This window comes from Oncorhynchus clarkii, chromosome 31, assembly GCF_045791955.1.
Source record: "Oncorhynchus clarkii lewisi isolate Uvic-CL-2024 chromosome 31, UVic_Ocla_1.0, whole genome shotgun sequence".
In the NCBI taxonomy this organism is placed as follows: Eukaryota; Metazoa; Chordata; class Actinopteri; order Salmoniformes; family Salmonidae; genus Oncorhynchus; species Oncorhynchus clarkii.
The window spans coordinates 32632530-32693477 of record NC_092177.1 but is presented as its reverse complement, the minus strand read 5'-3'; the positions used below and the strand labels follow the sequence as shown (position 1 = coordinate 32693477).

Genomic DNA, 60948 nt, shown 5'->3' with positions numbered 1-60948 from the left:
TTGTGGTGTGGTTTTCACATAAGCCCTTTGAGCTTCCAACAACACCTGCACATCGTTTAATTTGTTCTAATTCATATTTTATCTGTATTGCTGTCAATCACATGTTTTCTTTGGTGCAAATAAATACAATACGTAAAAATAAGCCTCATAGATACAGTTAAAGTCGGAAGTTTACATACACTTAGGTTGGAGTCATTAAAACTTGTTTTTCAACCACTCCACAAATTTCTTGTTAACAAACTATAGTTTTGGCAAGTTAGTTAGGACATCTACTTTGTGCATGACACAAGTAATTTTTCCAACAATTGTTTACAGACAGAATATTTCACTTATAATTCACTGTATCACAATTCCAGTGGGTCAGAAGTTTACATACACCAAGTTGACTGTGCCTTTAAACAGCTTGGAAAATTCCAGAAAATTATGTAATGGATTTAGAAGCATCTGATAGGCTAATTGACATCATTTTAGTCAATTGGAGGTGTACCTGTGGATGTATTTCAAGGCCTACCTTCAAACTCAGTGCCTCTTTGCTTGACATCATGGGAAAATCAAAAGAAATCAGCCAAGACCTCAGAAAAAAAATTGTAGACCTCAACAAGTCTGGTTCATCCTTGGGAGCAATTTCCAAACGCCTGAAGGTACCACATTCATCTGTACAAACAATAGTACGCAAGTATGACCACCATGGGACCACGCAGTCGTCATATCAATCAGGAAGGAGACGTGTTCTGTCTCCTAGAGATGAACGTACTTTGGTGCGAAAAGTGCAAATCAATCTCAGAACAACAGCAAAGGACCTTGTGAATATGCTGGAGGAAACAGGTACAAAAGTATCTATGTCCACAGTAAAACAAGTCATATATCGACATAACCTGAAAGGCCGCTCAGCAAGGAAGAATTCACTGCTCCAAAACTGCCATTAAAAAAAGCCAGACAACGGTTTGCATCTGCACATGGGGACAAAGATCGTACTTTTTGGAGAAATGTCCTCTAGTCTGATGAAACAAAAACATAACTATTTGGCCATAATGACCATTGTTATGTTTGGAGGAAAAAGGGGGAGGCTTGCTAGCCAAAGAACACCATCCCAACCGTGAAGCACGTTGGTGGCAGCATCATGTTGTGGGGGTGCTTTGCTGCAGGGGGGACTCGTGCACTTCACAAAATAGATGGCATCATGAAGAGAAAAATTATGTGGATATATTGAAGCAACATCTCAAGACATCAGTCAGGAAGTTAAAGCTTGGTCGCAAATGGGTCTTCCAAATGGACATTGACCCCAAGCATACTTCCAAAGTTGTGGCAAAATGGCTTAAGGACAACAATGTCAATGTATTGGAGTGGCCATCACAAAGCCCTGATCTCAATCCCATAGAACATTTGTGGGCAGAACTGAAAAAGCATGTGCGAGCAAGGAGGCCTACAAACCTGACTCAGTTACACCAGCTCTGTCAGGACGAATGGGCCAAAATTCACCCAACTTATTGTGGGAAGCTTGTGGAAGGCTACCCGAAACGTTTGGGTAGCCCAAGTTAAAGGCAATGCTACCAAATACTAATTGAGCGTATGTAAACTTCTGACCCACTGGGAATGTGATGAAAGAAATAAAAGCTTAAATAAATAATTCTCTACTATTATTCTGACATTTTTAAATGTATTTGGCTGCTGGGAGGTATGAGTATTTTGTAGATAAAAGTGAAAATAGGCATACATTAACGTCGTAAATAGACAAGACATTGAGTTCCTTAAACAAAGGTGCAGATGGAGCCAGGTAATTAGAGGAGGTGGCTAGTCTTCCAAATGTATTTTGTATGATGAGTAATTTATGTAGGTAGGAGGCATATGTACTGGCCCAAACTATATTACAGGAAATAAGATATGGGTCAAAAAAGCTATTGTATAGAGTTAGGAAGAAAGCCTGATGAAGACAAACCACTAATCTTTCTGATGATTCTGGCTCTTTTTTTTTTAACAATATTTTGTGAATATTATAAGTGATAATATTATAAGTGAATACAATAAAGTTGATGTATTTATTTTATTTTTTTACATTTAAAGGTAAACAAAATGTCTGGAACCATTCAGAAAATGTGGCCATGCTTGAGTTGGCTTCATTAATTAGTGAGTCAAAATTATTGTGTGATAAAATGTAATTGGTATCATCAGTAAAGAGAATGAATGGCAAGTACGGTAGACACAGCAGCAAGGTCATGGTTATAGATAAGGAATAACAAAGATCCAATTATCAAACCCTGCGGCACGCAACAGGATATCTTGGCCCTGGTAGATGCACAGCCGTTTAAATAAACACATTGCCCTCTATCATAAACATAACTATATAAACAATGATGTGTATAATCATAAAAAAAACGTAATAACAATTTGCATGATCAACCGTGTAAAACGCTTTGGATAAATCTCTCACTAATTGATAGTACAATGTGTAAACACATATTATCTTATTTTATTAGGATTTCAGTTTGTGAGTGTGTGATATGGGGGTTTGATACATGTTTATTTCGACATTATAAAGAAACACTTTTATAAACAATAGCAACACCGCCATAATAATCTGAGTGTTGCTGTTGGAAAACCACTTTAGTGCTGCTCAAGGGCATATCGACATATCTGTCGCCCCGCTCAGCAGACGGTCGACCAATCGCGTTTATGTCATGCTGCATCACGCTGTTGCTAAACTAATCGTCACGCAATCCCTTCTAAAAAGCAGGGTATGATGTCGCGTTCGCGTACTAATCAGAAGTAGGAAACTTGGAAATGTCAGACTTGCTAACTGGTTGTAGTTATACACGTGCCTTCAACCAATTAGCAAGTCGGAAATTCCCGGGTTCCGACTAGTACGTGAACGCGGCATTTTTCGAGAAACCTGCCTATTTTCATCGAAAGTATGATTTCAAAGCTAGTTCATTATCTCACATCTCTGAAAAGATGTGTAATGTTGTGCATGTTCACGTAATTAATTATGTTATTTTTTGTTTGCTAGCACCCAGTTGACTTCCATTCACTCCTTGAAGGAGTGCACTCTTTGGGAGATTCTCAATTGGCAAAGTCTGTCAATGCCTCGACTCCTCTGTCAATTCATTAGTAGATGAATGAAGGAGTCTGCTGCCCACCTCGATTACCTACCTCGACATAGGATGCAAAAGGGTGTCCTATCAAGTAGTGCAGAAGTGTTTTGAAATCTGCCACACCCCCTTTAAATCAACTGTTGTTTTCTCAAAGGAGAAAAGCATGCACATATGAAGAACTACTTAATATTTTATCTCTAAAATGTCTGTCACAAGCGCAATGTGTTTTTATCACATTATACATTTATTTTGGAATTCCACCCATGTAAAAGTCATTTGACTGATTACATGGAGAAGCAGTCTAATTTCATACGAGCGCATTTGTTTACACGTTCCCTCCCCTTGCCTCCGCTCCTGGATGACCTTTTACCTTGTTCAAAAAGTGGACAGAGAAGGGAGGCAAAACCAATTGACATTCTCCCTTTGTCCAAGAGTCGCCCAAAATGCACAGTGCAGCCCATTGACAACGTACAAGCAACGTCATAGAGAATGATGGAAGACTCTTCTGCATTAAGGCGTCTGTGGGCACCCACAAGCAGCCATTGAGGTCACCTCCATTTTAAAGTAGTCCATTTTCTCCTTCTACTACACTTAACAAAAATATAAACGCAACATGTAAAGTGTTGGTCCCATGTTTCATGAGCTGAAATAAAAGATCCCAGAAATGTTCCATACGCAAAAAAGTTTATTTCACAAAAATGTTGTGCACAATGCCACAGACTTCTCAAGTTTTGAGAGAGCGTGCAATTGGCATGCTGACTGAAGGAATGTCCACCAGAGCTGTTGCCAGAGAGTTTAATGTTAATTTCTCTACCATAAGCCGCCTCCAACATCGATTTCGAGAATTTGGCAGTACGTCCAATAGGTCTCACAACCGTAGACAGGGGCACCGCCTGGGATTTTGGGACCCAAAAAAGATATCACATTGGGCCCCACCACCACAGGCCCCACCAACCCTGCGTAATTTCTGTAACGAAACACCTCCAGAACCCAATCGACCCATTCAAAGCTTTAAATAACTCTACCTTTGCAGGCTTGCAACTCTCTTATAGTCCAATATTTACTGTATGATATTTACTGACAGTGAGCTGTGAAAATATAACACTGTGCAGACATGCATGCAGCATCTCTGCACAGGAATTCACTATTTGATGCAAGACTGACACCCTCTATAAGAAATGTGCTAAAGGCCATCTTTTACAGTCTAAATGTCATTTTAATGGTCAAATTCTTGAATGGAAAATTCTCTTAACATTAATAACCTAAAATAAATATAACTTAAATATACATTAACCTCTTAAATTAAAATAAATTAACATCATCATTTATAGAATGATATAACAAACAAAATAATAAAATCAGTAGCAGATTTTTGAACTAAGTACAAATACCAACTAGAAAATAAGCAGCTGTAAAAGTGGAAATGAAAAACAAAATGGAAATGAAAAGGCCTGATGGTGGCGCTAGAGGAAAGGTCAAGAGGTCATCAAATCAATAGGTTTCTTCCACTTGGGGTCTTGATTGTGCACAACAAATTTTATGGCAATCCAGCCATTACTTTGAGATATATCTTGTTCTCAGTCTTGTTCTCAGCCTGTAGGCATCATGTGTGTCATGATCCAATTTCCATAACGATGCCATTTAACAGTTATCACTGGCCCTTGCTCAGCCTTACTCACCAAGAGCCCAGCTCCGAGTTTTCCTGCTAACAAAGTCACTGATCAAGTCTTTAAAGTCCAGCTTTCTAGCTAACTGACTTTCAATGGACAGCATGGCAAGACTGCAAAGCCTGTCCTGGGACATAGTGGACCTCAAATGTTTTTTTTCTCCATCAGTTTTAGCTTACTGAAAGCTCTCTCGCCACCAGCAACAGTCACAGGCAGTGTGCAAAATATACGTAAAGCAATGCACACTTCTCCAAAAATGCTCTGCAGCTGCATCTTACAAATTGCCTTCAGTAGACCAAGATGGGACAAGTTAGGGGGGAAAGTGGCAGCATATACAGTGTTCAGGTGTCTTACTTCATTATGAAACTCAGGTGTAAGATCTCTGGAATACTTAATGATCAGTGGATGGTACACAGAAGGGACTTTACCCTCACTAATCTGCCCAACTTTCAGAACAGCAGAAAATTATTCTACAATTTTTGCATTGGTGTGGAACCTAGTGTCCAGGTCACTTATGATGTTGTCCATAGCAGTAAAAAAACACTGTGTTCTGAAACACCGTTGCTGCACTGTCCTGAGCTGTCTCTTCTTGAGAGGTCTCACCATGGAATCTCTTCCTTTTCCTCTGGCGGCTGTGTTCCTTGCTAAATTGAGGTACAACATCAATTTGCGTAGCAATCAGTGTTGCCTCAGACAGGAGAGACTCCCATCCTTCTCTAAGAGCCTGCATCTCTTCACGTAAAGGCTGATATTGACTGCCTCTGTGTCAAGAGACATTTTTCCTGACTGGACAATCACATTCCTGTCCTCAATGCATTGCAGTACATGTAATTATGCCAACCGACATGTCATTCAACACAATGCTGATCACCTCCTTTCTCCAGTTGGGAGTAGGACTGGTTCAGGGGTATGGGATGGGGAGACAGGGCTGGTTCAGGGGCTCTCTGGATGTTTACTTTTTGCCAAAAAACAAGAAAAGAAACAGAAACCATTAGTTTTATTAGTACATTGTAAATAAATATTATATTAATGGTGATCGGTTAATAGTTTTACATTGAAAAAAATGTACCTAATGTTCTAATAAAAACATTTGGCTCCCTGTTGGGAACAGAGTGCCCCATGGTGATTATGGTATGGGAAGGCATGAACTACGGACAACGAACATAACTGCATTTTATCAATGGCAATTTGAATGCACAGAGATACCGTGACGAGATCCTGAGGCCATTCATCCACCACCATCACCTCATGTTTCAGCATGATAATGCACGGCACCATGTCGCAAGGATCTGTACACCATTCCTGGAAGCTGAAAAAGTCCCAGTTCTTCCATGGCCTGCATACTCACCAGACATGTCACCCATTGAGCATGTTTGGAATGCTCTGGATCAACTTACGAGAGCATGTTCCAGTTCCAAATGTCCAGCAACTTCACACAGCCACTGAAGAGGAGTGGGACAACATGCCTGTGACCAAGTTGTGTGAAATCCATAGATTAGGGCCTAATGTATTTATTTCAATTGACTGATTTCCTTATATGAACTGTAACTCAGTAAAATCTTTTAAATTGTTGCATGTTGCATTTATATTTTTTTCAGTATACTTCTATGAGTTGGTAAACAAACTCAAACAGGCTGACTACACTGCTTGTGCAAAATCAATTTAGAAATCTATATTATTAAATTATTGCACTCACACTGCGCGAGCATGCCAACGAGCGTCTGCATTGCCAAGGGCTAAAATAGAACTCCTTTCTATTTCTGACGCAATTCACGCTGCAAGTCCTGCCTCTCCCATCTTCTCATTGGTTTATAGAAGCAGGTTGAAAAACGAACTGTGTTGCTGGTCGGTGTAGTAATACTATGAAAGTTTAGATGCCAATCACCATATACATTCAAAGATGAAAAAGCCTGGAAGGAGGAGAGATTACTAGAAACGATTCGGTTGATTATGGAAGTAGAGGATCTTGTGCATTTCAGGTAAAATAACAACTCAATGTTTAACTATATCCCACAACAAATTAGCTAGCAACAGCAAGCTAGCTAAATAGGACCAATTAGCTAGCAAGTGCAAGCTAGCTAAATTGGCATAAATGTTTCATGCTTTTTGACCTGTCCCCAAATTAATGGAATTGGTTCAGAGTTTGTTATTATATTTTAACCTGCGTTTGGTGTGGGGGGACAAAATACATTTATGCACGATGGCGCACGCGTGCAGACGTTTGGGTTCTGTGAAAGGGTGCATACTGCCAGCTGAAGTGTGTTATTTATTTGAACAGTCAAAGTTGGCGATTTACTGCCATTTACAGCTATGGAATGTTTGCTCACAAGCCTAATTCATTGGCTGATCCCATAGGAAGCCTCACAAAGTTGACTACTTCAAAATGGTGAAAGTCCTCGATGGCGCTGCCCATCCTAAATGGGCTTTTGTGCACGAGAGTCCTATCTCTATGGGCAATAAACACAATGGGTTTTATTATGAATTGAGTTTCAAATCTAATTTCTTAGTACTTCTGGTATGGTGTGTGCTGCACGAGTTTTGCAATTTATTAATCAGAACATCCCTCGCCACACTGACCAAAGGGGAGCAAATGTACCACTAATTAGTTGCTAATGTGACGATAATAAATAACTGCAAATGCTATGATCTGGACAAGACTGCCAAATCAAGGCAAAGGTAAGAATCTCTGGATTAACTATCTAATGTTAGTTAAATGTAGTATTGAATAAATTGGAAAAATGTATTTAAATGGACAATTCTGTGAACTGTCTTGTGCACGTTTTAAATTGACACAATACCTGTTAGCAAAGATGTCAGCTAGAAATGAAGTGCAGGAGCTTGCAGGGATTTGTCGACTTGCATGATGTCTGCTTTGCATGATGTCTGAGAGTAAATAGAGACGAATATATTGATAACCATGTAAATCTCTCGGACAAGGTGAGTTATCAAAATGTCACCAGGGTAAGCCTACACAAAACACAACCCTTATTTTAAGTGTTTCTAAAATGTCCTATGGGAAAATGAATGGTGGAAAAACGATTGGAACCATTTTTCCTTTATTTTTTAAAACCTTTTATTTAACTAGGCAAGTCAGTTAAGAACACATTCTCATTTACAATGACGGCCTACCCCAGCCAAACCCTCCTCTAACCCAGACGGTGCCCTATGGGATTCTGGATCACAGCCGGTTGTGATACAGCCCGGGATCAAACCCGGGTCCGTAGTGACGCCTCTAGGTCCATTTCCCTGTTTGACCGTTAGGTTTTATGGGTATTATGACACCTCCACTGTGAGGCTCTATGGAGGACTGCTCCTCCGACCTAGGGAGTGCCAATATGGCCGACTAGTGGCCAATACATAGCGTCAGCAATCCATGTGTTACATACGTCAATCGTCTAAACCCATGCATCGCCTCAAAATGACATTTTTTAGGATGTGGTTGTATACGGTAATGTCTACTACGCATGCGCAATGTCATCAACGGTGCTTGGAAGGGAGGATATAAAGTTGGATCTATTTTTCCTTTGTCATATTGACGCTTGGCTTATCTACAGTGTTCATACGTATCGGTTGTCGTTTATAACAAACGGTGGTTCGTCAGCCTGATTTCAGCGACTGCACGGTACGTAACGCTAGCTAGAATTACTAGCCTAGCTGCCACTTGAGCCAAATATGTGCTTGAGCTGTAGGTTAACGTTAGCGAGCTAGCTAGCGTTGTATTCAAGAAGGAAGCTTTACATGGTCGGATAGCGACGATCGTTAGTTAGCTGGCTTTGTACTGTAACGTTAGTGTTGCTACATATTATGGTCTAGCCTTAGTGGTGTTGTAATAGTAGTCGAGTTTGCTAGATTTATAAAGCTTTTGGTAGCAATCAAGCTAACGTTAGCTAGCTAGCTAAACCTCAAGTGTGGTAGCTCGGTCGCGCGGTAAAGATGGGTTCACATTCACGCTGTGCTACTTGTTTTTCCTCACGCCATACGACGTTAGGCTGTCTTGTTCAACTGCTGTATTTGTTGGTAGTGAGTAGCTAGGCTACTAACTAGAACAATTATAATAATTCAGAAGTTAGCTACTGGTTTAATTACAGGTATGTATGATGCTGCTGACTAACGTACCGTTGTCACTCACTGATAATGTGACTTGGTAACGTTCAACTCTAGCTATTACTTTTCGTGTTTCAGTTGAATATCTGCCTGGTCCAGTTTCCCATATCCATCGTGTGATCGCCAAGGCAGCGAACCCATGGCGGACTCGGTGGAGACGTTCCAGACCCACCTAACCTCAGTCATGGACAGTTTGATCCGCGCATCGGTGTGCGAGATCACCAAACTGTTCCAGGACACGGTGAATGACTATCTGGTGGAAATATCGCTGAACAGGAAGGAAATGGACGCTCTAAAACTCCGACTCCGACTGACGGAGAACAAACTGAGAAATGAACGCAAGTACGGGATGGGGTGGGCAGAGAATCGCCGCAATGCTGGTTTGATAGTGTCTGAGGACGGTGGGCGGAAAAAGCGGAAAATTGAAGTGCCTCGTAAGTGTTCATATTTAGTAAGTACAGCCACAAGCATCACGGACCATAAAGTAGTTTATGTATTTGTTTTTCCATATGTATTAAACTGACATCATTCATCAGATAATTATTGAAATGTTATGTGATTGCATATCACATCAATACAAGTTGATTTTCTTGTGTACCATTAAGTCGAAAGCCTGTAATGCTTGTGTGAAGAGGTGCTTGTTATGTTGGAAGCCATCTGGCAGAGGCTGAGCTGTCTCATCTCTCCTTCTCTCTACTCCTCCGCTCTCCATCCCCACCACCTCCTCTTCATTTTCTATCTTTCACCTCCCCCACTCCTATCTCTGCTCTCCTTCATCACGACCTCTCCTTCTCCCTCCCTCCCTGCCTGCTCGTCATCCTGCCCTCTCCTTCTCCCTGCCTCCACCTCCTCCAATTCTCTATTTTCTTTCCTCTCCCCTTTTCACTCCCACCCCCTCTGCTCTCCTTCATGCTTCCTCTCCTTCTCCCTACTCTGCCTCCTCTCCTTCATGCTCTCTCCCTTCCCCCAACTCCTCCACTGTCAATGCGCCCCTCTTCTCCTGCGCCATGCCATTCCTCCTCCCGCTCTCCTTCAACATGCTTTCTCCCTTCCCCCAACTTCTCCACTTCTGTCACCGCTCCCCTCCATCCTTCATGCCCCCCTCTGCCTCTCTCCCGCTCCCTGCCATCCCTTCTCCTCTCCTTCATAATGCTCTCTCCCTTCCCCCTCTATTTATATCACTGCTCCGTTCTGTCCCTCCCACTCTTTCCTTAATGCTCCCTCCTCCTCACCCCATCCTCTCCCATCCTCCACAGGAGGAAAGCAGACGCTGGGCCTTGCCTTGGGAGGCGCGGGGGAGGAGGAAGGAGGAGCAGCCAGGGTAGTAATGGGGGGAGGGTGGAAGGAGGCACGCGAGCTGTACCTCATTCAGTTCCCCGGGGAGGAAGGAGAACTGGAGGAGGAGGGGGGCTGTGTTTCAGGAGAGGGGGAGGAGACGGACAACATCAAAGAGGAGGTGAGGGAGATGAGTCTGAATATGTCCTACACAACGTCACTGCATCAGATACCACTATACTGAACACAAATCTAACGCAACATGTAACATTTTCAAAGATTTTACTGTCTTACAGTTCATATAAGTAAAACCGGTCAATTGAAATGCATTCATTAGGCCCTAATCTATGGATTTCACATGACTGGGAATGCAGATATGCATTTGTTGGTCACAGATAACTTTAAAAATAAAAAAGTTGGGTGTGGATCAGAACCAGTCAGTATCTGGTGTGGCCACCATTTGCCTCATCCAGCACAATGCATCTCCTCAGAGTTGATCAGGCTGTTGATTGTGACCTGTGGATTGTTGCACCACTCCTCTTCAATTGCTGTGCGACGTTGCTGGATATTGGCGGTAACTGGAACACGATGTCATACACGTTGATCCAGAGCATCCCAAACATGCTCAATGGGCTGACATGTCTGGTAAGTATGCAGGTCATGGATGAACTGGGAAATGTTCAGCTTTCTGGAATTATGTACAGATCCTCGCAACATGCGGCTGTGCATTATCATGCTGAAATATGAGGTGGTGGATGAATGGCCTCAGGATCTCGTCACTCTATCTCTGTGCAATCCAAATTGCCATCAATAAAATGCGGTTGTGTTCGTTGTCTGTAGCTTATACCTGCCCATACCATAACCCCACCGCCACCATGGGGCACTGTTAACAACGTTGACATCTGAAAACCACTCTCCCACATGGCCCCATACACGTGGCCTGCGGTTGTGAGGCCGGTTGGACGTACTAACAAATTCTCTAAAACTACGTGGGAGTTGGCTTATGGGAGAGAAATGAACATTCAATTCTCTGGCAATAGCTCTGGTGGACATTCCTGCAGTCAGCATGCTCCCTCAACTTGAGACATCTGTGGCATTGTTGTGACAACTGCATATTTTATTGTCCTCAGCACAAGGTACACGTGTAATGGTCATGCTGTTTAATCAGCTTCTTGATATGCCACACCTGTCAGCTGGATGGATTATCTTGCCAGAAGAGAAATGCTCACGAACAGGGAGAACGTTTTGTTTTGTGCGTATATGGAACATTACTGGGATCTTTTATTTCAGCTCATGAAACATGGGACCGACACATTACATGTTGAGTTTTATATTTTTGTTCAGTGAAGTTTGTTATTTTTACAATGTTCTCAGTCTCACCACATGCTGATACAATGTTCATCTGCTGTGGTTGTGTGACTGACAAACTGCAGCAGTGCTGGTAGATGGCGTGGATGTTGGAAAGACACTGATTTGATATTCAGGTGCAGAAGTGCTTGTTCAGAAAGTGCACTCAAGTGTAGAACGTTGTAGACCCTAAACATGAATATAATTTTAGGACGGTATAGTTGTGTATTCTACCAGGTGACTTAAAGAATACAATTGTCTTCATGTCATCTTAAACTGTCTAAACATTGTACGTTTGCAGAAAATGCCCAGTGTAAAACTTGAACCTTGTTCTTTGGGGTACTTGCAAAGTGCACTTTCATAAGTATTTACATGAAATGCTGGGGGTGCTAGTGAACTCTGCATTGCATTAATGTTACTGTATTGTAGTCTATTGTGGGTAATGTAGTTAGTTTTGCTCTGTCTGTAGTCCAGTGACGTGGTGGAGGGGGGCTACCAGCCTGCGTCTCTGCGGCTGATCAAGGAAGCCCTGAAGATGGACCCGCCCAACCAGAACCGCCATACTGGATCCAGAAACCACAGCGAAGGTACTGACGCCAGCTCGGAACCAAAAACATGATTACAACAACTCTTGGATAGAGCAATAACCCCAATGGGAATGCTGAAGTTTTCTTGTAGGTTTCACAGGACACTTGTTAACGCCTTTGGCTCTGTACAGTGTTGTCTGCAGTACATTGTTTGCATGTGCCTTCATAGTACTGCTCCTCTAACAGACCCTCTCTCTCCATCTCTCTGCCCAGCAGGAGACATGGAGTTCAGCCCTATGGCCCTGAAGCGGCCCTCAGCCGTAAGGCATGAAGAGGGGGATGAGGAGGAGTGGGACGTGGGGTCCCCTCCAACAGAGGTGTCGGAGGGGGTGCTGAGCGTGGAGGACCTGAGTGGGCTGGAGACGGCCCTGAGGGCAGAGAGGGGGCGCCAGCAAGCAGCCCTGAGGATTCCTCCCACAGCAGGCTCCAACCATGGCTCCATGACCCCTGACCTGGAAGTCATGGCAGGCAGCGAGTTCAGCCTGGGCCAGAAGTACATTGGTCTGGATGGGTTGGAACAGGAGGGGGCGCTGGGGAGTCCCACACCCTCAGAGAGGGACTCTAGTGATGCCCTGCAGGGTCCTGGTGCCCGTCTGAAGGAAGGTGAGAGGGCACTGCCAGGGGGGGCTGGAGGAGTGCTGCAGCCACGCTGGCCCAAGAGGCCGAGGGATGGTGAGGGGATGGAGGAGCAAGGAGGCTCAGATGAGGCCCTGCATCACCCATCTGCTCCGGGTAGCGTGGATGACAGTGGTGAGGAGGAGACCGGAGACCTGATGCATTTCTGCACGCAGTGCGGCGGGGGCTTTGCCAACGAGGCTGAGCTGGAGGAGCACCCCTGCCCCCTGGGGGACACTCACTTGCAGGGAGGGACGGAGGCCACCCTGTTTCCCTGCGCCTCATGCGGCCACGCCTTCAGCCATGCCTGGGCCCTGAAGAACCACGAGTGTGTGTGCGCGGCCGAGCGGCCCCACCGCTGCGAGCTCTGTGGGAAGGGCTTCACACACTCTCGCTCGCTGGAGAGGCACCAGGTGGTTCACACTGGAGAGAGGCCACACCGCTGCCAGCAGTGCGGGCGGAGCTTTAGTCGCCTAAGCAACCTGGAGAGGCACCAGCGGATCCACACGGGCGAGCGTCCGTACGGGTGCGAGGTGTGCGGCAGGCGCTTCAGCAGGGTAGAGTACCTGAAAAGACACCAGCTGATCCACAGTGGAGACCGAGACAAGGCCGGCAGCGCCCACCAGTGCTCTCAGTGTGGGAAAGGCTTCAGTGAACCAGAGCAGCTCAAAAACCACGAGTGCTTTTTATAGTTCGATAATTGAGATTTACCATGATTTGTTTGGGGGAGGGGAAAGTTGAAAGAAATTCCTGCTCAAGATAGAAGTTGCTCCCTAACAGATCTAAGATTATTTTACTCTGGCCTCAATCCTGAAGTTGACCAATAGAAATGCAGTCTAAAGCTCTGACCTTGTATCAGTGGTTAGGGACAACTTCTACCTACTCAAAAAAAAAAGGCAATGACGGTCATCCAGGTTGAGAGGCCAAATTGTATATGGAGAAACTTGTGTGTTTTGTATGTTTCTCAAATGTACATTGTATCTTTATATTATGAAATGTAGTATTTTCACTTTGAATACATCAATCATGGCCTTGTATCTTGACTTTACAAAAACTATTTTGTACTATTCGTTTGTTTTCTGTATTATCTATCAGGAATAAACACTTGACTTTATTCAGTGACCAATGGTCTCCTTTCATATACTGTCAATTGCTGAGTGGAGAACAGCTCATAATAATGGCCAGAACAGAGAATATGGAATGGCATCTAACACCTGGAAACTATGCCATTCCACTGATTCCGCTCCAGTCATTACCACAAGCCTGTTCTCCACAGTTAAGGTGCCACCAACCTGTGGTAGGTATATGGTTTTATGTTGGATATTTGATTTTCTCTCAATAGCTATGACAAACATTTTATATTTTGAATCTGGGGAGGATGGAGAACAATCAACACCGTTTGTGTGAATTTAAAAAAAATTCAGATTTCAATATTCAAATCTAATTCGATACAAAAACGTATGTTCTCCATCCACTGTTTTCAGTACCATTTTCATTATGACATTCTTGGTTAAATAGCTATTGACGAGAGAACTGAATATCCAGTATAAAACTAATTTACCTTGGTGCCAAACCAAAGTACAGGCTCTAAAAAGTCAGATAAACAACACTTTCCTGTGGATATTTTGTCTCGAGCAGCTGAAGGAAAAGCCGGTAGTGTAAGTTTAAGTGTGATTTTATTCGACATTCTGGAACATTTCCACGATTTTTGCAGGCATTAGTTTCGGGCTGTATATAACATGTACAGCCTGATTAATCAGACTCACTTAATGCTCTACATCTCTCCTTACAGAAGTACAAACTTCTGTAGTCATAGTCACACAACAATTGGCGGTGGACCTCAAAGTAAAGGAAGAGTGTGTTCACATCAGCTGCTCTAGGTCCTTGTACCAGAGCAAAGATCAACTCGAGGTAACCTCTGTGATTTGCATTTATCAGTGACCTTCACACAGAAGCTACATGTGAACAAAGGTGTCATTTGTATTTGGAGAATATTCCGTTCACAGCTGAGACGCTCTGTTTTTTTCATACATGCGGTTATAATACTTTTTTTTTTAAATTATCTGCTTTAATCTTTGTGTAATTATTCAACGCATGTCCTCCATTTTCACGAGACCTTCTCTAGCAACCATTTAAGCAGGTTAGTATTCAGTAGGTGTGTGTGTACTGTAACTGGGGAGGAAACGCTAGCATTTTATTTTTCACCGACTATGGACAGACCATAATTATCTTACTAACATACCTGCTCATCGACATTGGGTGTGAAACTGGCTGATGTGGATGCTGTAGAATATTCCCCTACGGTGTCCAGGGGCAACCGCCTCACATCGTACCCCCTGAACAGAGGCCTTCGACTGGGGGTCCACCGGTCCAATCTCCACTCTGATGGTCGTTCCGACCCACAGCGGAATATGATGGAAAGTAGAGTCTCAGGCGGGGAGACTAAAGTTTTCGGAGGGGCAGCAGTAGGCAGACCACCCGGTTGGCCATCCAGCACTCAGAGAGGTATGGCAGAGTCACCACATACGCCGGCCCCATGCAGTAATCACCCATCCGGGCCCTAATCTCAAACTCCAGCTGAGCCCAGGGGTCTAGAGTTTGAGGCTGCCCGCTGAGGGACCACGTTGCTGAGGGTGAAGGTGGCACGGTGGTCCTCTGGGCCTTAGTGGTGCAGGCTGGGGTTGGGGTGGCCGTTAGTATAGGAGGAGCTGGTGTAGTCCTGGAGCACCACCTGGCTCTCCACCACGTTCTGGTCCAGAGGGCCATGGTGCGGGAAACAATGCATCTCTGGACTGGTACTGGAGAACTTCAATTTAGAACACACAGAGAGGGAACACTGAGATTAAAACCAACACAGAGAGAAACAGTGTAATAACATTCTACCACTGGTGATTACTCTGAGCTGTTGGGTATAAGAATATCATTTAGAAAAATAAGAACAAACACAGGCCTAAGCTTCAATTATGATCCAGTCTTTTTATTCCTGGAAATCACTAGGTAGTGGTTTGAGTTAAAAGTGGAATTGACAGCGCTTTAACTACTTTGCAGATATGACACAAACAGGAAATCATAATATTAGTCAAAAATATCAAATTCAGTTTATGCTTAAACAACAACTTTATAAGAGATTTTAAAAATAGGTTTTGTTTGATTCAAAATTCCATTATGTAAACTGAGGCATTGTTAGCTAAATATATGGATGCATGACTAATATAATTCACCAATACATTTCTTGGTACTTCCAAAAATATTGCTATCAGGTTGTAAATCACACAGTGGCAATCTGTCATTCAGGGCAGTTGGGGCACATGTTTTGAGTCCCACATTTTTGCCTGTTTCACATGTTATTTTGGCATTAATACATGTCACATATCAGTTTGCAAACAATGTAAAAAATAATTATATATCATGGAGTTATTAAAGCTGCATACAAAGATGGTCTCTTTTTTGTTTTCTTGAGTAAGGCATCTCCAAAATGCAGGTGTTTCAGCCTAGCTCAGTGCTTTCTGTGGTGGTGGGGCAAGCCAGCAGAAAATACGGAGGGTTGCGCTGTGATTGGCTCAGTGTTCTGTCACTCACAGGGACACTACGTCACCGCCAAATCTAAGGGTAGACTTAGACAATTCAATCCCCTTGGGTGCTGCCATAGAGTTATATAAGAAGTGCCCGAAAATCACTGACAATGATTCACCCTCGCCCCGAGTTCCCTGTTGTCTTGAAAGCACCATAAATCCACAGAATGCCAGAGTTTGACAACAACATTTTCCCACGAAGGACAGCCGCGCCACCTTCCTGTTCAAGGGAGCACAGCACAAGGTGAGTCCAAAAATGTATTGTGTGCTGCTGCATAAGTGATGTAATATGCCAGGGAGATATGTATACTGTAGCTCAGAAAGTAATACTAAGTGTATGTTGTGTAGTAAACTGTTAGTAGCCCATGTGCCTCACCCTAATCATTTGGTCTATTTTCACCTCTGAATTTCATTACTGTTCTGACTTAGTGCTGCACATGTAGCCTATAACCTGTAGAAATGTAATCATTGAATATTGTAAGAACTTTCATTGTTTACTTATATGCCCCCTTTATTTATCCTACGGTTCTGACTTGGTGTACAGGGAGAACACTGTATGAATGGCCATGTTCTGAATTATGTCGCTGTGTATTTCAAAAGTGCTGAACATATAGTTATATTGACTGCGTCCATCCTAGCTCACTCATTAATGTCTTAAACGAAATTACGGATTGCCTCTTATACGCTTGTCGTCCCCTCATGCCATAGTTTGTACATCTCAATTGTCAGTAGAAACCACATTTGTTTAAGCAAGTCAGCCATATCAGATGTTTTTTTTAAAGGCAGTAAATGAGGCTGAATGAACTGTTTCGCTGCCAGACAAGGCTCCGCTGATAGCCAGATGTAGCAGAGGTAAGGTGTTGGGACTGCTGTTGGGACAGCTTTATGTAGGCCCTAACATTTTGTGGGCGCCGTTTGTCACCATTATAGTGCAATTAATGTAGTGTTGTGTTGTGTAGTGGCTTTGCTGGCATGCGCCCCACATTTTTTTTGCCCCACCAAGATTTACATGCTAAAATCGCCACTGATATCACAGCTGGCCTTAGGGATGCAGTTTCAGTTTCAATGGCTCAATATTTTTTACAAAAATGGCCGACTTTAACTAAGGCTGGGGATGTCAATACAATCAAACTAGCAATAGCAATTGTGAGGATTTATGTCTATGCTCTATAACCTACTACTATATCACGTAAGATTGAATTGTTTGAACAGCAGTTGTGTGTGTGTGTGTGTGTGTGTGTGTGTGTGTGTGTGTGTGTGTCAAGAACTGAGCAACATGCTGAGACTGCTGCATGTTGCAAAACTTTAGATAACAGCAAGGCAGATGCTTTATCCTTATGTTTGTATGTGACAATATTGAGCATTTGCCATTTATTGCTTAGCTAATAAAAGTACATAGAGTACAATCAGTGACTCAGTGTTATAACTTGTTCTGATACCAGATTTGAATTGACGCAACCCTAACACAATGATCACAAGTCAGTTTTAACACGGCTAATAGGTTAGCACACGTGTCAAATACAAGGCACGCGGGCCAAATAGGACACACAAGCGAGTATAAATGTGTCTACCTGTTGATTCATCTACTGCGCTCGCATCAGTAAATTCAACTTCAATTGCACAGCTTTCGTGTGTCCGGTTTACAGCGAGCAGCAGAGGGAATGTGTACAGACACATGCCACAGTCCTAACTAGCCTACTAAAAATATTGCAGTCTGGCTTCGGTTTTTAAAGTTTGACAATAAATAACCAAAAAACAAAACCTGCAACAAAGCACCATGCAAAGGAAAAACATGTACAGCAACATTTGAGCAGTAGCTGAGGCTGGCTACTCAACGACAATACATTTTGAGTGCACCATACTGCAATGCTGCATTCAACCATGCAGTGCAAAACAATTGAAAATCATGTTTTAAGTTTCAATCTTTCAATTTTTGCCTAAAATTACATACCCAAATCTAACTGCCTGTAGCTCAGGATCTGAAGCAAGGATATGCATATTCTTGATACCATTTGAAAGGAAACACTTTGAAGTTTGTGTAATGTTAAATTAATGTAGGAGAATATAACACATTAGATCTGGTAAAAGATAATACAAAGAAAAAACGTGTTTTTTTGTATTTTTTAGTACCATCATCTTTGAAATGCAAGAGAAAGGCCATAATGTATTATTCCAGCCCATGCGCAATTTAGATTTTGGCCACTAGATGACATCAGTGTATGTGCAAAGTTTTAGACTTAGCCAATGAACCATTGCATTTCTGTTCAACATTTTGTATCAAGACTGCTCAAATGTGCCTAATTGGTTTATTAATGCATTTTCAAGTTCATACTGTGCACTCTCCTCAAACAATAGCATGTTTTTTTATTTCACTGTAATAACTACTGTAAATTGGACAGTGCAGTTAGGTCTTCCTTTCTGGGTTGGCGACCCCCCTTGGGTTGTGCCGTGGCGGAGATCTTTGTGGGCTATACTCGGCCTTGTCTCAGGATGGTAAGTTGGTGGTTGAAGATATCCCTCTAGTGGTGTGGGGGCTGTGCTTTGGCAAAGTGGGTGGGGTTATATCCTGCCTGTTTGGCCTTGTCTGGGGGTATCATCGGATGGGACCACAGTGTCTTCTGACCCCTTCTGTCTCAGCCTCCAGTATTTATACTGCAGTAGTGCTAGGGTCAGTCTGTTATATCTGGAGTATTTCTCCTGTGTTATCCGTTGTCCTGTGTGAAATTAAGTATGCTCTCTCTAATTCTCTCTTTCTTTCTCTCTCTCGGAGGACCTGAGCCTTATGACCATGCCTCAGGACTACCTGGCATGATGACTCCTTGCTGTCCCCAGTCCACCTGGCCGTGCTGCTGCTCCAGTTTCAACTGTTCTGCCTGTGGCTATGGATCTTTGACCTGTTCACCGGACGTGCTACCTGTCCCAGATCTGCTGTTTTCATCTCTCTAGAGACAGCAGGAGAGGTGGAGATACTCTCAATGTTCGGCTATGGAAAGCCAACTGACATTTACTCCTGAGGTGCTGACCTGTTGCATCCTCGACAACTACTGTGATTATTATTATTTGACCATGCTGGTCATTCATGAACATTTGAACATCTTGGCCATGTTCTGTTATAATCTCCACCCAGCACATCCAGAAGAGGACTGGCCACCCCTCATAGCCTGGTTCCTCTCTAGGTTTCTTCCTAGGTTTTGGCCTTTCTAGGGAGTTTTTCCTAGCCACCGTGCTTCTACACCTGCATTGCTTGCTGTTTGGGGTTTTAGGCTGGGTTTCTGTACAGCACTTTGAGGTATCAGCTGATCTAAGAAGGGCTATATAAATACATTTGATTTGATTTGATGATTAACAAGAATTGAAGCTTTCTGCCAATATCAGATATGTCTATGTCCTGGGAAATGTTCTTGTTACTTACAACCTCATGCTAATCACATTAGCCTACGTTAGCTCAACCGTGCCGCGGGGGACACACCGATCGTGTAGAGGTTAATTCTCAAACATACTATTCTTGGAGTGGATATGAACAGGTTTTAATAAAATGTCATGTTGCTAAAACGCTGTCATTTCCACTTTAAAAAGGGAAACAGAAACATAATATTTCACAGATGACATAATAATGACATTACTTTGTTTGAATTGCTTTGGGTGAGAGAAGTCACACTACTTAAGCACTTTTCTAAGAACTGCTGGCTTCACACAAACACACCACAAATAAAGTTTTTTTCTTGAATCGAGTAGAATCAAATGGAATTGACCCTGAATGTAATACACAGTTACACACACACAGACAGACAGTATACTCACCTGTGGTTCACACATCCACTTGTCTCTGGGCCGTTTGCCTCCGCCAGGGGTAGGTATGTAGGAAGAGCAGAGTGGAGCACGGCTCTGGCGTTGGTACAGCCTGGCAAAATGCTACTGGTTCCTGTGGCACTGGCAGATGGGCTGGTACCCCTCTCCCCCTACGGCTTTTGGGGGAGTCTTCATGTAGAAGAACCAGAGGCAGGGGGTGAAGTCACCCACCTCCCCCAGAGTAGACCTCCAAGACTGGCTAGAAGCAAGAGCAGAGCCGCTCTCTACTTTTGGAGAAATGATTTGCCTTCTGTAAGTTTAAGAAACATTGACTTTAGCCTTGTAATTCCATTTCCAAAAACCCACATATCTTGGAGATAATTTATGTCTCTCCCTCATGAGGAGGGAGGATAAGGAAAGTTCACTGAAGCAACAAGTAATGGTAGACCTATCAATTAGTTATAGTGATTTTAAAGATTGTTTAAAGTTATTAAGTGATTCAAACTCGTAATTCTGTTACCAAATCGGTAACGGAATTACTGAAGAATCTTTAACGTAATTACTCTAATTGAATTGGCTACAATGGGAAATACTGGCATACTGTTATGTTCAGCTCATAACTGTTTTCTTTCTCTTTCCATCATCTGGTAGTCAAAGCAAGACTGTGAAAACAGTCTGGACAACACACCCCTCTTCCTCTCTCTCTCTATCTCTCTGCCGCTCTCTCTCTTCTCTCTCTCTCCAGTTAATGTCATGTCTCCCGGCTCTTAATGACTCCTACCATGACACCTGCCACCTACCCTCTTTCCATTTACTGTAACAAGTTTCCTCGCCCACTGAGCACCTACCGACACCGGACGTCCATGGATGTTGAAAAGTAGTTTTCATTTGGTCAGTCCACCCTGGTAGGACCAAATCTGAACCAATCATAGACGTCTATGTTTCACAAGATTGGACAGCACAGTACAGAACAGTACTGTCAAATAGAGTACAGTACAGTACTGTAAACTAGAGTTCAGTAAAGCACACGAGTGCAGTATAATTAAGCAATACAGCCCGAGGGGGTGTGGTATACAATGCATTTGGAAAGTATTCAGACCCCTTGACTTTTTCCACATTTTGTTACGTTACAGCCTTATTGTCAAATGTATGAAATACTTTTTTCCCTCATCAATCTATACACAATACCCCATAATTGACATTTTTGCAAATGTACAAAACATGTAAAACACATTTAATATCACATTTTCAAGTATTCAGACACTTTACCCAGCACTTTGTTGAAGCACCTTTGGAAGCGATTACAGCCTTGAGTCTTCTTGGGTATCACGCTACAAGCTTGGCACACCTGTATTTGGGGAGTTTCTCCCATTCTTCTCTGCACATCCTCTCAAGCTCTGCCACGTTGGATGTGAAGCGTTGCTACACAGCTATTTTCAGGTCTCTCCAGAGATGGTTGATCGTGTTCAAGTCCGGGCTCTGGCTGGGCCACTCAAGGACATTGAGACTTGTCCCGAAGCCACTTCTTTGTTGTCTTGGCTATGTGTGCTTAGGGTCGTTGTCCTGTTGGAAGGTGAACCTTCGCCCAGTCTGAGGTCCTGAGAGCTCTGAAGCAGGTTTTCATCAAGGATCTCTCTGTACTTTACTCCCTTCATCTTTCCCTCAATCCTGACTAGTCTCCCAGTCCCAGCCACTGAAAAACATCCCCACAGCATGATGCTGCCACCACCATGCTTCACCGTAAGGATGGTGCCAGGTTTCCTTCAGACGTGACACTTGGCATTCAGGCCAAAGAGTTCAATCTTGAGAGTTGGTTGTCCTTCTGGAAGGTTCTCCCATCTCCACAGAGGAACTCTGGACCTCTGACAGAGTGACCATCGGGTTCGTGGTCACCGCCCTGCTCCCCGGATTGCTCAGTTTGGCCATGCGGCCAGCTGTTGGAAGAGTCTTAGTGGTTCCAAACTTCTTCCATTTAAGAATGATGGAGGCCACTGTGTTCTTGGGGACCTTCAATGCTGCAGAAATGTTTTGGTACCCTTCCCCAGACCTGTGCCTCGACACAATCCTGTCTCAGAGCTCTACGGACAATTCCTTCGACTGTGGGACCTTACATAGTCAGATGTGTGCCTTTCCAAATCATGTCCAATCAATTGAATTTACCACAGGTGGACTCCAATCAAGTTGTAGAAACATCTCAAGGATGATCAATGGAAACAGGATGCACCTGAGCAAAATGTTGAGTCTCATAGCAAAGGGTCTGAATACTTATGTAAAGAAGGTATTTCTGTTTTTAATGTTTAATACATTTGCAAACCTTTCTTAAAACCTGTTTTCGCTTTGTCATTATGGGGAATTGCGTGTAGATTGATGAGTACAATTTATTTCATCCAGTTTAGAATAAGCCTGTAACGTAACGAAAAGGGGAAGGGGTCTGAATACTTTCAAATGCACTGTATGGCCAATATATCATGGCTAAGGGCTGTTCTTAGGCACGATGCAATGCAAAGTTCCTGGACACAGTCCTTATTGCCCATATACCACAAACCCCCGAGGTGCATTGTTTGTGGGCGGAGCTCATTCAAATAATAGCCAGTGTGTAGAATAATACCCAAATATGCAAATAGGGATATTGCATATTTCTAACTTTTTGTAGTTATTCAGGATACACCACCATGAACAGAATGATATTCTTATCCATAATTATGCATTTCTAGTGTAGTACAGATCAGGGACCAATGATGTTATTCCGTTTCCATAATTCCATTACCGGATGTAAATCCATTTCACCTACTGTAGTTCAATAACCAAAAGTCATTTTTTTTCAAACTCAAGGTGTCATGTCGTAGCTGACACTGATGACTGACTGGGGAACAAGCACTGCCCAGAAGCTGACCATAGAATAACCCAAAATGTGACAGATAACAGGTTTAATTTGGAGACCCATAGGTATTTCCCCGTTCCCCCTTGGTGGAATGGAAGCTGCTGATTTCCAACTGATGGATTGGTTTAAAGGTCCAATGCAGCCGTTTTTATCTCAATATCAAATCATTTCTGGGTAACAATGAAGTACCTTACTGTGATTGTTTTCAATTAGAATGGTCAAAAAGAAACAAAAATTGCTTCTTAGTTGAGAGCGATTTCTCAAGCCAAGAATTCAGCTAGGACTGTCGGGGATTGGTCTGAGTGGGGAAGGGGAAACTGAAAAACAGCTGTTATTGCCCGAGAGGTTTTGGAGGTCTATTAACTAATTTACCACCTGGTGATGGCACCAGGCAGGTCACAACTCCCACCAAAACAGGCTGAAATTTCAGATGCTTATACTCTAAAAGGGCATTATCATCATTTTAACAATTTCACAGTATTATTCCAACCTCATAGTGTGAAAATATACACTGAGTATACAAAACATTAAGAACACCTGCTCTTTCCATGACATAGACTGTCCAGGGGAATCCAGGTGAAAGTCATGATCCTTATTGATGTCACTTGTTAAAATCCACAGTTTCCTGTGTGTATCAAGAATGGTTCACCACCCAACAGACATCCAGCCAACTTGACACAATGGTGGGAAGCACTGCAACATGGGCCAGCATCCCTGTGGAAGGCTTTCAACACCTTCCAGAGTCCATGCCCTGACGGATTGAGGCTGTTCTGATGGCAAAAAGGGGGGGGGGGGTGCAGCTCAATATTTGGAAGGTGTTCCTAATGTTTGGTATACTCAGTGTAAATAAAACATGGGAAAATCAAGTTTTTGACTGCACTGGGCCTTTAAGTTTACAGCCTTTAATCAGAGTGCTGGCTCATGTTCGAGCCTCACATTTCCAAGGCAATGTTCTGGAACGTTTCAAACCCTCAGGATGACACCTGGTTTAAAGCACAATAAAATAACAGTAGAGAGGCTATATACCAGTAGAGTCAAAGTGCAGTGGCACTGGTTAGTTGAGGTAATATGTACATGTAGGTAGAGGTAAAGTGACTATGCATAGATAATAAACAGTGCTTCAGGGGGTGCATAAAAGTAGGAGCCAGGAACCTAAATGGAACTGGGCCAGAGCAATACCTGGTTCTCTACGCCTCTGCCCACGGGGCTCTGTGGACATGTAGAGGCAATGTTCCAGAACACTGCCTTGAAAAGGTGAGGCTCGTACATACTGCCCCAACAGATCCAGGACAACGCAATCGCGCACACGGCCCTATCCCACCTGGACAAGAGGAATACCTATGTGGGTCTTAAGACTTCCCCTTCCTGTACACCCTGTTCACCCATGACTGCGTGGCCATGCACGTCTCCAACTCAATCATCATGTTTGCCGACCAAGTGGTAGGCCTGATTACCAGCAATGACAAGACCGCCTACAGAAAGGAGGTGACAGACCTGGTGGAGGTGACAGACCTGGTGGAGGTGACAGACCTGGTGGAGAGGTGACAGACCTGGTGGAGAGGTGTCAGACCTGGTGGAGGTGACAGACCTGGTGAAGAGGTGCCAGGAAAATAACCTCTCCTTCAACGTCAACAAAACAAAGGTGCTGATCATGGACTACTGGAGCCAGCAGAGGGGAGCACGCCCCCGTCTCCCATCCACATCGACAGAGCCGCAGTGGAGAGGGTCAAAAGCTTTAAGTTCCCCAGCGTGCACATCACCGAGGACCTGAAATGGTCCCTTCACACTGACAGCATGGCGAGGAAGGCGCAGCAGCACCTCTTTAACCTCAGGAGGCTGAGGAAATTAGGCTTGGCGCCGAAGACCCTCACAAACTTCAACAGATGCAGCATCGAGAGCATCCTGTCGGGCTGTATCACCGCCTGGTACTGCAACTGCACCGTCCACAACTGCAGGGCTCTCCAGAGGGTGGTGCGGTCAACACAACACATTATCGGGGACACAATGCCTGCCCTCCTGGACATCGACACACCAGGTGTCACAGGAAGGCCAAGAAGATCATCCAGGACCTCAGTCACTCGGAACTTGCCAGTCTTTGTCACGGATGGCCTATTCCAGCAGAAGACCGTAATGGGGTCCAATCACCAACACTGGACAACTGAGGAGGGGAAAAACATTGCCTGGTCCGACGAATCCCAGTTCGTGTTGCGTCATGCTGATGGCAGTCCATGGCCCCATCCTGCCCGGTGTCAACGGTACAGGCTGGTGGTAGTGGTGTAATGGTGTGGGGAATGCCACAGCTATATGAGCATTGTTGTTGACCAGGTGCATCCCTTCATGGCTACAGGGGGGGTGTACCTCATAAACTGAGTATAAATGTATTTATATTCCGGACTCTGACATTGCTCATTCTGATATATCTTCCTTTATATTGGATTATGTGTGCATTGTTATTGTATAGTTGGATGTTTCTGCATTGTTGGATCTCGAAAAAAGCATTTCGCTGCACACGCAAAACTGTGTACACGACCAATAAACGTTGATTTGATGTGCACTTCTTCACCCTCTTCCGTGAAAACAGAGGAGTCTACTGTCTCAGACAGACCGCACCCTTGTCGCCCTCTCACATACGGAAGAGTGAACTTTTCCCGTGCTGCAGTCAGCTACTTTCTGAGCGCAACCCGCTATCCTTTCAGTATGCAGACGGCTCGGAATGGCTACTGACGCCAGCACGCTTGAGGAGCTACATAGCGAGCTCACCTGTCCAGTGTGCCTCGAGCTCTTCCGTGAGCCGGTGATCCTCGAGTGCGGACACCACTTCTGTCGCGTGTGCATTACGCAGTGCTGGGAGGCCAAGTACGATGAACACCCGACCTGCCCGAAGTGCCGAAAGACATGCGCTCCGAAGCTGCGCCCCAACTCGCTTCTGTGTAACGTCGTGGACAGCGTGAGGAGAGCTCGAGCCATGGATGGGAAACCCGGAGACCAGGAGAGCTCACAGGAGGATACTGAAGAACGGCAACGGGGGGGCATTATGCCCAGCTCCGGGTTCAGTTTCACCGATTTCTCTCCTCGCCTCGAGTCAGACCGGTGCGAGGAGCACGAGGAGAAGTTGAAGCTATTCTGTGAGGATGATCAGCTCGCGATCTGCCTGGTGTGCGGGATGTCCCGAGACCACAAGACGCACAATGTCATCCCCATCAACGAGGCGTTCGAGAACTACAAGGTAACACTTTTACAACACTATTTTACTATTTATGTATCTACCTATGTAGGTGTTTGGAATACATATAAGTTAGCCGGGTTCGTACATCATGACACAGGGACCTGACGCATTGGAATGAATAAATTGTGGCAGAATCTGTCCACAAATCTCAAACTGAGCCAAGTTCACAAAGTTACTATTCAGTCATATATTTTAAGTCTTGTAAGATAAATGTGGACCCAAGATAATTGAGTCTTTAACAGGCTAGAGCGCGAGACATAAGCAGACACAAGTCAGTGTTGATGTAGCCTATACTTGGAGCTCGAGAGGAATTCGGCGTGCTGGTGTCAAGCCTTAGTTCCCAGACATATTTAACCTTTTATATTTGCTTTGGATATTTGGTGACATACCTCAGTCACCACACTGTTTTCACAAATCTTATCCATCTACATTGTAACTTTTGGGGGGTTCATTTGGGTAACTTGTTGAAATGAAGCCAGATAGTTGGAAAAGCCCTCTGGTCATATGAGTCACATTGAGCTTGTTGTCAGACTACAAAGGATCCAAAACAGTACATCTTAAATTATCAAGAGAGTTAGGCCTAATTCAATGAATCTCCGTATAACGGAAAACACTGTTTACCAGTTCAACTCGCATAACTTCAAGCTGTGTGTGTGTGTGTGTGTGTGTGTGTGTGTGTGACCTGTTTTTCTTCTTCCTCTTCTGCAGGACAAGCTGTCCATAGCCCTGGAGAGAGTAATGATCCAGACTGAACAGGCTTCTCTCTGTCAGGTCCAGACCAACAACAAGATCATGCTCATCAAGGTATACTGACTGACTGACTGACTGACTGACTGACTGACTGACTGTGTGTGTGTGTGTGTGTGTGTGTGTGTGTGTGTGTGTGTGTGTGTGTGTGTGTGTGTGTGTGTGTGTGTGTGTGTGTGTGTGTGTGTGTGTGTGTGTGTGTGTGTGTGTGTGTGTGTGTGTGCGTGCGTGCGTGCGTGCGTGCTGTCAGTGAGAGGCTTCTCATTTACAGTGCCCATCATCCTTGAAACGTTTCTAGTGGCCAGTCAACACTCTAGTGCATTGTCTCACCCAGGCACATTCAAATGAGTTTAATTATACAGAGTTTGTCAATGTGATTATGTTGTTACAGGTGGTAACGTCGTTATTGGACAGTTGTGAATGTCTAATGCACAATGACGCTGGGATTATGACTCTGATTACGGGATTACCCATTCTTTCTCTCACACACAGTGCAGACACACACACACACACACACACACACACACACACATTATCACACCCTTAATGTAAACACACACAGAATTAGGTAAAATACACGCCTTAGTTCGTACCGATAAGATCAATCATAACATGTAGGATTGTCCCAGGTCTCTCCCTCTCTGTTCTGACACAGGCTTCACCTCACAAGGCTTTGTGAAGTAAAAGAGAAATGTTCAGGCTCTACTGTGTGTGTGTGTGTGTGTGTGTGTGTGTGTGTGTGTGTGTGTGTGTGTGTGTGTGTGTGTGTGTGTGTGTGTGTGTGTGTGTGTGTGTGTGTGTGTGTGTGTGTGTGTGTGTGTGTGTGTGTGTGTGTGTGTGTGTGTGTGAGGTAGATACCGAATGTGTACGATGTCGGTGGAGGCCTGCGTTGAAGATGAGCACAGCACAGACATCGGGACCCCATTAAGGAGGCATGCATGCCCTGTGTCTGTCTGTCACACACTGAAACACTTTCTCTCCTCCAATCACTTGTTCTTTCACTTCCCTCTGTCTCTCTGTGGGGAACAGGATGTGTGTCAACGATCTAGCTACCACGTCACCGATGTGGCAAGTGTGTGTGTGTGTGTGTGTGTGTGTGTGTGTGTGTGTGTGTGTGTGTGTGTGTGTGTGTGTGTGTGTGTGTGTGTGTGTGTGTGTGTGTGTGTGTGTGTGTGTGTGTGTGTGTGTGTGTGTGTGTGTGTGTGTGTGTGTGCGTGCGTGCGTGTGTGTGTGTGTGTGTGTCTATGCAGCGGAGGTGGTTAGGTGTTCATGTGACGAGTGACCGTTTCTGAGAACTGAGATTCGAATCATGAGATTTGAATCAAGTGATTTGAATCACGAGATTTGAATCAATATGTGTTTATCTCCTGCCTCTGTTATCACTGAATGTGCTGTTGCCGTGTGTCTGTCTCATTGTGTTTCGTGATGTCTTTGTTTTTTTTGCATTGTTTTATATCACTGCTGTCGCCACCTCTTGACAGCCTGTCACTGTAAGTAAGAATTTCCTCTTAATTGACTTAGTTGTATCCTTTGAAGTGGAAATAAAATGAAACAAGCTCGTGTTAGCTCCCAGAGCTAACCTCCTGACTGAAGCTCAGTGGTCCAACACAGTCTCCAAAGATGGATTCCAACCCAGTCTGTAACATTTTCTCTGCCCTTCCCTACGTCAGGAGCGAGCTGGGGACATAGAGGAGCAGGTGAGTGCAGAGTTTGGACGTCTGAGGGAGTTCCTTCTCCAGGAGGAGGAGAGAGTGAAGGAGAGTCTGCGGCGGGAGAAGGAAAATAGGCTCAACCAGTTGGAGGAGGTCCTCAAACACACCACAGAGCAAATCGGCCAGTTAGAACAAACTGCCGACCAGCTCCGCGTCAAACTCCGAGAGAATGAGAACCCGGCACAACTCCGGGTGAGATGAGAGAGGAGAGGAGGGAGGAAGGGGAAATAAAAGGAGTGGAGAGAGGGGGAAAGAGAAAGGGACTGTAATGGATATAGGAACAAAGAGAGAAAATAGATTGTAGAGGAGGAAGGGAGAGGGGTTAAGGGTGGGTGGAGGGGGGTAAAGAAATAGAGGGAGAGTGAAAACGAAAACAGAAAGAAAGGGTTGAAGTAAAATCCAGAATATAGTTGAGGGTTTTTGAGGAGAAGAGTGTGTGGATGTCTCAGCAGGGCCTCATCGCTGTCATTCTTTCTTTCAGGGAATCAAGGATTTTATCGGAGGGTAAGTGAAAGAATCCATGGTTCTTATCTGATGCTACAGTTCATAGATCTGTGTCATATCCACATGACTTCACATGATAAAAAAAACAGTAACCCAATGTTCCTCGCACTTTTTCAACATTATTTATTCATACTGTAAGGCAGTGGTCGTCAACCGGACGATCTTCAAGGCATTCCTAGTCGATCACCAAACATTTCTGTAGAAAAGCCCACGATAAAGGCTTGCGCTCCTTTTTTTTCCTATTCGTGTTGCGCTGTTGGCGGTAGTTCCACTTGATTCAGAAGCCCTGCGCACCGGGCAGGCAAAGTGTTCCCATTTTGAACCATTTCATTTGTCTGAAAATACAAACTTGGCCTACCTGCCAGACCGCGAGATCTGTGGCTAAATTGAATACGGCTACTGCGTTGACCAATCGGATAGCTCGCAGAACTTCCATGACCTACAGAACATCCATGACCCCGGCCACAGCAAAGTTTGATACTAGCCTACATAAGATTCAATAACTTTTAAAACCATGACCAGGGAGAGACTGTCAAAAGAATACAGCAAAGAGCTGCTGTTTTTATGAGTGAGTTCATGTCAAATAAATTATTCAGCCCTGTCACTGGTTTTATTCAACGCTATGACAAAACATAAAACAACACTTTTCCGCACTTCCACTTGCGCTGCCGCTGCAATGAGTGAGTAGCCAAGTGAAGGCCGATTGACAGCCCTGCATTTGTATTATCAGTAGCAGCTCGTCTTGTCTATTTTAACGTCAAGGAATATTTCACGTTCTCTGATGTTAGGAACAGCATGGATTTGTGCATGAGGCAGATGCGGAGCGACTCGAGTTTCGCCATCAGGTGGATGACGGTGTCCCCTCTCTGGTCAGTCTCACTGGAGGAAAGGAAGGAGAGAGAGAGGCGGACCCTCTGCTGCTCTCTCCCTCCCTCCGCCGAGACTAAGGCCGTGTTCAGAACCACTGGGAACTCTGGAAAAAAAACTCTCTCTCTCTTCATCCGTCTCTCTCTCTCAGAGCGGAGATTATGTTTGAGCGACCCCCGGAGGTGTGTGTGGATCTGCCGGAGGGGGAGTTCCTGGGACCACTGCAGTACCGCACCTGGAGGAGGATGAGCGCTGTCCTTCAGCCAGGTACAACCACAGCAAAATGTAGTTAGACCGCACCTGACCACATATAGTCCACACTAGACTCCATTAGACGACAGCGCTCACATATCTGACAACATTCCACCACAGGATCCATTGCATTCTATCAAACCTGACTGTCACACGACAGTATCCAACCACACCAATATGTTGACCGCATACAGCCTGTCCTTTCTATCGTATTCCAAATCCTCTGTCTCTTCCCAGGTGTGACAGCGGTGACTCTAAACCCAGACACCGCCTACCCCAGGCTGTGGGTGTCCACGTGCTGCACCCAGGTCAGTGTCGGGGACATCCAGCCCAACCTGCCCAACAACCCTGAGCGCTTCACACGCTACAACATTGTCCTGGGAAGCCAGGCCCTCGCCTCAGGGCAACACTACTGGGTGGTTGAGGTGGGCACCAAGACGGCCTGGGGGCTGGGGGTGGCGGCCGCCTCGGTCAACAGGAAGGATGAGATCAGCCTGTGTCCCGACGACGGCTTCTGGACCCTGGTGTTAAGAGAGGGGCGGGGAGGGAGCGAGTATGAGGCCTGCACCAACCACGAGGAGAGCCTGTTGCACCCCCCTCGACCCCCCAGGAGGGTAGGGGTGTACCTTGACTACGGTAGGGGTGTGGTGGCGTTTTACGACGCAGGGGATATGAGTCACCTGTTCACCTTCTCCGACGCCACGTTTACAGAGCCGGTGTTCCCCTACTTCAACCCCTGGCCAATCCTCAAAGGGAGAAACCGTGAGCCTCTTATCATTATTAGCCCCGACCCGGAGGTATGAGAGACCCGGTAAGAACTGTCAGAGAACACTGAGAACCAAAGACAAGAAAGTGGAACAATGTAGAGAATGTGTGAGAGAAACTGCAATGTCATCATCCTATTCACTAACACTTGACTATTGTTCACGGTTTTGTCATTTATGAACATTTCCTGTAAATATATTTCCATGGAATATGTGGGTGTTTTGTGTTTAAAGAGAGCACATGCCAGAGGATTCTGAAGGAAGCCACATGGAAAAGCGAATTGAAAATCACCTTAAACATGACATTCTTTCCCTTACAAATGGACATGGCCAAACAATGAAATTACAATTTCGTACTATATTTATCTAAAGTGTGTATATAGTAAGATGACAGTGTTTTACAGTGTATTTTACATTTTAATAGCGGAGTATATACATCGGCAAATCAGATCACGCCTCCATTCTGCTCCTCCAGGAAGCAGGAAGCACCCCTTGGTAAGGTCTGTTGGTGTGACCAATCGGAATCTATGCTTCTAGATTGTTTTGATCACGCAGACTGGAAAATGTCCCCGGTCGCCTTTGAGAATAGTATCGACGTATACACATCGGTGACTGGCTTCATCAGAATGTGCATTAAGGATGTTGTTCCCACTGTGACGATTGGAACTTATCCAAACCAAAACCGTAGATAGATGGCAGCCATCGCACAAACCACCGCATTTAACCACGACAAGGTGATTGGGAACATGGACGTGTATAAAGAGACCAGCTGTGGTTGCAATTCAACAGCTCAAACATGAGATGATAATCACAAATGACAAAGGAAAAGCCAGCCATGTCACCGACACCCCCGCCTTCGGACAAGCGGAACACCTTCGCCCACTTCCAGGACAACAACATCGAGCCACCGACGCAGGCCCTTGACGCTCACGGGGACTGTGTGCTCTCGTTCTCCGTGGCCGATGTGCGTAAGACATTTAAGCGTTGCCGGCCCAGACGGCATCCCAAGCCGCGTCCTCAGAGCATGTGCAGACAAACTGGCTGGAGTGTTTACGGACATATTACATCTCTCCATATCCCAGTCTCTTGTAACCACTCTCTTCAAGATGTCCACCCTTGTTCCTGCACCCAAGAAAGCGAAGGTAACTGAACTAATTAAATGACTGTCGCCCCGGAGCACTCACTTCTGTCATTGTGAAATGCTTTGAGAGGCTGGGTAAGGATCATATCACCTTACCCGGCACCCTAGACCCACTACAATTCGCATACAGCCCCAACAGATTGACGGACGACGCAATCGCCATTATACTGCATACAGCCCTGGACGAGAGAAATACCTATGTAAGAAGGCTGTTCATCGACTACAGCTCAGGCTTCAACATCATAATGCCCTCCAAGCTCATCACTAAGCTCAGGGCCCTGGGTCCCCCCCGTGCAACTGGATCCTAGACTTCCTGACGGGCCGACCCCCAGGTGCTACAAAGGTAGGCAACAACACCTCCGCCCCCCCATGTTTTCTTACAATATTACTTTTTAATTTTTTAAGACTGTAAAAACACTGGCAAATTCGCTCCAAGTGATTTTAATTCTGGAAATCTCTTCCAAAGTATTCCCACACATAATAGGGAGATATATGTGACCGTATACAAATGTAAGCAAGGTTTGAAATTATTATGTTTTAGTCAAATTCTGTTTGGGCTTCTTACGGTCAATTTGCAGTCTACAAATGATTTGTAATTATGTTGCGGCCCCCTGACCATACACTCAAGAAAAAAAATCGGCCCACAGAGCGTTCTACATGGAACCAAAATGGGTTCTCCAATAGGGACAGTTGAAGAACCCTTTTACTACACTTTTTTTTCTAAGAGTGTAGCAATACAATAACAATATAATATCATCCTCAGGAAGCTGAAGAAATTCAGCTTGGCCCCAAAGACCCTCAAGAACTTCTACAGATGCATAGTACTGTACTGCCCGCAACCGCAGGGCTCTCTAGAGGGTGATGCAGACAACCCAGCACATCACCAGGGGCACACTGCCTGCCCTCCGGGACATCTACAGCACCAGGTGTCACGGGAAGGCCAAGAAGATCATCGAGGACCTCCGCCACCTGAGCCACAGCCTGTTCACCCCACTGCCATCTAGAAGGTGGAGACTGTACAGGTGGATTAACGCTGGGACCGAGAGACTGGTAAACAGCTTTTATCTCCAGGCCATCAGACTGTTAAACAGTCACCATTAGCCTTAGTCACTGTTCTTGCCAGCTACCACCCGGTACTCCACCCTGCACCTTAGAGACGGCTGCCCTATGTACATAGAGTCATTCAACACTGGTCACTTTAATAATGTTTACATACTGTTTTACCCACTTTATATGTATATACTGTATTCTAGTCATGGCTCATCCTATATAACTACTGCTGTATACACCTTTTCTATTCATATACTGTCCATACAGTCTATACACACCATTATATACAGTATAATGGTGTGTATAGACACACCAGGCCCACCCATAGCTGCTCCCCTGCCCAGTCATGTGAAATCCATAGATTAGGGCCTAATGTATTTTAATTGACTGATTTCCTTATGAACTGTAACTCAGTAAAATCGTTGAAATTGTTGCATGTTGCATTTATATTTTTGTTCAGCATACATGTAAAGTGGGTTAAACCGTTTGTAAATATTATTAAAGTGACCAGTGTTCAATGACTCTTTGTACATAGGGCAGCCGTCTCTAAGGTGCAGGGTAGAGTACCAGATGGTAGCCAGCTAATAACAGTGTCAGGGCCGGAGGTTGGCTAGTGATGACTGACAACGTTGGCTAGGAGCGAGTAACAGGGTGACTGTGTCTGTCGGCGTCATCTTGTGTCATCTATAATACAAATGTGTTGCATTACCTCCACAGTGTAGTGGTTCTACAGATCGATCGCACAAATTGCTGTTTGTGAACATGCAGATATTGAACTGTCTGGCTGCTGTTGGAACTTGACTCTGGTGCATTAAGACTGTTGTTCTCCTTCAGTCCACTGGAGGGCGTTCAAACAATGTCCACCCTACACTTCATTCTCACGCTGGTGACCACAAAGGAGAATGAGCTTTAAAAGATGAAGAGCTGCACTTAAGAAATCATTGATTAAAATCCATAATCCCTGATCAATTATTTTTTTGTAGAACTAACAGGTCAGATAGGGGTTCAGATGAGAGCAGAGGGTCAAGGTGGGGCTGAGTTACTGAGAGAGCACCACCTGATCATGTGTGTCTCTGTGTGTGCTGTGTGTGTGAGCAGGAACAAGTGAGTGTGGTGTGTATTAGCGGGAAGTGTGTGTTATGTGTTAGGATTATAACCCAGACATTGTTTCAGCCTTCTATCTCTGACACTTTTAAGCTTGATACGCGATGAGCTACCAGCCTATACCACAGTACGATATGAAAAAATAAACAATCTGTTAAACACTTTCAATATTTGGTGCTGGATATGTATACGCTTGTGTATTACATAATTTACACATGTGGTATTACAAGTCTATTACTATTTTCAAACATTGCTGCACAAGGGGCGATGTGCGCAAGTTGGTGGCAGAACAAGCTGGAGTTCTTATGGATTATAATTCGATTTTATGGCTCGTTTGAATGTCATGCTTAATGTTTGTGTCATTGTAAATCAACTGCATTATACTTTAAAAAACACTTAAACTTCAACCAGCAAAATGGCTCTTTGGCTAGCTTTTGCTACAGCCTATATCAATTAGCGTTAGCATTCTAGCTTTTGCTACAGCCTATATCAATGAGCGTTAGCATTCTATCTTTTGTTACAGCCTATATCAATTAGTGTTAGCATTCTAGCTTTTGCTACAGCCTATATCAATTAGCGTTAGCATTCTAGCTTTTGCTACAGCCTATAATCAATTAGCGTTAGCATTCTAGCTTTTGCTACAGCCTATATCAATTAGCGTTAGCATTCTAGCTTTTGCTACAGCCTATATCAATTAGCGTTAGCATTCTAGCTAACAACTGTTGCATCCAAAATAGTTATTTTGCAAAAATCACAACCGAATATAATCTTAGCAACGGTTTAAGCAAAAATCAAAACATCAATGTAAGCATATGAGAACCCTAAAAAGTTATTTTATTTAGAAGTAATAAAAACATCAATCTAGACTATGTTGAATGGGCGCAGATGGCGATGACTTTCTTTCTGCCGCAAAGAGTCGCGCACATAAACTCAGCAAAAAAAGTAAACGTCCTCTCACTGTCAACTGTGTTCATTTCAGCAAACTTAACATGTGTAAATATTTGTATGAACATAACAAGATTCAACAACTGAGACATAAACTGAACAAGTTCCACAGACATGTGACTAACTGAAATTGAATAATGTGTCCCTAAACAAAGGGGGTTCAAAATCAAAAGTAACAGTCAGTATCTGGTGTCCACCAGCTGCATTAAGTATTGCAGTGCATCTCCTCCTCATGGACTGCACCAGATTTGCCAGTTCTTGCTGTGAGATGTTATCCCCTCTCTAACACCAAGACACCTGCAAGTTCCCGGACATTTCTGGGGGGAATGGCCCTAGCCCTCACCCTCCGATCCAACAGGTCCCAGACGTGCTCAATGGGATTGAGATCCGGGCTCTTCGCTGGCCCTGGCAGAACACTGACATTCCTGTCTTTCAGGATATCACACACAGAACGAGCAGTATGGCTGGTGGCATTGTCATTCTGGAGGGTCATGTCAGGATGAGCCTGTAGGAAGGGTACCACATGAGGGAGGAGGATGTCTTCCCTGTAACGCACAGCGTTGAGATTGCCTGCAATGACAACAAGCTCAGTCCAATGATCCTGTGACACACCGCCCCAGACCGTGACGGACCCTCCACCCCCAAATTGATCCCGCTCCAGAGTACAGGCCTCGGTGTAAATCTCATTCTTCGACGATAAACGCAAATCCGACCATCACCCCTGGTGAGACAAAAACGCGACTTGTCAGTGAAGAGCACTTTTTGCCAGTCCTGTCTGGTCCAGCGACGATGGGTTTGTGCCCATAGGCAACATTATTGCCGGTGATGTCTGGTGAGGACCTGCCTTACAACAGGCCTACAAGCCCTCAGTTCAGCCTCTCTCAGCCTATTGCAGACAGTCTGAGCACTGATGGAGGGATTGTGCATTCCTGGTGTAACTCGGGCAGTTGTTGTTGCCATCCTGTACCTGTCCCGCAGGTGTGATGTTCGGATGTACCTATCCTGTGCAGGTGTTGTTACACGTGGTCTGCCACTGCGAGGACAATCAGCTGTCCGTCCTGTCTCCCTGTAGCGCGGTCTTAGGCATCTCACAGTTCAGACATTGCAATTTATTGCCCTGGCTACATCTGCAGTCCTCATGCCTCCTTGCAGCATGCCTAAGGCATGTTCACACAGATGAGCAGGGACCCTGGACATCTTTCTTTTGGTGTTATTCAGAGTCCGTAGAAAGGCCTCTAAGTTTTCATAACTGTGACCTTAATTGCCTACCGTCTGTAAGCTGTTAGTGTCTTAATGACCGTTCCACAGGTGCATGTTCATGAATTGTTTATGGTTCATTGAACAAGCACGGGAAACAGTGTTTAAACCACTTTACAACGAAGATCTGTGAAGTTATTTAGATTTTTACGAATTATCTTTGGAAGACAGGGTCCTGAAAAAGGGACTTTTTTGTTTGTGTTGAGTTTATGTGCGTGACGTCAGTGTGTTGTGTACTGGAAAAGGGACTTTTCTGTTTGTGTTGAGTTTATGTGCGTGACGTCAGTGTGTTGTGTACTGGAAAAGGGACGTTTCTTTTTGTGTTGAGTTTATGTGCGTGACGTCAGTGTGTTGTGTACTGGAAAAGGGACGTTTCTGTTTGTGTTGAGTTTATGTGCGTGACGTCAGTGTGTTGTGTACTGGAAAAGGGACTTTTCTGTTTGTGTTGAGTTTATGTGCGTGACGTCAGTGTGTTGTGTACTGGAAAAGGGACGTTTCTGTTTGTGTTGAGTTTATGTGCGTGACGTCAGTGTGTTGTGTACTGGAAAAGGGACGTTTCTGTTTGTGTTGAGTTTATGTGCGTGACGTCAGTGTGTTGTGTACTGGAAAAGGGACTATTGTATCCTCAGAAGGGGAACTAAACTATTTTTATCGACTTAAGTCCATGTTAAGTTTACTAATCTGAAGTCTGAATCGGGCCCATCGTGAGTTCCTTGTCTATCCCTTCTTTAATTAACAAACAAATGAATTATTAAGGTTCAGCTAGTTCCTCTGTCTATAGTATCTGTAATGAGATATCACTCCGAGGCTAATCTACATGCAGTAACACGAGCCTTCCGTTTTGCATGACTGTTTATCCATCCATCCCTCACCTCCATCTCTCCTTTCTTCCCTCCATCTCTCATTCTCTGTCAAATGAGATCTTGTCATAGGCTTACAGGTAGATCTCTGGGATCAATGAGAGGACTTTGTTTTATGATTGGAAGAATAAACAACCTTGGGTATCATTTCAGAGACATATCCATTGTTTAATAAATGTCATTCAGAGCCTCACACCACTAAACACTCATAACCATCAGAGAGGCCCAAATCAGGCCCAAATCACCTCACCTCTGGATACTCCTCAACTTGATCCTACTACTTGCCCCCCCCCCCCCCCCCCACCACCACCACCTTGAACTACCTGTCTAACTCTCATAGTTATTTGCTCGAGGCCCCTGACACCTTAAACTACTTCCCTCTATTTTTAACCCCCAGTGTCTCTCTGGTTGTTTTACCATAATTGATCTCTTTTCTCCCCCAGTCTGAGTTTGTGCTCCCCCCATCAATAATGAATGACTGCATGAGGGAGAAAGATAGGCTTAAAGTGATTAATGGAAACCTCATTAGGAACTGGCGAAATGTTTGGCAACATACGCTTAGCCTTCGGCTTGCATACTATCAACTTCTCTTACAGCCGTAAAGGGGTTAATAATGGTCAAGAAAGCAGTGGGGCCAATAAAATAGAATACTTTATAATCTGTTAGGAAATGTTCCAATGCGTGATTAAGGATGCAGACACGACTAACATAAAGACATTACATGAGCCAAATACATTTAAACTCAGTTTTTCACAATTCCTGACATTTAATCCTAGTACAAATTCGGATCACCACACAATGTTAGGATCAACACTTTATTTTAAGAATGTGAAATGTCAGAATAATAGTAGAGAGAATGATTTATTTCAGATTTGATTTCTTTCATCACATTCCCAGTAGGTCAGAAGTTTACATACACTCAATTAGTATTTGGTAGCATTGCCTTTAAATAGTTTAACTTGGGTCAAATGTTTCGGGTAGCCTTCCACAAGCTTCCCACAAAAGTTGGGTGAATTTGGGCCTATTCCTCCTGACAGAGCTGGTGTAACTGAGTCAGGTTTGTAGGCCTCCTTGCTCGCACACGCTTTTTCAGTTCTGCCCAGAAATGTTCAATAGGATTGTGATTTGGGCTTTGTGATGGCCACTCCAATACCTTGACTTTGTTGTCCTTAAGCCATTTTGCCACAACTTTGGAAGTATGCTTGGGGTCATTGTCCATTTGTAAGACCCATTTACGACCAAGCTTTAACTTCCTGACTGATGTCATGAGATGTTGCTTCAATATATACTCATAATTTTTCTCCTCATGATGCCATCTATTTTGTGAAGTGCACCAGTCCCTCCTGCAGCAAAGCACCCCCACAACATGATGCTGCCACCCTTGTGCTTCACGGTTGGGATGGTGTTCTTCGGCTTGCAAGCCTCCCCCTTTTTCCTCCAAACATAACGATGGTCATTATGGCCAAACAGTTCTATTTTTGTTTCATCAGACCAGAGGACATTTCTCCAAATAGTATGATCTTTGTCCCCATGTGCAGTTGCAAACCATAGTCTGGCTTTTTTATGGCGGTTTTGGAGCAGTGGCTTCTTCCTTGCTGAGCGGCCTTTCAGATTATGACGGTATAGGACTCGTTTTACTGTGGATATAGATACTTTTGTTCCTGTTTCCTCCAGCATCTTCACAAGGTCCTTTGCTGTTGTTCTGGGATTGATTTGCACTTTTCGCACCAAAGTACGTTCATCTCCAGAGCGGTATGATGGCTGCGTGGTCTCATGGTGTTTATACTTGCGTACTATTGTTTGTACAGATGAACGTGGTACCTTCAGGCATTTGGAAATTGCTCCCAAGGATGAATCAGACTTGTGGAGGTCTACAAGGTTTTTTCTGAGGTCTTGGCTGATTTCTTTTGATTCTCCCATGATGTCAAGCAAAGAGGCACTGAGTTTGAAGGTAGGCCTTGAAATACATCCACAGGTACACCTCCAATTGACTCAAATAATGTCAATTAGCCTATCATAAGCTTCTAAAGCCATGACATAATTTTCTGTAATTTTCCAAGCTGTTTAAAGGCAAAAAAAAAAAAAAAATTACTTGTGTCATGCACAAAGTAGATGTCCTAACCAACTTGCCAAAACTATAGTTTGTTAACAAGAAATTTGTGGAGTGGTTGAAAAACAAGCTAAGTGTATGTAAACTTAAGTGTATGTAAACTTCTAACTTCAACTGTGCATACACTCAGATGTAGGAAGTAGAACAAGCCGTATAAGGCTAGGTTGTATTTTATAGTCCTTGTTTAGTGAACTGAAACTGATTGATAGAGTGAGAGAGAGTGATGCTCACCATTTATCCATGAACTACTTCATTTGTGCGCCTTCACAATCGATCTATGAGGCCTAAGCCAATGGAAGCTGGTGGGAGGAGCTACAGGAGGACGTGCTCGTGGTAATGGTTGGAATAGAATACACGGAATGGTATCAAACACTTCAAACATATGGAAACCACATGTTTGACTCCGATCCGTTCCTTCAAATTTCAGCCTTTACAATGAGCCCGTCCTCCTGTAGCTCCTCCCACCAGCCCCCCACTGGAATTGGAGTGGGAAGAAGAGTTGGAGAGGAAGAGCAGAGAGGTAGTGTTATTTATAGATGCTTTTAGCGGAATTACATATCTGTGGAGCCGTCAGACATGTCCGTGTAAGGACGAGCTTATAGTTTCACTGCAGTGTCTAAAAATGAAACGGAGGCAAGCTGTGTGTGTGTGTGTGTATGTGTTTTGAAACACTATACCCTCAGTAGGCAAGCTGTGTGTGTGCGTGCTGAAACACTATACCCTCAGTAGCCAGGATGTGTGTGTGTGTGTGTGTGTGCGTGCTGAAACACTATACCCTCAGTAGCCAGGATGTGTGTGTGTGTGTGTGTGTGCGTGCTGAAACACTATACCCTCAGTAGCCAGGATGTGTGTGTGTGTGTGTGTGTGCGTGCTGAAACACTATACCCTCAGTAGCCAGGATGTGTGTGTGTGTGTGTGTGTGCGTGCTGAAACACTATACCCTCAGTAGCCAGGATGTGTGTGTGTGTGTGTGTGTGCGTGCTGAAACACTATACCCTCAGTAGCCAGGATGTGTGTGTGTGTGTGTGTGTGCGTGCTGAAACACTATACCCTCAGTAGCCAGGATGTGTGTGTGTGTGTGTGTGTGCGTGCTGAAACACTATACCCTCAGTAGCCAAGCTGTGTGTGTGCGTGCTGAAACACTATACCCTCAGTAGCCAGGATGTGTGTGTGTGTGTGTGTGTGCGTGCTGAAACACTATACCCTCAGTAGCCAGGATGTGTGTGTGTGTGTGTGTGTGTGCGTGCTGAAACACTATACCCTCAGTAGCCAAGCTGTGTGTGTGCGTGCTGAAACACTATACCCTCAGTAGCCAGGATGTGTGTGTGTGTGTGTGTGTGCGTGCTGAAACACTATACCCTCAGTAGCCAGGATGTGTGTGTGTGTGTGTGTGTGCGTGCTGAAACACTATACCCTCAGTAGCCAGGATGTGTGTGTGTGTGTGTGTGCGTGCTGAAACACTATACCCTCAGTAGCCAGGATGTGTGTGTGTGTGTGTGTGTGCGTGCTGAAACACTATACCCTCAGTAGCCAGGATGTGTGTGTGTGTGTGTGTGTGTGCGTGCTGAAACACTATACCCTCAGTAGCCAGGATGTGTGTGTGTGTGTGTGTGTGCGTGCTGAAACACTATACCCTCAGTAGCCAGGATGTGTGTGTGCGTGCTGAAACACTATACCCTCAGTAGCCAGGATGTGTGTGTGCGTGCTGAAACACTATACCCTCAGTAGCCAGGATGTGTGTGTGTGCGTGCTGAAACACTATACCCTCAGTAGCCAGGATGTGTGTGTGTGTGTGTGCGTGCTGAAACACTATACCCTCAGTAGCCAGGATGTGTGTGTGCGTGCTGAAACACTATACCCTCAGTAGCCAGGATGTGTGTGTGCGTGCTGAAACACTATACCCTCAGTAGCCAGGATGTGTGTGTGTGTGTGTGTGTGTGCGTGCTGAAACACTATACCCTCAGTAGCCAGGATGTGTGTGTGTGTGTGTGTGTGTGCGTGCTGAAACACTATACCCTCAGTAGCCAGGATGTGTGTGTGTGTGTGCGTGCTGAAACACTATACCCTCAGTAGCCAGGATGTGTGTGTGTGCGTGCTGAAACACTATACCCTCAGTAGCCAGGATGTGTGTGTGTGTGTGTGTGTGTGTGCGTGCTGAAACACTATACCCTCAGTAGCCAGGATGTGTGTGTGTGCGTGCTGAAACACTATACCCTCAGTAGCCAGGATGTGTGTGTGTGCGTGCTGAAACACTATACCCTCAGTAGCCAGGATGTGTGTGTACGTGCTGAAACACTATACCCTCAGTAGCCAGGATGTGTGTGTGCGTGCTGAAACACTATACCCTCAGTAGCCAGGATGTGTGTGTGTGCGTGCTGAAACACTATACCCTCAGTAGCCAGGATGTGTGTGTGTGTGCTGAAACACTATACCCTCAGTAGCCAGGATGTGTGTGTGCGTGCTGAAACACTATACCCTCAGTAGCCAGGATGTGTGTGTGTGTGCTGAAACACTATACCCTCAGTAGCCAGGATGTGTGTGTGTGTGCTGAAACACTATACCCTCAGTAGCCAGGATGTGTGTGTGTGTGTGTTTAGTCATGCCTACATGATGCATTTATTCATGCATGTTCGTTTTTGATGGGGATGCCACGTCATGTTTTTATCTCCTATGCAGCAAATCATTCTTTGAATCTGTACGCAGCCCCCCTTCCCTCCTCCTCCTCCTCCCTTAGCAAATGAAAGGCTGACCTGAACACCTCACCGAGAATCCAATTTGCGTTCCAACAAAGGCCTGGAATATGACGGGGCAGAGGATTGGGGACAGATTGAGCGACAGAAAAAAAGGGGGGAGAGAGAGTAAACGCAGAGGATTATTGTCAGGGCGAGACACAGAGGGTCACAATAGAGAGGGATGGAGGCAAGAAAAAGGACAGAGCGAGGATGGATGAAGTGAGTAGGTTAAACACATGTCAACCGGGGTAGACAACATATCACTACACAAAACAGGAAACAGACAGGCAACATGATAGAGATACTGGAAAAAGGGGAAAGAGAGAGAGTGTGTGTGTGTGTGAGAGAGAGAGGTGAAAATAGGGACAGGTTGGGGGAGTGATGGAGAAATTGGTAGGTAGAGAGAGAGAGATACTGTGACACCTGAGGGACTCAGAGACAGCGAGAAGGGCAGAGGTGCAGGAACTCAATCCCTGAGCTACAGGACACCTGATGATAAAACCCACTCACCTGGACACAGGACAAGAGATGGAGAGAGCCACGCGCTAACATCCACTGAACAGGGGGATAGATGGAGACCGGGGGAAAGGGGGATGAGAATAGGGGAGGGAAACCGAGGAAGTAAAAAAGTGGACGATTTTATTTCGAAATATTTAGCAATTTTTTCTGATTTTAAACTTTGGAGAGAGGTCTATAGCATTGTATGGATAAGAAAGCAAGTCAAGGCAGGAATTAGAACTAGTAAATATAGAACTAATCAAGTCAGTTTGAGGTATCTCTAAAATAAATCCACCAGGAAAACTTGAGAGGAGTGGGATGGATAGATAGATAGATAGATAGATAGATAGATAGATAGATAGATAGATAGATAGATAGATAGATAGATAGATAAAGGGAGGGAGGGAGGGAGGGAGGCGTAAGCAAACGACACCGAGATGTTCATGATCATTCAGAAGGAATCTTCCGCCGGAGGAGGCGTTACAGAAGGGATGAGCACGCCGCAGGAGAAAACAGCAAAACAGGTGTGTGTGTGTGTGTGTTTTTTTCCGTGTGAATGCTTAATTTACAGTTAATTACACAATGTTTTTAGAATGTTTTTAGAATGTTTTTAGAATGTTTAGAATATTTTTAGAATGTTTAGAATGTTTTTAGAATGTTTAGAATGTTTTTAGAATGTTTTTAGAATGTTTAGAATATTTTTAGAATGTTTAGAATATTTTTAGAATGTTCTCTCTACCTCTAATAAACAAACTTAGATGCTTTAGCGTCTTTTTGTTTTTCTGATTATATTATGTGCCTATATGTCTGGGGGGTGGGGCTCACTGCTGTGTATTAGGGGGAGTTGAGGGTAAGAAGATGGAAGGACTGATATACACTGCTCAAAAAAATAAAGGGAACACTAAAATAACACATCCTAGATCTGAATGAATTAAATATTCTTATTAAATACTTTTTTCTTTACATAGTTGAATGTACTGACAACAAAATCACACAAAAATGATCAATGGAAATCAAATTTATCAACCCATGGAGGTCTGGATTTGGAGTCACACTCAAAATTAAAGTGGAAAACCACACTACAGGCTGATCCAACTTTGATGTAATGTCCTTAAAACAAGTCAAAATGAGGCTCAGTAGTGTGTGTGGTCTCCACGTGCCTGTATGACCTCCCTACAACGCCTGGGCATGCTAAGGATGAGGTGGCGGATGGTCTCCTGAGGGATCTCCTCCCAGACCTGGACTAAAGCTTCCGCCAACTCCTGGACAGTCTGTGGTGCAACGTGGCGTTGGTGGATGGAGCTAGACATGATGTCCCAGATGTGTTCAATTGGATTCAGGTCTGGGGAACGGGTGGGCCAGTCCATAGCATCAATGCCTTCCTCTTGCAGGAACTGCTGACACACTCCAGCCACATGAGGTCTAGCATTGTCTTGCATTAGGAGGAACCCAGGGCCAACCGCACCAGCATATGGTCTCACAAGAGGTCTGAGGATCTCATCTCGGTACCTAATGGCAGTCAGGCTACCTCTGGCGAGCACATGGAGGGCTGTGCGGCCCCCCAAAGAAATGCCACCCCACACCATGACTGACCCACCGCCAAACCGGTCATGCTGGAGGATGTTGCAGGCAGCAGAACGTTCTCCACGGCGTCTCCAGACTGTCACGTCTGTCACATGTGCTCAGTGTGAACCTGCTTTCATCTGTGAAGAGCACAGGGCGCCAGTGGCGAATTTGCCAATCTTGGTGTTCTCTGGCAAATGAAAAACCCCCACCTGTGGACGTCGGGCCCTCATACCACCCTCATGGAGTCTGTTTCTGACCGTTTGAGCAGACACATGCATATTTGTGGCCTGCTGGAGGTCATTTTGCAGGGCTCTGGCAGTGCTCCTCCTGCTCCTCCTTGCACAAAGGCGGAGGTAGCGGTCCTGCTGCTGGGTTGTTTCCCTCCTACGGCCTCCTCCACGTCTCCTGATGTACTGGCCTGTCTCCTGGTAGCGCCTCCATATTCTGGACACTACGCTGACAGACACAGCAAACCTTCTTGCCACAGCTCGCATTGATGTGCCATCCTGGATGAGCTGCACTACCTGAGCCACTTGTGTGGGTTGTAGACTCCGTCTCATGCTACCACTAGAGTGAAAACACCGCCAGCATTCAAAAGTGACCAAAACATCAGCCAGGAAGCATAGGAACTGAGAAGTGGTCTGTGGTCCCCACCTGCAGAACCACTCCTTTATTGGGGGTGTCTTGCTAATTGCCTATAATTTCCACCTGATGTCTATTCCATTTGCACAACAGCATGTGAAATGTATTGTCAATCAGTGTTGCTTCCTAAGTGGACAGTTTGATTTCACAGAAGTGTGATTGACTTGGAGTTACATTGTGTTGTTTAAGTGTTCCCTTTATTTTTTTGAGCAGTGTATAATGGGGCGGGGGTAGGGACTTTGTTTCAGATATATGAAACCAGGGAATCTTAAGGGTTTCGTCAGAGGTTATGGGATGAAATAATTTTGGGGAGAATTTAACCCGCAAATTTAACCTCAGACACAAATGTATTCATTATTCCATTACTCTTCATTATTCAATGTGAAATAACATCTTATCAGTTTAATAGTTTCTATGAAACTTTAGTATGGAATTTGACTCCGCTCCTGACTATCAGTATCAATGTGACTCTAACAAATCTTTCACCCTGTACTTTCCCCACGCAGGTAAAAGCAGCGATCAGTAAGAAGGTCCAGAAACAGCAGAATAAGCAGAGGAGGCGGTCCAGTGAGCAGAATGGAGTCCCTGAGGTCTCAGCGGCTGGAGTCAAGCCCCCCCATGGTAGGTGGTGCAGCCAGAACCCCACCCCCTTCCCCGTGTCAGCGAGGGACAAAGAGAGGGGTACAGGGGACGAAGAGGAGGATCTGGATGTGGAGGACAAGGTGGCAGATATGATGAGGACGGGTGGTCAGAAGCAGCAAGAGAAGGAGCCGATAGACCTGATGCCTATAATGGACCCAGCTTTCGGACCGGTAAGAACCAGGATGACCTGGGATAGACCTGCTTTAGCCGTGAGTGTGAGTATGTGTGTGTGTGTGTGAGTGAGTGAGTGAGTGAGTGAGTGAGTGAGTGAGTGTGCGTGCGTGCGTGCGTGCGTCCGTCCATCCATGCCCATCCACCAAGGCGTGATTGAAATCTACCCAGGTCCCAATTGAAATTCTAAGCCCCCCTGCTCCAAATGTAAATGCGGACACTGTCCCAATACTCTACGGTAGCTGCTTATGCTATATCCTATGTCCCATGGTATTTTCTGACCTAAGCCACATAAACTGGACAGTTTATGGTGTGTATTTTGTTTAGCGCTCATGCAAATAGTCAGACTGGACCTTGATCTAATGTTAGCCTTGATGCTAACAGAGTTGTGTTGTTTAGCTATGTGTTCAGGGTTCATGTGGTAGCAGCATGAGCATTTAAGCTCTTTCGTTGCCATCCGCTACATTATGAAAGTGTAATCCGTAACAGATATCATGTTACGCCCCAGGACTTATGAACACCAAACTGTTCTCATCCCCACCCACTGTATCAGCGGCTAGCACTACCCACCACACGATAAAAGCATGACACGACTCACTACACAACACAACATGCCCATGGCTTCAGAGTCTTGGGGGAAGGAGAACCGTAGGTTTGCCCTCAGGGGTCCAGTTCGTCCTCCCTGCCCTGCGCTTCCTGCCCTGCCCTGCCCGCCACATCCTGGCCTGCTCTCTACTCGGCACTGGTTCTGACTCACTGAGTTACTGCAGACTTCCTGTAGTCTGAAACATCAAAGACAATGACTCACACCTAATAGTAAAGACTCATACCCCACGATAGGTCAACTCATTGATTTTGTTGGAGAAAAGAGATTGATTCTGTTGGAAAGATAAAGAGAGCTAGGAAAGACAAAGAGAGTTAGGAAAGATAAAGAGAGTTAGGAAAGATAAAGAGACCTAGGAAAGATAAAGAGAGTTAGGAAAGATGAAGAGAGTTAGGAAAGATAGAGAGTTAGGAAATATAAAGAGACCTAGGAAAGATAAAGAGAGCTAGGAAAGATAAAGAAAGTTAGGGAAGATAAAGAGAGCTAGGAAAGATAAAGAGACCTAGGAAAGATAAAGAGAGCTAGGAAAGATAAAGAGAGTTAGGAAAGATAAAGAGAGTTAGGAAAGATAGAGTTAGGAAAGATAAAGAGAGCTAGGAAAGATAAAGAAGGTTAGGGAAGATAAAGAGAGCTAGGAAAGATAAAGAGACCTAGGAAAGATAAAGAGAGCTAGGAAAGATAAAGAGAGTTAGGAAAGATAAAGAGAGTTAGGAAAGATAAAGAGAGCTAGGAAAGACAAAGAGAGTTAGGAAAGATAAAGAGACCTAGGAAAGATAAAGAGAGTTAGGAAAGATAAAGAGAGTTAGGAAAGATAGAGAGTTAGGAAATATAAAGAGACCTAGGAAAGATAAAGAGAGCTAGGAAAGATAAAGAAAGTTAGGGAAGATAAAGAGAGCTAGGAAAGATAAAGAGACCTAGGAAAGATAAAGAGAGCTAGGAAAGATAAAGAGAGTTAGGAAAGATAAAGAGAGTTAGGAAAGATAGAGTTAGGAAAGATAAAGAGAGCTAGGAAAGATAAAGAAGGTTAGGGAAGATAAAGAGAGCTAGGAAAGATAAAGAGACCTAGGAAAGATAAAGAGAGCTAGGAAAGATAAAGAGAGTTAGGAAAGATAAAGAGAGTTAGGAAAGATAAAGAGAGTTAGGAAAGATAAAGAGAGCTAGGAAAGATAAAGAAGGTTAGGGAAGATAAAGAGACCTAGGAAAGATAAAGAGACCTAGGAAAGATAAAGAGAGCTAGGAAAGATAAAGAGAGTTAGGAAAGATAAAGAGAGTTAGGAAAGATAAAGAGAGTTAGGAAAGATAAAGAGACCTAGGAAAGATAAAGAGAGCTAGGAAAGATAAAGAGACCTAGGAAAGATAAAGAGAGTTAGGAAAGATAAAGAGAGTTAGGAAAGATAAAGAGAGTTAGGAAAGATAAAGAGAGTTAGGAAAGATAAAGAGAGCTAGGAAAGATAAAGAGAGTTAGGAAAGATAAAGAGAGTTAGGAAAGATAAAGAGAGTTAGGAAAGATAAAGAGAGTTAGGAAAGATAAAGAGAGCTAGGAAAGATAAAGAGAGTTAGGAAAGATAAAGAGAGTTAGGAAAGATAAAGAGAGTTAGGAAAGATAAAGAGAGTTAGGAAAGATAAAGAGAGTTAGGAAAGATAGAGTTAGGAAAGATAAAGAGAGCTAGGAAAGATAAAGAGACCTAGGAAAGATAAAGAGACCTAGGAAAGATAAAGAGACCTAGGAAAGATAAAGAAGGTTAGGGAAGATAAAGAGAGCTAGGAAAGATAAAGAGAGTTAGGAAAGATAAAGAGAGCTAGGAAAGATAAAGAGAGCTAGGAAAGATAAAGAGAGTTAGGAAAGATAAAGAGAGCTAGGAAAGATAAAGAGAGTTAGGAAAGATAAAGAGAGTTAGGAAAGATAAAGAGACCTAGGAAAGATAAAGAGAGCTAGGAAATCAATGGAAATGGAAAATGATAAAGAGGTCATTGGTAGTAGCAGTGAAGCAATATGGTGAGTGTTTGAGAGAGGGAGAGAAGCCGAAGGGTGGAGGAGAGGAGAGGAGAGGAGAGGAGAGGAGAGGAGAGGAGAGGAGAGGAGAGGAGAGGAGAGGAGAGGAGAGGAGAGGAGAGGAGAGGAGAGGAGAGGAGAAGCTCATGTGGTGCTCAAACAGACAACATCTATAAATGTCCAGTATGCTGGACACCTCACTGCACCTCATATACTCCATTTGTCATCCATTTACCGACAGCACACTAAGAATTGAGAACATGTGAGAGCAGATTGGTGCTTGCATAAACATCTACATCCACACCTACATAAACAAAACAAGCTCACATACAAACACACAAAGTCTATATTTTCCCTTCAAATACATACACAGTAATACAGTAATATCCATACTCATCTTCTCAAGTTCTCCCTCTTTTTCATCTTTCTACCAGTGGAGGCTGGTGGGAGGAGCTATAGGAGGACGGGCTCGTTGAAATGGCTGGAATGGAGTACATGGAATTAAGTCAAACATGTGGTTTCCATTTGATACCGTTCCATTTATTCCATTACAGCCACAATGAGCCCGTCCTCTTATAGCTCCTCCCACCAGCCTCCACTGCTTTCTACTGTACCTTTTATTTTGTATCTTTCTCCATCTTTCGCTCCCTCTTTGTCTTTCACTCTCTCTCCACCCTCCCTTTCCATCTTTCACTCCCTCTCCATCCTCCCTTTCCATCTTTCACTCCCTCTCCATCCTCCCTTTCCATCTTTCACTCCCTCTCCTTCCTCCCTCTCCGTCGTTCACTCCCTCTCTCTCCATCCTCCCTCTCAGTCTTTCACTCCCTCTCTCTCCATCCTCCCTCTGTCTTTCACTCCCTCCCTCTCCAATCTCCCTCTGTCTTTCACTCCCTCCCTCTCCATCCTCCCTCTGTCTTTTACTCCCTCCCTCTCCATCCTCCTTCTCAGTCTTTCACTCCCTCTCCACCCCCCCTCTCAGTCTTTAACGCCCTCTCCGTCCTCCCTCTGTCTTTCACTCCCTCGCCATCCTCCCTCTCAGTCTTTCACTCCCTCTCCATCCTCCCTCTGTCTTTCACTCCCTCTCCATCCTCCCTCTGTCTTTCACTCCCTCTCCATCCTCCCTCTCTGTCTTTCACTCCCTCTCCATCCTCCCTCTGTCTTTCACTCCCTCTCCATCCTCCCTCTCAGTCTTTCACTCCCTCTCCATCCTCCCTCTCAGTCTTTCACTCCCTCTCCATCCTCCCTCTCTGTCTTTCACTCCCTCTCCATCCTCCCTCTGTCTTTCACTCCCTCTCCATCCTCCCTCTCAGTCTTTCACTCCCTCTCCATCCTCCCTCTCAGTCTTTCACTCCCTCTCCATCCTCCCTCTCAGTCTTTCACTCCCTCTCCATCCTCCCTCTGTCTTTCACTCCCTCTCCATCCTCCGTCTCAGTCTTTCACTCCCTCTCCATCCTCCCTCTCAGTCTTTCACTCCCTCTCCATCCTCCCTCTCAGTCTTTCACTCCCTCTCCATCCTCCCTCTGTCTTTCACTCCCTCTCCATCCTCCCTCTCTGTCTTTCACTCCCTCTCCATCCTCCCTCTCAGTCTTTCACTCCCTCTCCATCCTCCCTCTCAGTCTTTCACTCCCTCTCCATCCTCCCTCTGTCTTTCACTCCCTCTCCATCCTCCCTCTCTGTCTTTCACTCCCTCTCCATCCTACCTCTCAGTCTTTCACTCCCTCTCCATCCTCCCTCTCAGTCTTTCACTCCCTCTCCATCCTCCCTCTCAGTCTTTCACTCCCTCTCCATCCTCCCTCTCAGTCTTTCACTCCCTCTCCATCCTCCCTCTCAGTCTTTCACTCCCTCTCCTTCCTCCCTTTTCTACTCTTTCTCTTTCTCAATTTCTGATAGACAGGTTGAGTTACTGGATACTAGTGTCAGTATCTAAGACCTGATCAGAACACAATAGCTCAACATAATTACCGGCTCCTACACGCATATCGCCATAGTGACCAGAGTCTTACTTCCAGTCAAGGATTAGAGTAATGTTGCATGACGCATGTCTACCTGAGTCTGTCACAGTGTGTGTGTGTGTGTGTGTGTGTGTGTGTGTGTGTGTGTGTGTGTGTGTGTGTGTGTGTGTGTGTGTGTGTGTGTGTGTGTGTGTGTGTGTGTGCGTGCGTGCGTGCGTGCGTGCGTGCGTGCGTGTGTGTGTGTGTGAGATACCTGATTGAGATCAGATCATGTTGAGAACACACAGAACCAGAAACCCCAATAGTCACATGATTAACTGACTCTATCAATACTTAAATAACAACTAGATAGATAATCAGTCTTGGCCGTTGGTTGTATCAGTGACTAGTCCCCAAATACAATTTGATTTGTCACGTGCGTTGTAAACAACAGGTATAGACTAACAGTGAAATGGTTACTCACAGGTCCTTTCCCAACAAATGCAGAGGGAAATATAAAAAATATAATGAAAATAGAAATAGTGACACAAGGAATAATACACAGTGAATAATGAATAACAGTAATCCTGGGATTTAGCCCTGGGCCTAGACCTGATTAACCCTCAGTACTAGACCCAACCTCTTAGGCAATAACTCTATCATGTCTAGGAGATAGATGCAGTTACTGGTCCTTCTGCAACCACTGGTCTCTGTCCAATGAGAGCGACTCATCACTTGAACCGGGACCAAATTATGTTTACTAACTAGGCCGGCTAAGAGTTTGAATGAAGCACCATATTGGCATAATCTTTGATGTGTGTGTGTGTGGGGGGGGGGGGTGGGGGGGTGGGGGGTATATAAATAGCATTCTTAGCAGGATATATTCCATGAACACTTAAAGATGAGGGGATTACCAGCTTTAATTTGGCTTTAAATTCTGCCAAATACTTAAGGGATAAGTACTGTCCAATATTTTGGACAGAAGCTGCCCTCTAGTGGTAATAAACTGACACTGCAGCATATAACTGACCTCAATATGCCCCTGACTAGGCACCCTGTCACTGCTCACGTAGAAATACATCTGATTGACTGGTACATTTAATTGTAATTAGAGTTAGTGTGTCAGCACAAAAAGCAAAAACAAAAAAAAGCAATACCTCCATACGAGACATATACTTGTTAGAGTTAGACACTAGTACTTGCTGAGGATTTATCCAAAATGTTCACTTGGTCTAAAGCCCAAATCTGTCCCCAAAAGTACAGAGGAACTGTGGTCAGTTGATCTCGTAACAGACATCTGTCACCCAGTCAATCTTAGCACTCTGACTTCTTTTCTACTACTATCGCCATACGTCCGGGTTTGTGTGGCCATGGAAGAGAGAGCGAGAGAGAGAGAGGGTCATAGGGAGTAAAAAGGAACATTACCAATCTACAGTACTGTATAACCAAATATTGAATGAATATATGGCAGAATTTGAAGCCAAGTTACAATCGGATAATCCTCGTCTTCGAGTGTTCACGGAATGTCACACAATGTATATCTGTTGTAAAACACATGCACATACACACGTTACCAAATAGCCTGGAAGTTGCCAAAGTACTTAGTTCACCGCTGTGCATCATACCAAGTCCCAGCTGGAGGACCAGGCCTATCCTAGAGTTCACTCCTCTGTTGACCTCTGCCCTGACCTCTGAGGGTATGGAACTCTCTGGATAGTGGTTGGGTCCCGCTAAGCACCAATGGTCTATGGACCCTTGCCTTAGCCTTCTACCCAAAACCCGACGTTCATCAGAAGGACAATGGCATAGAACAGTATGCATTTGTTTTAAGATGTACAAAGGCAAGCTTTAGTATGTTAAACATCTGCCCTGGCTGACAACACAGACATCCAATAGGTCTCTCGCTCTCTCTCTCTCTCTCTCTCTCTCCTTATACAGCATGTCATTCCCATCACTTGTCATACATAGTATGTATTTAGTCATGTGAGTCAGTGTTGTGGCACAGAAACCCAGTTGAGGTCTTGTCCTGGCGTGTCTGATATTATATTTAGAGCATTAGAGCCTCTGTAATGTTGTTATCGTGCACCAATCAGAGATAATACTGCATTTGACATCCAATGATAGCCTCTGAAGCCTTTATCAATGCTAAAACAGACCAATCAGAACAGTCTACTGTAATGCGTTTATTTTGTTTGGATAGGGTTAACACAGACACACACACATGCAGTTAAAGGTGTGTGTGTAATTCTAACACAGACACACACACTCATCCAATGGTAGCCCAAGACCGCAGCTCCCAGGCTGTTTGAGCATCTGTTTCACTCTTGGTTCTTTTCTTCCTCGTTCATTTTCTCTTTCTTTTGCTTTCTCTCTGTTTTGTCCTCTTCTGGCTTTCTCATTGCTTTTCCTCCCTTGGCCAGTTTCATTTCCTCTTTCCTTGTCACTCGGGGAAAAGTCCATCCTTGTCTCTCCATCAGTCCTCCACTTTTACCTTCTCACCATCTCTTTTCATCTTGCATCACCCCTCTCTCCACCCTGGACTCAATTTCTTCTTCCCCTCAATCTCCTTACTCTATCCATTTCTCTTCTTACCCCTCCATCTCTCCCTTTAATCTGAAATGCAGGGAAAGGGATTAAATCCCTTGCGTTTGCCTCCTCTAATTCTCTCTGTCTCTCTCTCTCTCTCTCTCTCTCTCTCTCTCTCTCCGTCTGCCTCTCATCACCCTACATATATGTAGTCATTTCTATGGTATAACAAGCCTTGCTCCAGGGAGAGAGAGAGGGGGAGAGATAGGGGGAGAGATAGGGGGACAGATAGGAGGAGAGATAGGGGGAGAGACAGAGGGGGGGGGGGGGGAGAGAGAGAGAGAGAGAGAGAGAGAGAGAGAGAGAGAGAGAGAGAGAAGGGATTAAAAGACGGGGTAAAATTGAGGGTAGGAGAGAGAGAGACAGAGTAATGCACACATGGACAAAATGTCATGCAGCTCTTTTCTGTACAGACATAGAAGTGGGCTAGGTTTATGTTTGTTTATAGGCAACCCTAGTAAAAAAAAAAAGAAAAACACACATCAGGAGTTTCATCTCTGATATGAACATCACTCTTCAGACCACGATGGGTGATAGGATGCCCTGGACCCCACCTCAGAGCTCCAACGTTGGGGGGGACCTTTAAAACTCCACCGATAGGGGTGGAGCGAAAGACAGAAAATAGAGCAAGAAGGAAAACAGAAGCGAGAGGGAGGGACGAGAGAGGGAGGATAGAGTGTTACTTCACTTCGAGGATAGGGGATGGGGAATTGTACCAAGCCATCCATGAAAAACAAAACGAAAAAGGTAAGAGCAGTTCCATTTGCTTTTCCAAAGATATGGGACGAGAGAAGCTTCTGCTTGCTTGCTTTCTATTTCCTTGCCTATGTGTTAATGCATGGAGTATCATGAAGATATTGACTACATGTAGTTGCTCTGTATTTGTTCTCAATTGAGAACAGGTCCTGTGTGCTTCTAAACAACTTTGCTATTGATCTAAAGGACTGTCACAACATTGATCTGAAACAATCTAACGTAATTCTTCTGAACAACTCCAGCAGAGGCAATCCATGACACTTCTTTTTCACCTGTATGCATACTGTTTCTGCATCGGCGGTATTAGTACAGGGGAGACCTTTCTTTGATTATCTCCAAGAATGAGGAGTTCTTTATACTTGTGTTTCCTGAAAGGGCAGGCCCCGGGAACCAGATCAATGGTATCTGGTTTTATCAACTTAATACTCAATTCACGCGTAGAGTAGTTATTGACTAGACATACTCTGTAAGTGTGTTGCGTAACATTGTGCTAAGTCCCTGAGGTGAGCTGAGTGTCTGTGGCCTGAACACTTAGCAGAATGAACACCCCAATCCAACACTGAGCCAAGACTGAGCCTTGAAAAAGAGAGCGAGAGAGAGAGGAAGAGAGACAGGGACCGGGACAGAGAGAGAGAGAGAGAGGGAGGAAGAGAGACAGGGACCGGGACACAGAGAGAGAGAGAGAGAGATAGAGAGGAAGAGAGACAGGGACCGGGACAGAGAGAGAGAGAGGGGGAGGAAGAAAGACAGGGACCGGGACAGAGAGAGAGGGAGGAAGAGAGACAGGGACCGGGACAGAGAGAGAGAGAGAGAGGAAGAGAGACAGGGACCGGGACAGAGAGAGAGAGAGAGAGTGAGAGAGAGAGAGAGAGAGAGAGAGAGAGAGAGAGAGAGAGAGAGAGAGAGAGAGAGAGAGAGAGAGAGAGGGGGGAGAGGAAGAGAGGAAGAGAGACAGGGACCAGGACAGAGAGAGAGAGCGAGAGAGAGAGAGAGAGAGAGAGAGAGAGAGAGAGGAAGAGAGACAGGGACCAGGACAGAGAGAGAGAGAGAGAGAGAGAGAGGAAGAGAGACAGGGACCAGGACAGAGAGAGAGAGAGAGAGAGAGAGGAAGAGAGACAGGGACCAGGACAGAGAGAGAGAGAGGAAGAGAGACAGGGACCGGGACAGAGAGAGAGAGAGAGAGAGAGAGAGAGAGAGAGAGAGAGAGAGAGAGGAAGAGAGACAGGGACCAGGACAGAGAGAGAGAGAGAGAGAGAGAGAGAGAGAGAGAGAGAGAGAGAGAGAGGAAGAGAGACAGGGACCGGGACAGAGAGAGAGAGAGAGAGAGAGAGAGAGAGGAAGAGAGACAGGGCCAGGACAGAGAGAGAGAGAGAGAGAGAGGAAGAGAGACAGGGACCGGGACAGAGAGAGAGAGGGGAAGCATGGCTTCTTGTAACCAATACACATACTGCCATGTAAACAGACAGATAGTTCTACTTATTAGGCTGATGAGCCACTGGCTGACAGGGTTTACAAAGTAGACAGGCAGAGTTAAACTTCCTAAAAGAGAAGAGATTGCCAATCCTTTCCTGTACTGTGTGCTGTTTCAACATCTGATCTCCCTGAGGACTAGTGCTGTGGACAGCTGGCTGTCAGACCCCAGCAGACAGAGAATGAAACAGAGTGTGAAACCAACGACTGTTGGGTTCACTAGTTCTGCATGATTCTGGTTCTAAGGGGGCCGTCGAGCCCCGGGGGGACAAGCGGGGAACAGGGGGCCAGGAGGGGCCACGGTCGGAGGGCGAGGAGGAATCGGGCGAAGACAAGGAGTTTAAGGCGCCCCTGTCTGCGCTGGTCCAGAACTGCACCGTGTTACACAGCATCGTGGGCCCTGCCTGCATCTTCCTCAAACAGGGCTTTGCAAGCAGCCAGATCGTACGTACACGCACTAGTGAACACGGACACACTCATCACACGCACACATACACACTTACAAATGCATACTAAATCATTCACGCACACAATGCCACTAACACACACACACACACACACACGTCATCATCGTTATGTCACTTCATTTTCACCACGTGATATTCTCTCCACAATTAAGTTGTCATTTCACTTTCATAACCATCATAGGACAACCAATCAAACTTGCTATATAAATGATATAGTGTAAAATAGTCTGAGAGGAGGCGAACCAAACCTTGATGTGTTGGCACGCTGTGTACACCGAGTGTACAAAACATTAGGAACACCTTCCTACTATTGAATTGTACCCCCTTTTGCCCTCAGAACAGATTCAATTCGTCAGGGCGTGGACTCTACCAGGTGTCGAAAGCGTTCCACAGGGATGCTGGCCCATGTTGACTCCAATGCTTCCTACAGTTGTGTCAAGTTGGCTGGATGTCCTTTGTGTGGTGGACCATTCTTGATACACACAGGAAACTGTGGAGCGTGAAAAACCCAGCAGCTTTGCAGTTGTTGACACACTCAACCCGGTGCGCCTGGTACCTACTACCATACCCCGTTCAAAGACACTTAAATATTTTGTGTTACCCATTCACCCTCTGAATGGCACACATACACAATCCATGTCTCACTTGTCTCAAGGCTTAAAAAAAAAAAAAAATCATCTACACTGATTGAAGTGGATTTAACAAGTGACATCAATAAGGGATCATCGCTTTCACCTAGATTCACCTGGTCAGTCTGTGTCATGGAAAAAGCTGGTGTTCCTAATGTTTTGTACACTCAGAGCAGATCATATACAAGAAGAACATCTGTAGTAAAGACTGTAAAGAAAAATAGAACTACAGGGATTTTCTCTTCCTATACTGTACCACACCGGAACAGGCACCACCTACAGTGTGTGTGTGGTTGCACCGACAATGCACATTATGTGTACAAGGGTCTCACTCATACTAACCCTCCCAAATCTCCTAATCTCCAGCTGTTGCCAGGGGCAACCCTCCCTATGGTGATTTACGTTGACGTAAAAGTATTTTTTTACCCGTTCCATAACACAAACAGATGTCTCTCACAATGTCATCTGTATACAATTAGATTCAGATATATCCCATCCTTTTCGACGTAATGTACCAGATAGATATCGTATTTAGTCTGACTTTGCAGAGCATCCTGGTTTACTCTTTCTACTAATGTGTGTCTACTGGCCCGCTACAAATCACATGTACGGACGGCCCTGCCTTAAAAAGTCTTCTCAAACGGCAGACCTTCTGCCTCTCTACCCCGGCTTTCCTCTCATCCTCCTGCTGCCTTTTGGCCAATTGGCTCCCATTGTCTTTGTGATTGAAGTGCGATGTGCATTTCAGGATATCAGTGGTTGGACATTTGTGCTTTTGTCAACCTTTAGATTTTCATCTGTGCATTTGACTGCGGTGTTTGTGTCAACGTAGAGGCATGCGGCGAACGTTGGTCTGATCGTGGGTACGTGTGTAAACAGATTGTGTTGTTGTCATAAGTCTTGAGTGTTTGTGATGTACATGTGTGAGTGTGTGGTGTGGTGTGTGTGTGTGTGTGTTCATGTGCAACTACCAGTCTGCTTATGTGTGTCCCTCTGCTACCTTCGACAGGACAGGGACCTACGACCTGAGGAGATTGAAGGTAGATTACACCCCTCTATCTGACATAGTCATAATCATAAACCACTACACGTGTTTCAGTGTAGATGATCCAATTCTTACCCTGTGTGTGCGCTTGTATGTCTGTGCCTGTGTGCGTGCGCAGAGCTCCGTGAGGCGTTTCTGGAGTTTGATAAGAAGAAGAATGGCTACATCAGCTACAAGGACCTAGGAGAGTGCATGAGGACCATGGGCTACATGCCCACAGAGATGGAGCTCATCGAGCTGGGCCAGTCCATCTGTGAGTCTGACGTCATCATCAACATGAGACGGGGGAAACGCCACAGAATCATAGAATATCTGAAACTCTAGAGTGGTGATATTACAACGAATGATGGACCCAGGAAGCACGGAGTCAGTAAAGAAAGACATTAGCCGTATCCATAATGTAACTGTGAGAAATAGTAGTCGTGTTCCCGAGGGCTCCCGAGTGGCGCAGCGGTCTAAGGCACTGCATCTCAGTGCAAGAGGCGTCACTACTGTACCTGGTTCGAATCCAGGCTGTATCACATCCGACTGTGATTGGGAGTCCCATAGGGCGGCGCACAATTGGCCCAGCGTCGTCCAGGTTTGGCCAGGGTAGGCCGTCATTATAAATAAGAATTTGTTTTTAACTGACTTGCCAAGTTAAATAAAAGTTTAAGAAATTTAAAAGAAATGTAAAAAAATATATGTACATATTTTTTTCTTCTTCTGGTCTGTAGGTGGGGGCAAACTAGACTTTGAGGACTTTGTGGAGCTGATGGGCCCAAAGATGCTGGCAGAGACAGCAGATATGATTGGAGTGAAAGAACTGCGAGACGCATTCAAGGAGGTCAGTCTTTCTCTCTCAGATTGTGTGGGCTCAAAGCTGACAGAAATAGCTGCGGTCTCTCTCAATGTGAGTAACTGTCACTATATCCCCTCTCCTCTCTCCCTTTCTCTGTCTCTCTCTCTTTGTCTTTGTCTCTTTCTCTCTCTCTCTCTCTCTCTCTCTCTCTCTCTGTCTCTCTTTCTTTGTTTTTCTGTCTCTTTCTCTGTCTCTCTGTCTCTCTGTCTCTGTCTCTCTCTCTTTCCCTCTCTCAGTTCGATACTAACGGTGATGGTCAGATCAGTATAACGGAGCTTAGGGAGGCCATGAAGAAACTGATGGGAGAACAGCTGACAAACAGAGAGATTGATGAGATCCTCCGGGATGTGGACCTCAACGGGGATGGACTGGTCAACTTTGAGGGTGTGTGTGGGTTGATTCTTCTATCCTTGTGGGGACCTAAAATCCCCATATGCGTGAGTGTGCGTGTATGCGTGTATAAGCGTGTGTGTGTGTGTGTGTGTGCGTGTGCGTGTGTGAAGTTTCAGTACTGAGTTATGTTTGTCAGAAACAGTGGCTTCAGCTTTTCTGTTGGTTTGTGTATAGGATAATACTTTTTCCTTTTCCTCTCTCTGTCACGTTCTCTCTCTTTTCACAGAATTTGTTCGAATGATGTCACGCTGAGATAAACAGACGGGGTCGTTGTGCAACAACTGGAAAAGGGACCACTGCTTTTGTAGTGAACATTCTTGCACCATGCTAGTGACTCTAAAACGTTATTTTGTTAAGCAGCACTTACAACGTTCATTTTGTTAAGCAGCACTTATAACGTTATTTTGTTAAGCAGCACTTATAACGTTCATTTTGTTAAGCAGCACTTATAACGTTATTTTGTTAAGCAGCACTTATAACGTTATTTTGTTAAGCAGCACTTATAACGTTATTTTGTTAAGCAGCACTTACAACGTTATTTTGTTAAGCAGCACTTATAACGTTCATTTTGTTAAGCAGCACTTATAACGTTATTTTGTTAAGCAGCACTTATAACGTTATTTTGTTAAGCAGCACTTATAACGTTATTTTGTTAAGCAGCACTTATAACGTTCATTTTGTTAAGCAGCACTTATAACGTTCATTTTGTTAAGCAGCACTTACAACGTTATTTTGTTAAGCAGCACTTATAACGTTCATTTTGTTAAGCAGCACTTACAACGTTCATTTTGTTAAGCAGCACTTATAACGTTCATTTTGTTAAGCAGCACTTATAACGTTCATTTTGTTAAGCAGCACTTACAACGTTCATTTTGTTAAGCAGCACTTATAACGTTCATTTTGTTAAGCAGCACTTATAACGTTATTTTGTTAAGCAGCACTTATAACGTTATTTTGTTAAGCAGCACTTATAACGTTCATTTTGTTAAGCAGCACTTATAACGTTATTTTGTTAAGCAGCACTTATAACGTTATTTTTGTTAAGCAGCACTTATAACGTTCATTTTGTTAAGCAGCACTTATAACGTTATTTTGTTAAGCAGCACTTATAACGTTATTTTGTTAAGCAGCACTTATAACGTTATTTTGTTAAGCAGCACTTATAACGTTCATTTTGTTAAGCAGCACTTATAACGTTCATTTTGTTAAGCAGCACTTACAACGTTATTTTGTTAAGCAGCACTTACAACGTTCATTTTGTTAAGCAGCACTTATAACGTTCATTTTGTTAAGCAGCACTTACAACGTTATTTTGTTAAGCAGCACTTATAACGTTCATTTTGTTAAGCAGCACTTATAACGTTATTTTGTTAAGCAGCACTTATAACGTTATTTTTGTTAAGCAGCACTTATAACGTTCATTTTGTTAAGCAGCACTTATAACGTTCATTTTGTTAAGCAGCACTTATAACGTTAATTTTGTTAAGCAGCACTTATAACGTTATTTTGTTAAGCAGCACTTATAACGTTATTTTTGTTAAGCAGCACTTATAACGTTCATTTTGTTAAGCAGCACTTATAACGTTCATTTTGTTAAGCAGCACTTACAACGTTCATTTTGTTAAGCAGCACTTATAACGTTCATTTTGTTAAGCAGCACTTATAACGTTCATTTTGTTAAGCAGCACTTATAACGTTCATTTTGTTAAGCAGCACTTATAACGTTATTTTGTTAAGCAGCACTTATAACGTTCATTTTGTTAAGCAGCACTTATAACGTTCATTTTGTTAAGCAGCACTTATAACGTTATTTTGTTAAGCAGCACTTATAACGTTAATTTTGTTAAGCAGCACTTATAACGTTCATTTTGTTAAGCAGCACTTACAACGTTATTTTGTTAAGCAGCACTTATAACGTTCATTTTGTTAAGCAGCACTTATAACGTTATTTTGTTAAGCAGCACTTACAACGTTATTTTGTTAAGCAGCACTTATAACGTTCATTTTGTTAAGCAGCACTTATAACGTTAATTTTGTTAAGCAGCACTTATAACGTTATTTTGTTAAGCAGCACTTATAACGTTAATTTTGTTAAGCAGCACTTATAACGTTCATTTTGTTAAGCAGCACTTACAACGTTATTTTGTTAAGCAGCACTTATAACGTTCATTTTGTTAAGCAGCACTTATAACGTTATTTTGTTAAGCAGCACTTACAACGTTATTTTGTTAAGCAGCACTTATAACGTTCATTTTGTTAAGCAGCACTTATAACGTTATTTTGTTAAGCAGCACTTACAACGTTCATTTTGTTAAGCAGCACTTATAACGTTCATTTTGTTAAGCAGCACTTATAACGTTCATTTTGTTAAGCAGCACTTATAACGTTATTTTGTTAAGCAGCACTTATAACGTTATTTTGTTAAGCAGCACTTACAACGTTCATTTTGTTAAGCAACACTTATAACGTTATTTTGTTAAGCAGCACTTATAACGTTATTTTGTTAAGCAGCACTTA

At 44.4% G+C, this 60948-nt stretch overlaps 3 protein-coding genes across 4 annotated transcripts; all 3 read left to right on the top strand.

Moving 5' to 3' along the window:
* Positions 1-8156: 8156 nt before the first annotated feature.
* LOC139390515 (uncharacterized) lies at positions 8157-13798 on the top strand. Its single transcript, XM_071137660.1, has 5 exons — positions 8157-8378; positions 8939-9294; positions 10117-10316; positions 11952-12069; positions 12286-13798. The coding sequence occupies exons 2-5, from the start codon at positions 9000-9002 to the stop codon at positions 13374-13376; spliced, it is 1704 nt and encodes a 567-aa protein (XP_070993761.1). The 5' UTR covers positions 8157-8378; positions 8939-8999; the 3' UTR covers positions 13377-13798.
* An 11841-nt stretch (positions 13799-25639) lies between these two features.
* On the top strand, positions 25640-31698 carry LOC139390798 (zinc-binding protein A33-like). Its single transcript, XM_071138193.1, has 6 exons — positions 25640-26152; positions 26861-26956; positions 28570-28803; positions 29093-29115; positions 30134-30249; positions 30472-31698. The coding sequence occupies exons 1-6, from the start codon at positions 25640-25642 to the stop codon at positions 31035-31037; spliced, it is 1548 nt and encodes a 515-aa protein (XP_070994294.1). The 3' UTR covers positions 31038-31698.
* A 21782-nt stretch (positions 31699-53480) lies between these two features.
* LOC139390805 (calcium binding protein 2b) lies at positions 53481-58767 on the top strand. Of its 2 annotated transcripts, XM_071138206.1 has the most exons (6): positions 53481-53577; positions 57162-57192; positions 57316-57450; positions 57914-58023; positions 58275-58422; positions 58658-58767. In XM_071138206.1, exons 1-6 carry the CDS (start codon positions 53533-53535, stop codon positions 58681-58683), a joined length of 495 nt encoding a protein of 164 aa, XP_070994307.1. In that variant the 5' UTR covers positions 53481-53532; the 3' UTR covers positions 58684-58767. The 2 variants fall into 2 exon arrangements, with proteins under 2 accessions (XP_070994307.1, XP_070994306.1); XM_071138205.1 differs by lacking the exon at positions 53481-53577 and having other exon boundaries at positions 57046-57192.
* The last annotated feature ends 2181 nt before the right edge of the window (positions 58768-60948 follow it).

What these genes read in the sequence shown, in the direction of transcription:
- LOC139390515 (XM_071137660.1), top strand. Translation starts at nt 9,000, where the DNA reads ATGGCGGACTCGGTGGAGACGTTCCAGACCCACCTAACCTCAGTCATG. An exon ending in CGGACAACATCAAAGAGGAG is followed by an intron (nt 10,317 to 11,951) that starts GTGAGGGAGATG and finishes CTCTGTCTGTAG; the next exon opens with TCCAGTGACGTGGTGGAGGG. An exon ending in ATCCAGAAACCACAGCGAAG is followed by an intron (nt 12,070 to 12,285) that starts GTACTGACGCCA and finishes TCTGCCCAGCAG; the next exon opens with GAGACATGGAGTTCAGCCCT.
- LOC139390798 (XM_071138193.1), top strand. Translation starts at nt 25,640, where the DNA reads ATGGCTACTGACGCCAGCACGCTTGAGGAGCTACATAGCGAGCTCACC. An exon ending in AGAACCCGGCACAACTCCGG is followed by an intron (nt 28,804 to 29,092) that starts GTGAGATGAGAG and finishes TCTTTCTTTCAG; the next exon opens with GGAATCAAGGATTTTATCGG. An exon ending in ATCAAGGATTTTATCGGAGG is followed by an intron (nt 29,116 to 30,133) that starts GTAAGTGAAAGA and finishes TCTCTCTCTCAG; the next exon opens with AGCGGAGATTATGTTTGAGC.
- LOC139390805 (XM_071138205.1), top strand. Translation starts at nt 57,066, where the DNA reads ATGTACATGTGTGAGTGTGTGGTGTGGTGTGTGTGTGTGTGTGTTCAT. An exon ending in TGCGAGACGCATTCAAGGAG is followed by an intron (nt 58,024 to 58,274) that starts GTCAGTCTTTCT and finishes TCCCTCTCTCAG; the next exon opens with TTCGATACTAACGGTGATGG. An exon ending in TGGACTGGTCAACTTTGAGG is followed by an intron (nt 58,423 to 58,657) that starts GTGTGTGTGGGT and finishes CTCTTTTCACAG; the next exon opens with AATTTGTTCGAATGATGTCA.